General features: G+C 38.6%; 1 pseudogene; it reads right to left on the bottom strand.

Moving 5' to 3' along the window:
* Positions 1-40,945: 40,945 nt before the first annotated feature.
* On the bottom strand, positions 40,946-41,060 carry LOC126016814 (uncharacterized; annotated as a pseudogene).
* Positions 41,061-72,089: the final 31,029 nt, after the last annotated feature.

Raw genomic sequence — 72,089 nt, 5'->3', positions numbered from 1 at the left:
GGGCCAATGGCTACCAGAAGTAAAAAGGCTTAGGAGGGGCCCCAGTAGGAGTATTAGATAGGGGAGAATTCCATGCCATAAAGACCATAAGGGACCATTTAATAGCTTTGTATCTTGGCCAGCTACTCTTGATGGTGCTTGATTTTGTTTTACACATTTGAAATTAACTTTTGTGAGAGTTTGTTATTTCTGTTTAGCCCTGCTAGTTTTGCTTTTCCAGTTACCAATTTTCCTGCAACTTCTGAGCCCTACCAGTAGAGTGCTCAGACCTAGGAGTGCCTAAGAAATGTATGCTAGGCAGAGGGATGGGCTCTGTTCCTGGGATGATGTTAATGTTGGGGAGCACTAATGCTGGGATGCATAAGCCAAATTTTTACCACATATTTATATCCGTTTCGGAGGTAAATACCCTGGGCTAGAGGGATCAGGCAGGACTTTTGAGCACTGAGTACCTTCTACCTGACCCAGGTTTACAGATTTGGTGCTGTTATGAATAGCAAACAGAAGATTTAAAGCTAAACGGGATTACCTTTTGACATAAGTACAGGTAGAAGAAGCAAAGGTTAGATTACCTAGTGAGACAGGGACAGCCAGAGGCCAATTTCCCCCACCCCCAAGAGGGAGGCAAAGGCTGAGGTTTTGCTTTACACACCCATTCTGGCCCCCCAAACACACACATGGGAAGTAGAGGACCGGAGGTAAGCAGTTCGAGCCCTTCCTTAGCAAGTGCCAGGGAGAGCATTTTCAGAGTTAGTGAGTGCATTAGGGCTGAAGTGTGCCCGCCAGACCCGTATCTTGAGAGGATTCTCAGTGTGCTTCACTTTTCAGGTTTTGGATGGAAGGCGTGAACCCAGGAAGCATGCAGTTCACCTTGACAGCAGTTCTTTTCACATAGGCTGTGAATTCCACAACGAAAATAAGGAGGTTTCTGCTTTCTTTTCTTCATTTTTGCAACTTAAACAGCTGTTGGGGTAGAGAGCCCTAAACTCCAGTTGCCTTTCCTGCACTGGGTTAGACAGAGATGAAGAAATTTTATTTTTATTAATGACTGTTTTACTTTTTAACATTACCAAGAGAAGCATAATTTTTGCTACCTGCTTTAACCTCTGGGATAGATAGGCATAATGTTATTCTTAGTAGTTAACTTGGCTTATTAATTTCTGCGGCCTTTATTTTCCCCTTATAGTTTTTTTTTTTTTTTTGATGACCATTTTGCTTTAGAGATTTCATTACCCTAGAAGTTATTAGAGGGAACGTGGTCGAAGATCAATCTTCTGTAGCTACTTCAGGCTGACAGGGGACTGCAGTTTCAATCTCTAGATAGGGTGAAATCTCATATTTCCCTAAAGGAGCAGTTAACTGGTTTACTTTTACAGTTTTAACACCTGAAAAGGATTAGATTAATTATACAGGGGAATATTACTTAACCCACTCAGGCCTTGGAGCAGTAAATAGCACAACTTGAATGGCATAGCTGTTCTTATTGTCTGTAATGATAGCACAAATTAATTAACAGAAAACAAAGCATAATAGCATTATGAATAAACAGTTTTGAGTTACTTCAGTTAGACTAACATTTGCATTTGCAATTTATGATTTGGTTTAATACAACTAGTAAGAGCATTTTTACATGAGTTACTTTAAAGAAGTGGGTTTTAAGTTAGGCCCACTAGAATTTTAATTAGCTACCAAAAATGGTTTTTCTCTCCACCTTTACCTTGTACCTTACCCGGTATTTGAATAACTTGGCTTTTTTCTTTGCACATATACAGCACTGTTGGAGAAATCTCCATCTGGGGCACCCCCATTACTTACAGAGCTTTTTTGAGGATAGGTTGTGGACACTGCAGGTTTTTCACAGTCACTCAGGTTTGGCTGATGAGTTGGTCGGTTCAGCATGAGGTTCTTCTGGCTGGGCATCTCACCCTCTGCAGGAATTTTTAGAGGTGACTTGTCTGTTCCACTCCTCTCCAGGTTTGGAAGAGACTGACCTCGAATTCTCTTCTGAGCTTGAGGGAGAGAGCAGGGCCCACAGGCTGTGATAATTTTCTAGGAAAATCTTCAATTTCCTTACTCAGGCCATTTATTTCAGTTTCTCGCCGGTGCCTGCTTGTCACACCGCCTCAACTCCAATTATTCCTCTGAAAGAGGGCTTTGGGGTTCCCTTACTAATTTTTTTGATTTTCTGTTTGCATGAGGACTACTCCCCATGCAGAGAGAAAAGCCATTTGCTTGTATTCTGTGCAAAGCAACATGATGCCATGACATAAATGGTACTAAAAGGTTCTGGGAGAAGAGAAAAAGCAAATATTACTTAAATTACTTAGATAATTTTAGAATTTTTTTTTTTTTGCAACGAAACATTTTATACATTTTTAAATAAAACCATGACCAATTTTATAAAACCTCCTGTGATACAAATATTAATGTTCTTGGTAACATATAATGAAAAATTGCAAAATAATATTTTAATTATGCTTAATTCTAAATATAGAAATTCACTTAGTTTTCTAAACAGAAAACACCAGGAATTTACGTTACACAAATTAATGTTGAAAACCAGAAAGAATGAATACTTACTACTTTTGGTAGAACATGCTTAAAAACATTTACATTTTTTTTTAACCTAGAGACATATTAATAATTATTTAGATTGATTATACACATTTTTATTACACATTTTTAATTTTTTTTTACACCACTTTTTTTTCTGCATGCAAGGCAAACGCCCTACCATTCGGCTCCTTTCTTTTTTCTCCCCCTTTTTTTTTTTTTTTTTTTTAAGCTTCGCCACTCATTTTTTTGTAGTGGTTTCGCTGCTAAAAATTTTCATGTGCACCGAAAAACAAACAAAAATAACAACAGTAATTTGCAACATTTTCTTATTAATTTTTTTAAGAAACCTTTAAGTTAGAAATTTAAATGCTTAAAAAAAATTTTTTTTTTTGACTTCCAAACCATTTGCTAGATTTTTCTTTGATATGTAAATGACCTACATTCCTCAGCCAGGTGGAGCTGGGAGGACAATAGTTTGCCCTGGGGCGTGGTGAATTTCTTCACCACGTGGTGAGTTAAAAAGCATTTTTTTTTTCTTTTTCGGCTAGAAAAAAAACGGCCAGTTGCTCTTTTTGGCCTGAACGCATGGCAGGATAGTTGGGGAATTGCAAAGTTCAGAAATTCTCCAGGAAAATTTATTCCCGATGGCCATTTGAGAAATCTGGGATTTGCAATTTCCAACACCCCCCGCCAAGTCCCTAGTGTGGACCTTGCATGCGCCAGCTTCCTGGTTGGGTGGGGAGCGGGTTAGGCGGGTTTCGGGCGCCCTCTCGCCGCGCCGCGGGCAGCGGGGGTTGCGCGTTTCGCTGCTGGGACGACTGACGGGCGAGGGAGACGCGGGCTCACCGGCGGTCGGCCCCTTTCCCCAGGGGTCGGCCCTTGAGAGGGGGTCGGGCTTGCGTCCCGTGGTCAGACCAAAAAAAAAAAACATAGAACACACAGACAAGAAACAGACAGACAAACAGACAGCGTGGCGCCACAAATAACCAAGCAAAATGCGTTCAAGTAATCTCTGCATCCACAATAAATCCTAGACAGACAACTATGCCAATGACCAAGTTCTTGAGCTCCAAAAATCACAGACAGACAACCTCTTCAGCAGCTCGGAACGTCTTCCAGCTGCTCTTACTAAACCCCTGGGGTACCACCAGGGTCGTGACCTAAGCAGCCAAAGTTCGTCAACCTCTTGCCCATCTGGTATACGCATCAGACGGGGAACCACACACACCTGGAAACGCATCAGGTGGAAGATTCCTTAGTCACCCGGGGGGACTTTAACCCCCCTATGAAACAAAGTCTGCTTCTACTCGGTTTCCACATCGAGCAAAGAGCTCATAACATTTGCCAAACCACCACAAAGCTAGCTTCCCACTGGACACAGAATACAACATAATCTCAGACTAAGACAGACACGAAGCAAAGCGTGCTCACACACACACATACACACATCAGAACTCACCAGACACCTTTTCATAGCTTTGTGCCGGGCAGAATGAGTGAGGACTCCTGGTGGCTCGCCAAAATGAAAGGTCCGGAAGTCCTAATTTTAGCTGCCCGGCGCAAAGAAATGAAGAGGCTTATGAGTTCCAGCAGATGCTTTAAAAAGTGCTTTTAATACTGACCATTATGAATGGTCAGGGTCTATGAATTCCCACCAGAATCAAAGACCTCGTGGGTCCCTCGTTACCCCCTTATATAGGATGGGAAGTGGGAGGGGAAGAAGAGTCCTTGAGGGCTGGACTTCCGCTACGATAACACCAATGATTCGTGAGGTAGGGGTAGAGGTGGGGCCGAGGCAGTGACGACTTCCTTAAGGGGCAGGGCACCCACCAAGGTTGGTGGGGGGGGGGGCTGATTTCCCTTTTCACCCCAATAGTTGGTTGAGTTGACAGAGTTCAAAGAGGGGAATTGTTTGCTACCTTTTCTCCCTAATTTCAGGGATACGAAATTGTAGCTCCAGGTATTTGAGATTGCAGTTGTCTCTTACAAAACCATTGTTCTTACAATTTTATTCATATCACACCCATATCTCTATGGTCCCCAGATGGAAGATGTTGGGAAGTTCCAATGGAGAACATCATCTGGGGATTGTCAGGGAGCAGATGTTTCCAGAAGAAAGGAATGGGAGTATTTTAAGGAAGGCAAGAGCAAGTAGGAACTAGAAAATGATCATCAATGTCTTGTCATAGCCCCCAGGGCTATTGGGAGCTGACCCTGTCCACCTCTTCAACCTCATCTACCATTGTTCTCTCCAGGGTTTTGATTCTTTCTATTCCTGGATTCTTTCTTGCCTTAGGACTCAATACAAGTTATTCCTGGAATAGTTCTTCCCTAAAACCTTTTATTGGGGAGCTTGTTTACCTTGTCAGGACTGTCTCAATTCCAGGTTGATCATTTCTTGATCTCCCTTCACAACATCAAGTTGATGCTACAGTGATGGTGGTGGGGTGTTCCTGGTTGACTTACGTGAAGTGGGGTAGAGAGCTGCAGCCTAGAGATGAAATCTATTACTTTATTTCTATCCATATTTATCATTCAGCACCCAGGAAATGGCTGAGGAGATCTAAGTCTGTGGCCCTTGCTCGTTGCAGAAAAAGAAACTCAGTCCTAGACCTTACCCAGCCTTTTCAGGTCCATCACATTTCTCACAGAAAAGAATAGCAGGAGGAGACAAGCAGGAAAGTAAAATAGATTTTTATTCTGAAATTCTGAGACAATGGAGAGAGAAAATAAGAGAGTAACAGAGCCAAGTGAGAACTTCAGCTTCTGAAAAGATGGAGAGAGCCTGGAATAGCTTTTAGGACTATCTTTGATATGAATATTCTTCAGGTAGCCTTGCCCTGGAGTTCTCCACTAAGGTGAAAATTGATCAAGGCTTTGTCTTAGAGGAAGAGCCTTGAACTATTCTTTGATCCTCTTTTAAGTCCTTCACAATCTTTTGTCTCTGCTGAAGTTAATCTTTTGGGTAGGGAGTCTCTGTAGAGTTCTGTCTCTGTAGAGTTCTGCCTGCAGTGGTGCCTGGAAAATTTTTATCAGGTCTTAGAGAAAAGAGATAACTTCTTCAAATCCCTTCTCTTGATTTTATTATTTCCCAAGAATTCACTGCAATGGAGCCTAACTGCCGGCCTGCCTCAGTTTCAGTCCCACACCCTCAGAGTATCTGCTTCCCTTTACCATGGTCTCAGGGTTTTTGCTCTCAATCCTTTTATGTTCTTCCCATCCCCACCCTCCCCCACCCACTCCCCTGCCCCATAGCATGCTCAATTCTGTAGACCTTTTCTCTTATTCTCTTGAAGGGGTCAGAGATTTTATTCAACCTGCAAGCTAATAAATTAGCCAGCCACAATTTCATGTAAATCTGCAGATGTGAAACTCCTCCCCCTGACATAAAGGACACTTTATTTGGACAATAGCAGGATTTGGGAGTATCAAATTTACTGTAGCTTCAAAAACGTTGATTTTCAAAGGGGAATATCAGGAGAGCAAGGTTGCATGCAGTGAGGCAAATTCCAGAGCTCAGAGAACTCCCATATTTTAGAATAGGCAGTAAACCTGCCTGAACAGTGACTGGGGGAGGCATTAATGTTAATATACCGAAAAGAAACAAACCTGTCCTTTTCTCCAGAGAGATACCATCTCTCTGGTCAAGCCTATTTCTTCCAGGATGCTGGATTGTATGCAAACATCTTTGAATAAATAGCTCAAGAGCAAAGACAGTTTCTGAGTGGTTTCTGTCTTTCTACACTGAATAGGAATGTGAGAGACCCAAGAGAACTATCTCCTCACAAAGGTTATCTTCTAGTCTGTTTGTTAGTACCATTTGCTTTATCACATCTTTCCTTCCCATCCCAGGAAAAACTCAAGCCATATTAGTTTCATGAAGTACTTACCTCATCCTATTATACATACGTTGTCTCTTTAAATGTGGGAAATTGTCACCCCATTAAAAACCCCAAGTTCAGCACAGTCCCCTGCCTAAAACAAATCTAACTTTATTTAAACAATAAGAGCTAAAGCAGAGTGAGTAAGAAGAAAAAAGATTCTTTTACCTCAATGTTGTTCAGTAAAGGAACTTGCTGATTGCTTATCACCCTATGGGTATAGCTATGCAAATATGCCTAAAGAATTTGCTAACTGGGGTGCTGGAGAGATAGCATGGAAATAAGGTGTTTGCCTTGCATGCAGAAGGTCGGTGGTTCGAATCCTGGCATCCTATATGGTCCCCCGAGCCTGCCAGGAGCAATTTCTGAGCATAGAGCCAGAAGTAATCCCTGAGCACTGCTGGGTGTGATACCCCCCCCCCCCCAAAAAAATCTGCTAACTGGTTAAAGAATGGTTCTGGTAGGGACCAATGAGATGTTGATGCTAAAATAATAAATTAGTCAAAATTGGCCCTGCTAAGGTTGAGGCTAACTTGCTGGATGGACACTGTGTCCTCACTATCTCATTCTCAGGGACGTGCTGGACCAGAATTGAAAGAAACAACTTGACTAGCCTTTTGTGTTAGTTTGTTTTGCTTTGTTTTCTGGCCACACTTCTTGGCGATACTCAGGGGTTACTCCTTCCTGGCTTTGCACTCAGGATTTATTTCTGGTGGTCCCCATTACTGCTAATAGACCATATGGGATTCTGGGGATCAAAGTTAGATTAGCTACATGCACACTGTACTATCTCTAGAGGCCTGTGACTAGTATTTTGAAGGCGATTTTTTATAATTGGGGAAACAGTAAATGAGCCCATTCTCAATGTACTCAAAGAACAGGAAAAACTAGTATTATGAGATATATGCATGCTAATATTCACCGCAGAGCTATTTGCTGCAGACAAGAGTTGGAAATAGCACATCAATCAAAAATTGGGTAAATCAATCATATTTATACCCAGTAGAACACTATGCAGCTATGTAAAAGTGATGAAATTCTATCATTTGCAATAATGTGAATGGATCTAAAGTAAACAAAGTCAGATTGAGACAGACCAGCATCATATGATTTCTCTCATAGATAAAAGAAAAATTCAAACCAAATCAGCAAACTAAACAAGATAAGATAAAAACAATCTCTTAAACTTAAAGAAAAAAGTAATTATAAAAAGAGAAGAGAGAGGAAAGGGGTTAGATAAAATGGGAGCTAGGTATATGGTAATAAATGAAAACTAGACTTTGGTGAACTTATAGCACATACAGATGTAAAAATGTAATGTGTTACACCTAAATTCTATGTAATTTTATAAACCAATGTTGCTTCAATACAAAATTAAATAAATTAACCCATTTCTCCTGGGAAATGGTATGTGATTGGTCCTATTTCTAGAGAAGTGAAACCTTTCAAATGGAGGTAGCTATCTTTATTGGATCCCGGTGGTGCCATAGGACAAACAAAACCATAAGATAAAAAAGAAAAAAATTTCTAAGGGATAGATTTTATTTTTCACTAAAAAAAAATAAAAATGGTGCTTTAGGCTTTTATCATAACAAACATTAATGTATTAAGCATTCTCAAAGGTTTAAAAAAGGAAGCATTTCTTTGGACAGGGTCGTTTTTCCGTCATATCTCAGAGTATTGATGAGCTTTTCTCCTGCACTGTGGTGGAAGATTTCTAAAAATACTTTCAAAAAACAGCATTTTGCTGAGAGTCAAAATTTAGTAATGCAATGTGGATTCAGTCAGGCAGATTTTGTCCAACAATTAATAATAATGATAGAATAGATACAATCATAATCATAGAATACTATAAATATAAAATGTCTATACAATTTACATATTGTATTATTTGATAGTAGTAGAGGTCCTACCAACAGCAATCAAGCAAGATTAATCAAATTATTTTTATTATCTGCAGAGGATATGATAATATATAGAAGACAACTAATAGTCTTCTAGAAATAGTAAACCATTAAAAGGAAAATAATAGTGCACTCCTAATAGAGACCACTAAGAGACTCCCAGAAATAATAAACCAATACAGCAAAGTAGCCTATAACAAAGTTAGCACACGAAAATCAGCCTTATTCCCATATGCAAAAAATGAACTAGAATAGAAAGACATCAGAGTCTCAAACTATACTATGACAATACAGTGATCAAAACAATATGGTACTAGCATAAGGTAGACTTTCTGAACAATAAAAAATTATAAAAAATAACCAGAATTTTTCTGAGGGGCAAAGTTTGAGAATGCATTATGAAATCAGTTAGTTGGGTTTTCCCCAACTAATAATAATGTTATTATTAATAATAATAATAATAACTATAATTGAATGGACTCTATACCAGAACAACACAAATATAAACATTTTGATTATTTAAAACTCATAAATAGGGGCCGGCAAGGTGGCGCTAGAGGTAAGGTGTCTGCCTTGCAAGCGCTAGCCAAGGAAAAGACCACGGTTCAATCCCCCGGCGTCTCATATGGTCCCCCCAAGTCAGGGGCAATTTCTGAGCGCGTAGCCAGGAGTAACCCCTGAGCATCAAAAGGGTGTGGCCCGAAAAACCAAAAAAAAAAAACAAAAAACAAAAAACAAAAAAACAAAACTCATAAATAAAGTTAAATAAACTTTAAAGAACTTAAAATAAGTTGCATTAAATGTTTACATCGGGGATCTGTGTGTAAATAAACGAAGTTACATTGTTTAATCTGTTTCTTTTCTTTTTTTTTTTTTTTTTTTTGGTTTTTGGGCCACACCCATTTGACGCTCAGGGGTTACTCCTGGCTATGCGCTCAGAAATCGCCCCTGGCTTGGGGGGACCATATGGGACGCTGGGGGATCGAACGCGGTCTGTCCTACACTAGCGCTTGCAAGGTAGACACCTTACCTCTAGCGCCACCTTCCCGGCCCCTAATCTGTTTCTCTTATATGGCTTCTGTTCCAACTGTTTCAAAGCTATGGCATAGATTTCTTCACCAATATACATTTTAAAGTTCATTCAGAGATAAGGGTATATTAACAACATATTAGAGCCAAATGATACTGGAGAATTAGAAAGCAAGCAGAATAAATTTTAAATAATGTCCAAGGATTAAATTTAAGAGCTGTAAATGGAAATGTAAGTAACCAGGATACAATTCTGTTTTTTTTTTGTATTTGGAGAAAATGTCCTCAAATGAAAACTACTGTAGAAAGGTGAAGATAGATTATGCAACGTTCCTTGGTTATATCATTGTGTATAGAATTTAGTCTTTTCTGTGAGTTCTCTTTGGTTTTGTGGGGAGATCATTGTGCAGAGAAGCCTAGGCAGCACATCTGGAAGATGACTTGCAATGTGGGACTTTTACTTGGACAAGAGAACACGAGGGAATAAGCGCAATCATGTTTATTGATCAAGTATTCTATTTGAAGCAGCTTACATACTGTTGACTGTCTATATGTGGAAGGTATCAGCTGGGAAGTGAAGTTGTGGGCACTCAAAGCTTAAAAGGCTGTCATAGCGGATAAGAGCTGTCATTCATTGACATTTATTGCCTACAGAGTTCCAGCATCTGTAGTAGTGGCATCATAATAGTGGCACATTACTTTTAGCAGGGCAGTAGCCCCTATAATTTATCAAGCCCTGATTCTGCATCAGACATGGTATGCAAGTTCTTATTTGTTTCCATTGCAGATGAGAAAAGTGAGTCTCAGTAAGGTTGCCACTTGCCTGTTATCACATCATTATGATGCAATAGATTGCGGTACAGTATAAAGAGAAACTCTAACCATAACAGCTTAAAATGAGAATGAAATAATGAATATATGAAGCCATTGCCCTCGGAACTAATCAAAGAGGAAATGCTTCTCATGGGTCAGAGACTGGGAGACATTAGACATTTAGGTACAGTAAGTTAGCATTTGACAAATGTTACCAGGGAGGATGTTTCCAGAAGAGGTGGAATTCATCATGAGTCCTGAAGGACGACTTGGATGATCATGGGGAAGAATAGGAATGGACCTCTTCAGAAAGAGCAAGATCTGTGGTGTGCCTGAGGGAAAGTAAGGGGCTCTAGTTTGTTCCTTAACCAACACCTTTGAATGGTTTCATCTTCCTCTTGTATCATTGACACCCCTCATTCCCCAGTAAACCACCTGTGCCCTCATTTTCTAGCCAAGTACTAGGATGAGTTCTGAGTCTGCTTTGGTCTGTTCTGCAACTCATCTATTTTCCTTGGCCCCCATATAAATTCAATCCCAGAATTTTACAGGTAAAATTTAGTATCTACTAAAACTTTTCTGACCCTTCATCTCCTAGTTTTCAGTTTATCCCTCTACCTTCAATTGCTTAACACAACTTCAAGGAAAAATCTGTTAGTCTTTGGCACTGGAATTTCTGATTTTCCCAGGTTTCCCTTGGAAGATACTGTAAAGTAAGTCTTTCTGGACATCATTTCTATACTGAGTCTGGTTAAACTTTGAGAATTTTGTGATAATGACTAGACACATCTTAATTTTTTTGTTTTGTTTTGTTTTTTGGCCACACCCGGCAATGCTCAGGGGTTACTCCTGGCTGTCTGTTCAGAAATAGCTCCTGGCAGGCACCGGGGACCATATGAGACACCGGGATTCGAACCAACCACCTTTGGTCCTGGATCGGCTGCTTGCAAGGCAAGCGCTGCTGTGCTATCTCTCCGGGCCCGACACATCTTAATTTTTATCTATTACTGTCCTTCCTTTTCTGTTATTGTGATGACTGAGGGTCTCATGCACATGTGTTTTGATTACTGGGCATCCAAATCTTTAATTGTGTTGCTTCAGCCCATATTAGTTTCAGTGCTCATCAGGGATCCCTTGGGCCCTTGAATTCATCTTGGATCTGTTACTCAGTGTACTCATTTTTCATTGTTGTTGGGCTAATTATTTATAATTTTTATTGTGAGTATTACAGACTTGTAAGATCTGTTTATTAGTTCTCAGTTCTGTAGGGGAAATGTCTGAATGAGCTTAGCCAGGTTCTCTACTTAGGTCTCACAAGACCCAACCCAAGACATAGGCTGGGCTATTATTATCTAGGGCCTCAAGATTCAGTCCCACAAAACTCCAAGATGGAAGACTCCATCTGATTGTTTGTTGTTAACTGTGGATCCACCTGAGTTCTTTTTTTTTTTTTTTTTTTTTTTTTGGTTTTTGGGTCACACCCGGTGGTGCTCAGGGGTTACTCCTGGCTGTCTGCTCAGAAATAGCTCCTGGCAGGCACGGGGGACCATATGGGACACCGGGATTCGAACCAACCACCTTTGGTCCTGGATCGGCTGCTTGCAAGGCAAATGCCGCTGTGCTATCTCTCCGGGCCCTCCACCTGAGTTCTTAAGGACACACTTTTTCCTAGCCTTGTGACCCTTTCTATCATCCAAGGGACTTCCTGTTATGCTTGGACTCTTTCCCCTTCTCCCATCTGCCAATATCTTTAGAAAACTCTTCCTTTAAGGGTTCTGTCATAGAGCCTGGGAAGTAGCTCAGTAATAAAATCACTAACTCTGCTGGATGCCATATCTGGTGTATTCTACCATGTGTGTGATGATCAGGGGAAGGGGATGATGAGGGAAGTTGGGTAACCATTGGAAGGGGATAATAAGGAGAAAGGGAAAATGATAAATAATGTAAATAAAAAAATAAATTCTACTATGAATAGATTAGGTACACTCAAGTGGATTTTTTTTATTAGCTCAAAGCCAACTGAAAAGTTCCTTTCCATGGGCCTTTATCTTAATAATCACAGTGGAGTTTTTTTTATCCTATTACCAGTCCTACTACACTTAGAAGGGAAAGACATTTATAAGGGTACACATTATTTGTGGTCACTGTCAGAGTCTAGTCAGCAAATTTTTCTAATGCATCATTTCATACACTTGTCTGGATGAAACAGGCGTGGTTCCTTACCATTAAAAGTTTTTGTTCCCATTAATCTTATTTAATTTTCATGTTAGTGTTATTATACTACTTGGATTGTATAGTGACTGGGTTACCAAAAATATCTGATAGGGTTGCTCATATAGTACCCTGTATAATAGTTGTTGTATAATAGTTCATCTATATATCATCAACACTACCTATTAATAAAATAAGGTGAGTTTATTGTATTTTACCATAAGTACAAAGACAGTGGAGCCATGGTAATGACTACAAGAGGAGAAGGCAAGCTATACCAAATAGGAAATTGGATTACAGAAGGTCTTTCCTTATAGAAAGAAGTGGGATTGATTACAAAACATTAAAGATACAATAATATTAATTGCTGGAAGCAGTAAGATTTTGAGGCAAGAATTAAAATAAATATGAGCTATAGTAAAGGCTATTCTAAGGAAGAGTTAATGGATCTTTAGGGAAATTCCTGTAATGAACAATCAAGGCATTAGCCTGGGCAGGAATGTTCAAGAGAAACAATATCATGTTAATATACAGTAATTGTCTTTATGGGGATTAAAACTTCTATCTCCAAACTGTATGAGGACTTAAATGACTTTAGTTGTCTTCTGGAATTTTAAAGTTACATTATATTTTAAAATACATTTTTATGATTATAAGAGTATATTTCCAAGCATGAAACCTTTTGAGAAGTAAAAATAGAAAAGAAAAATAGAAGTCACCCAGAATGATCTATCACTTGAAGTGTATATTTTGGGTATCTTGGTCCATTTTGATGTTTGCCAACATGATGAGCATTTTCTAATGTCATTATATATGCCAGAAAAATTAAGCTTTAATAGGTGCATTATATTATATTTTATGAATATGTCAAGGTATTTTATACTATGCTGCATTATTGGACATTTAAGTAATTATTTTAAATTATGTTAAAAAGGACATCTCTGTACATTTTAATGATATATCCCTAGATGTATTTTTCACATAGGAAAACATTAAAAGACTTAAGGCAGTTTAGTACCAAATTACCTCTAGAACTGTTATACCAGTTTATATTACTTCCAAGACTGTCTGAGCAATCTCACCTCATTGCAGTCATTCCCACTACTGGCTGTTAAACATATTTTGGTCAATTTGATCGTAGACTGGATTATTTGAATTTGCCAGTATCTGTTTTTGACCCATCCACCAATGACAGGTTCACAGTTAGACCTAATATATTAACAAGAAAGATGGAGCAACCAGCCTTGGGAGTTGGGGGAGAGTGGAACATGGAAATGAACTATATGCTTTATAGATTAGTGGGAAGTGAGATTTTACTCTTCATTTTATGGATCTCTTTCAAGGAAGATGCCCTTGGAAGTACATTGTTATAGTTTATGCTTTTGACCACCCACAGAATGGGAGAAACTATTCACCCAATACCCATCAGATAATGGGCTAAATCGAAGATATACAAGTTACTGACAAAACTTAACAAGAAAAAAAATCTAACACCATCAAAAAATGGGGAGAAGATATGAACAGTTTCTAAAAGAAGAAATACAAATGGCCAAAAGACACTTGAAAAAATGCTCCCCATCACTAATCATCAGGGAGATGCAAATCAAAACAACAATGAGGTACCATCTCACATCACATAGACTGACACACATCACAAAGAACAAGAACAATCAGTGCTGGCAGGGTTGTGGAGATAAAGAAACTCTCATTCACTGCTGGTTAGAATGCTGTCTAGTCTAACCTTTCTGGTAAACAATATGGAGATTCTTCCAAAAACTGAAAATTGAGCTCTCATATGATCCAGCTATACCACTCCTAGGGATATACCCTAGGAACACAAAAATACGATACAAAAATCCTTCTTCACATCTATATTCATCACAGAACGATTTACAATAGCCAGACTCTGAAAACAACCTAGATGCCCTTCAACAGATGAATGGCTAAAGAAACTGTGGTACATATACACAATGGAATATTATGCAGCCATCAGGGGAGAGATGAAGTCATGAAATTTTCCTATCCATGGATGGCTATGGAAACTATTATGCTGAGTGAGATAAGTCAGAGGGAGAGAGATAGACACAGAATAGTCTCACTCATCTATGTTTTTTCTTTGGCTTTTTTTTATTTGTGTTTTGTTTTTTGGACCATACCTGATGACACTTAGAGGTTACTCCTGGCTCTGTACTCAGAAATTGCCCTGACTTGGGGGGCAATATGGGACACTGGCGGATCAAACCATGGTCCATCCTGGGCCAGCCATGTGCAAGGCAAATGCCCTACCATTGCTCTATCATTCCAGCCCCATCATCTATGGGTTTTAAGAAAAATAAAAGACATTACTTTTTAATAATACCCAGAGACAATAGAGATGAGGACCAGCTGGAAGGACCAGCTCACAATATGAAGCTCACCACAAAGAGTGGTGAGTGAAGCTAGAGAAATAACTACACTGACAACTATGGTGACAATGTTTTTTTGTTTTGTTTTGTTTTGGTTTGGTTTGGTTTTTTGGCCACAACATGTACACTCAGGGGTTACTCCTGGTTATGCACTCAGAAATCGCTCCTGGCTTGGGGGACCATATGGGACGCTGGAGGATAGAACCACAGTTCTTCCTAGGCTAAAGCTAGCAAGGCCGATCGATGCCTTACCGCTCCGTGCTACCGTTCCGGGCCCTGGTGACAATGTTAATAAGTGAGAGAAGTAGAATACCTGTTTCAAATATAGTCAGTAAGTGGGGGAGGAGAGAGATGGGAGGCATTGGTGGTGGGAAGGTTGCACTGGTGAAGAGGGATGTTCTTTCATGATTGAAACCCAACTACAAACATGTTTGTAATCATGGTGCTTAAATAAAGATATTATTATAGTTTATGCTTTTGCAAATTGAACCAACATTTAGAATTCATATGTTTAAATGAACATCTTTCAAAAACTGAAGAAAGCAGTTCACTTTAGGATTCTATCCAGGTAAAAGAACCCCCTACATTTCCTGTATTTTATTGTGGAAGTTATCAGTATTTGGAGTAATTCTGGGATTTTCCATGATCAAAATAGAGAGAAGGAAATCAGTTACAAACTGTACTTTGAAAATTTCTATATCATTTCTAAATCCACTCAGACTTGGTTATTGGCTAATAGTCAAGAGTCAGGCAATGTTTCCTCCCTTGAGGATGCTAAGAGTCAGCTGGTGTCCAGGAATGAGTTTGGAACATGTTGAAGAAGGGAGCGGTCCATGTTTCTGCCAGTTGGATTTTGTTTCTCTTTGAGATGAATTTTTCTTGCTGCAAAGTTCTCTTCCAGCTCTCATCATTTATCAGTGCCCTTGAGTACTCTTGGCTCCTTACCAGGCTTATACTTTAAACACAAAGCACAATTCTGCAATTTCATAATCATCTTTTGAAACCGCAGTAGATCTTAGTAATGGCTTCTACCTTCATATGTTTGAGCTTCTATAATAAAAGAGCATAGACCAAGTGGTTTCTATGCAGTGGAAATTTCTCACTCTAGTTCTAGAGTCTGAAAGACCAAGATCAGGGAGCCTGGTCAAGAAATGGATCTTTTGGAAAGAAATATCTAGAGAGCTTCATGGGGCCTCTTTGGTAAGAACACTTAATCCCCATAATTAATGTTAAGTAAAGCATCATGATTTACAAAGTTATTCAAGTTGAGCTTTATGCATACAGTGTTCCAGCATCAGTCCCACTACTAGTCTCAATTTCCCTTCACCAATGTTCCCAGCTTCCCCTCACAGCCTACCATCATAACCGGCACCTTTTTAATTTTGGTTATTCAAGTTTAGTTCTCATAATTTCATGTCATTGAGTTCATGCTTTGGATATTTAGTTTTGTCCTTCCTTAACACTACCAATGTACCCAAGTCTCCTTGACCCTGTCCCCCATTATTTTACACCTGTCTTTCTCCCCTCCACTCTATTTTTTCCTTTCTCCTCACTATATTCTGAGTGATATAGGGTATTTTCCTTTAAACCATTACATTCTTTCATACAGCTATTCAAATAATTCATATAAGTGATATCATCCTGTATGTATTCTCCTTCTTCTGGCTTACTCCATTTAACATGACACATTCTAGTTTCTTTTACAATTCAAAAAAATTTTATGATAGCATCATTCTTTTGTATATGCTATGCAGTATTCCACTGTATATGTGTGTTTGGGTGTGTATATAGTATCTATATCACATATTCATGTTTTCATAATCTACTCATCTGTTGTTAGACAACTAAGTTAATTTCAACTTTTAGTTATTGTACTGAGTGCTACAATGAATATTGGTATGCATATGACCTTTTGAATGAATGTTTTTCTGTCCTAGGGATATATATCTCAAAGTGAAGTTGCTGACCATATGGCAGATTGATTCTTAGTTTACTGAGAACCCTTCATACTGTTCTCCTTTGAAGTTAATCCAGACAATTCCCACTAGCAGTGGATGAGAGTTCCTTTTTCACCATTTCCACCAACAAATGTTGTTCCCAGTATTTTTGATATGTGCCATTTTTACAGGTATAAAATGATATTTCATTGTCATCTTGATTTGGATTTCCCTAATGATAAGTGATGATGAGTATTTTCTCATGTGTCAGTTGGCTATCTGTTGGTCTTCTTCGAAGAAGTTTTTTCATTTCTTCTCCCTATTTTGTTTTTTTAAAAACATCTTGTTGGGGTGCTTTTGTATCTATTCAAACAGTTTATTTATTTATTTATTTATTTATTTATTTATTTATTTATTTATTGGTTTTTGAGCCACACCTGGCAATGCTCAGGGGTTACTCCTGGCTCTGTGCTCAGAAATCAGGTGACTGTATGGGATACCAGGAATTGAATTGGATTTGTTCCAGGTCAGCCACATGCAAGGCAAATGCCCTACCACTGTGATATTTCTCTAGCCCCAATTGGTGGGGTGTTGTTAATATTTGTGAGTACTTTGTATATCCTAGATATCAATCTGATGTGTTAAGTGCAAATATTTTTTCTATTCAATTAGACTTCTTTTAGTTTTATTCCATGTTTCTTTTGCCATATAGAATTTTTTTTGTTTGATATAGTCCCATTTGTCTGATCTTGATTGTGCAGCCTTTGCTATTGCCATCATATTATTGAAAACTCCTTTGAAGCATCAGATATGGTTACAGCTTTGATTTCTTACATATGGTTATCTAATTGTTCCAGTATTATTTGTTAAAGAGACTTTCTTATTCCATTTCATGTTTTTAGCCCCTTTGTCAAAAGATTAGTCAATTGTATTCTTGGATTTGTCATTAGATACTCTATTCTGACCTGTTGGTCATAAAATCAGTTTTTTATTTAATACCATTCTGTTTTGATCATTATGGCTCTGTAGTGCAGCTTCAAGTTTGATGATACAATAACTACTAGTTTTTTATTTTTCAGGCTGTTTCTGGCAAGTTGGGTCTTTTCATGATTCCACATAAACTTTATAATTTACTAATCTAAGTCCTTGAGGAATGCATAGACTGAATTTGTATAGGGATTACATTAAATCTAAAAAGTAGTTTATGAAGGATGTTCATGTTGATAATATTGAGTCTTCAAATCCACAAACATGGAATGTTTTTCCATTTACTCAGCTCTTCCTCAATTTATTAAGTTTCTTTCAAATTTCCATTTCCCCCCCAAAACTTCTTGTTTTGAAGTCACTTTGGAACAAGTCTTCCACCTCTTTTGTTAAATTGATAGCAAGGTACTTGATACTGTTGAACAGTATTTTTAAATGGGATGTACTCTTTGATCTCTTGCTTCTCTGATTCATCTAAAAATGCAACCAGCTAATTCCATTTCTGATGGTCATTTATGACATCCAAATGCCTATCCTACTCACCACTAATGCTATAACCCTTAGGAGTTAGGTTTCAACAAATGGATTTGGGGGCTACAGAGACTCAGACGAAAGCAGCTCCCAACAGCTAAAGATTTGTTTCTACATCAACCTTGCTGTCTTGACTTTATGCTGTTGCCAACTTCTGTCTGGTTTTGAACTTGCACTTTAAACTTGAGTCCAACTGGGGCTTGCAGCTGAAATCACTGCAGGTGAAAATGGCAGTAGATAATGCCAGATGGAGATGGAGGAGCAAAATCTGTGCCCTTGATGGGTAGTGCTGACCCAGGAGAGCCTCTGGGCACTGACTCACCATCCTCTGAGTCTGAGTGGCTGTGTCAGGGACATGTGCAAATGTGCTAAGTTGTGGTCACTTTCTAGTCTCTAAACACTTCTGCTGACCCCATCTGCCTCAGACTATTTTGGGACTTAGTCCTTCTGTCAGGAATCTCTTCTACTTAATCACTTTTTACCCCAGTTTGCTCTCTTCAAGTTCATTTGGCATCAGGAAATCCCTAACATGGCAGATTTCAGTTGTTTCTGTTACATGATTCATTGATCACTTTTATTTCTAGAGTTTAGTGCTTTTCCCCCACCCTTTCAGGTAAAAATGGGCCTGGAATTGGCCAGGGAGGAGAGTGTCGACATTAGTATAGTGTGTACTGGTGCCTCTCAAATGTTGATGCTTACAAGTGACCTGAGGATTTTTTGTTTTTGTTTTTGTTTTTTTGGGTCACACCCAGCAGCGCTCAGGGGCTACTCCTGGCTCTATGCTCCGAAATCACTCCTGACAGGCTCGGGGGACCTGAGAATTTTTAAGGGCAAATTCTGAGCTTCTCTTGTTCTGAAAAACAAAACAAAACAAAAAAACAACTTCTGGGAAAATTCAGTATTTTGTGGTCAAGACTCATACTCCTGAACATGTAAATTATCTATACTTCCATCCCAGATCAGGTAACTCCCATTACTGCTTGATGGGAGCAGGACTGAGACATGGTTGGGTTCATTTATTTATTTTGCTTGCTTGTTCATTATTTGCTGTTTAAACAATATAGTTTAGGCGGACCTTTTGATATTCTTATTACATCTCCATGAAATAGAGTTAAAAAGTTGTTGATTGTTGGGGCTGGAGAGACAGCACAGACGGTCTCAGGGGTTACTCCTAGCTCTGCACTCAGAAATTGCTCCTGGCAGGGTTGGGGACCATATGTAATGCAAGGGATAGAATCCATGCCGTCCCTGGTCAGTAGCATGTAAGGCAAACTCAAGTTTATATTTTAAACTCTAGATACATTTTTGGGGGCCGGAGCAGTGGTGCAAGTGGTAGGGTGTTTGCTTGCATGTGCTAACCTAGAACAGATTGTGGTTCAATCCCATGACGTTCCATATGGTCCCCCAAGCCATGAATGATTTCTGAGTGCATAGCCAAGAGTAACCCCTGAGCATCACCAGATGTGGTCCCAAAAATAAAAAAAAAATAAATAAAATAAATAAATATTTTAACTGATCACATTTTAACTGTGTATCTACACAGTTATGAAGTTGTTCATGATTGAGTTTCAGTCATACACAAGCTAATGTTTTGTCCCAGTTTCACTACTCCCTTAGCATGTCGTTGCTCAGAGAGATGTTATTTCACATCAAACGTGTAATAATCATTCTATTTGTCCCATGCTATCAAAAAGAACTAAAGGACTCTTTTAACTTGAACTCAACTAGGGCTTGCAGCTTAAATCACTGCAATTGAAAATGACAGTATATAATGCCAGATGGAGATAGAGGAAAAAAGTCAGTGTCCTTGTTGGGTAGTACTTGGCCAGGAGCAGCCCCAGGGCACTGTGTTGCCATCCAGGCAGGCATAATCTTTCAAAGGCTAATAGAAAGCCTACATATTTGGACTGTCTATGGCCACTTCCTATGACTCATTACTTTTTATTTTTAAGTAAAACAAATAGTATTTATTTAAATAAATTAACTCAGAGAAGTGTGAAAGGACAAAAAGAAATAAGGGTTCAAGAGACAACACAAGCTTTTCTCCAATGTGTGTGTGTGTGTGTTTGTGTGTGTGTTTGTGTGTGTGTGTGTGTGTTAGGGGAGCTACAACCCTTTGAATTTGACCTTCTTTTGTCCTTTGACATACTGAGGGATTGCGAACTTATTTGCTTTTCTTCAACTAGTCTCTTTTTTGGGGGGGAGGGGGAGCCACACCCGGCAGTGCTCAGGGGTTACTCCTGGCTGTCTGCTCAGAAATAACTCCTGGCAGGCACTGGGGACCATATGGGACACCGGGATTCAAACCAACCACCTTTGGTCCTGGATCGGCTGCTTGCAAGGCAGACGCCACTGTGCTATCTCTCCGGGTCCTCAGCTAGTCTCTCTATTAAGAGATTCTCTTTCTTCTTGCCTCCCTTCTGTTAGACTCCCTACGTTATTTGGGAGTAACCCAAGCCATAATTCCAGATTTTATTTCTTGGAAGCATGCCCCCTTCTGGCATCAGTATAAATCCACACATATCACTCTCAATTGTGTAGTTTATCAGTTTCTTTGTGTCAGTTATTTTTAATCTTTATCACTTCCTCTTCCAGATTGTGAGATATTAGATGGCATGAACTATGTCTTATTTATCTCTCCTGGCATGAGACATAGTGTATTTTGCTTAGGAGAACCATCACACTCACTGAGGTTGGAAAAGTGGCTTTGAGGGATATTAGTGGAGCAGAATATGCCGAAGGTAGATTATGGCCCAAACTTTGGGCCTGAGGTCTTAAAACAAGCAGACATGACTGTGATGTGGAATAACTCTGCTATGCTATCTCTCTAGCCCCTAGATAGAGTATTCTTGATGGCATGTTCATTTCATTGAGTCTTTGTAATATCCCTCCATTCTCTTCTAGCACATAGAGTCTAATTTGATAGATCTGGTGTGAATCTTAGGGCCTTTCTGTAGTATGTAAGTTTTTTTTTTAAACTTTCAGTATTGTATCCTTGATGTGTTGTTTTTTTTTTCTGAGCACAGTGTGTCTTGTTTTATCACTTGAGTTTGTTTCAAAAGGATCTTGGGGGGGCCTCTTGGATATGAATATCTGTATTCCTTAACACTAGCAAATTATTTTTTTAATTTTGTGTATTTATTTAAACACCATGATCACAAACATGACTGTAGTTGGGTTTTAGTCACAAAAAGAACACCCCCTTCACCAGTGCAACATCCCTACCACCAATGCACCCCATATCCCTGCACCCACAACCCTTGCCTGTATTCAAGACAGGCATTCTTACTTCTCTCACTCATTAACATTATCATGGTTCTTGTTAGTGTTCTAACTGCACTCACCCCTCCTTGAGATGAGTTTCATATTGTGAGCCGGTCCTTCTGGCCCTCATCTCTGGGCATTATTACAATAATGTATTTTATTTTTTCTTAAAGCCCATATATGAGTGACACTATTCTGTGTGTGTCTCTCTCTCCCTCTGACTTATTTCACTCAGCATAATAGTGACATGTCCATCCATGTATTGAAAAATTTCATGACTTCATCTCTCCTGACTGCTGCATAACATTTCATTGTGTTTATATACCACAGTTTCTTTAGCCATTTATCTGTTAAAGGACATCTTGGTTGTTTCTATTGTAAATAACACTATCAAATTCTTACCTATGATTTCTTCTTCAACTAATTATTTCTTCAACTAATTAATTCTTCATTGAATATGCTTTTTTGTTCTTCTGAGACTCCAGTAATACTTATATTGTCTCTTTTGAACTCACTGCATAGTTCTCTGTTCAGACCAAACCTTTCCACTTAGTCTTATGACTTTTAACTCTCAGCCTATAGATATATTTTATACATTATACATGCTTCTTTCTGGGAGCAAGTACAAGGTCAAAGTACTAACTCCTTATACCTTTGGATCTTCCCATCTCTTAGGTAGGTGTTGCTGCATTTCTAGGTTCTGGATCACAACTAGATATTTTTTATCTAGAACTTACCAATATTCTCTCCAATATTGCTGACTGATTCATTCGCTCAACACAGATATGCTGGTGTATGTTTTACCATCTGCCTCTCTTTTATCTCCCACAAGTCAAGAAAATATTTCTAGTTCTGGAAAGAAGAAAATGTCCTCTGTTACCCCTCTGGGAAGCACTTTATCTAAACCATATTTTATTTCTCTAAAGGCACCTACCCTTGGAACATAAAAGAGAAAGGTGATTTTTTTTTTGTTATGTTCTCATTTTCACAGTCACACCTTCCTTCCTCTGGGATAATGAACAAAAAATAATTTAATTGGGTTGTATGTGGGAGGAGTGGAAGAAGCCACCAGGAATTAGAAGTGGAAGGAGAGACCTGGAATAATATTTGACAGGGATTATCCTTTTACACACTTCCTAGCTTTGTTGACCCAAGTAACTAGAATAAGTCTGTGGCTTTGTCCATCTGCATCCTTGTGCTCTTAATCTTTGTTCTTTTAAAATTTAATTCTCACATTATTAATGTCTCAAATGCAATGGTTCCTGTTCATTTTATTTCATTTTTTGGTTAGATATATAACTTATGAGTAATTTCCTTTAAAGCCTATCTATGTTCTCAGACAATGAAGAACATAAAAAATGTTTGATTGCCTCAGTCACAGCAAATTCATGAAAACACTTCATATAAATGTTTTTAGTATCACATGAAGTTCTTGTTATCACATGAACCTATTTCTACATACATAATTGTCTTAAATATTTAATATTTAAACGGTCTTTGACATAATCCACATCAGAAGTGTGGGCCTATTAAAATGTGAACACGTATAACTAGTATGATAGAAAGTTCTGAAAAATAACAACTACAAAGATACTTTTACCTGAATTGTGTAGAGTTCAGTCTCCATGTGAAGCTCTTGTGATCTGCACTTGAATTGTTGTAGAGCTTCTGAAAAGATGAGACAAGGAAAGTGAGATCAGGTTTATTGGAATGTAATGTCCTATGTTAGATAGAGTGTGATTAAAGTTAGATTTCAAATCTAGGATCTTGAGCCACATGAATAAAGCTGAACTTATAAATCAATAACTCTTTTTATATCTTTATAAAAAAAAAGGGTGGATAAAGAGTAAAACCATTACCTTTAGAATTGAAGAGACAAAGGGAAGATCAAGAGAATTTCAATCTACTAAAAGTCCACAGAAAATAATTGTATGAACCAGTTTTAAGAGAAGAAAAACATAAACTCTGACACATTTCTGAAGCAAGTCTAAGGATTCCAAGAAATTCAGTTTAAAGGACATCTGAAATGTTTCATGCATTTTATTTATCTCTATGAATCATGCAGCATTATCATCAAGATCGGAGGGAAAAGCAAGAGGTGTTCATCTGGCAAAGGGAAGGAAATAATAACAAAAATACAGTTTCTAACTGTCTAACAGTGGTTAGACTTACAATTTGTCAACACTATGGTAATATAAAATTGATGCATAATATGGAAGGTAATATTTTGAATTTAGATATTTTTCTAACCTAATGATATGTGGTACTTTACTTTCTTGTGATTTTCTTTACTTACTTTATTATTATAAAACAGGTTTATTTATTTACTTTGTTATAAAATAGATTTCTTTCTTTACTTTATTATAAAATAGGTTTGTATTAGATCATTTTGTCTGACTGCAGACTACTGAGTGTTCTGTGATGTGTAAGTTTGGTTAGACTAAGCCATGATGATTAACAGTTCAGGTGATTAAGTGAACTTTTGTCTTAAAATATGTTGTATTAAATGTCTATAATCCCATTGTAAATTGAGGTAGATCTGTATTCATAGATGGTTCTATTCATATTAACAAGACATGCTCTCAAATGAAACTGCTTCACTAACTCATAACCAATTGGAATTTTACAAAAGAGTAACTGACCATGGGAAGGGAAAACCCAACTTCAATCTCCCTAACATTCTATTCTCACACAAGGAAGGTGGAACATAAAGTGAAATACAACTGAGAAGACTTTGTGAAGATCACAGTCCAGGGACACAGGCTCATTAAGAAGATTGAACCTGGAAACTAAGACTATCACCTGGGTGTAAATACTTCTCTCTTCCACATGTCACCACTTCAAGAAGAATCCTGTACAATAGCAACTTCAGTAGAAAGAACTGTGTGTTGGTTATTATTTAACAATAGTTTGGGTAAAATGGAGGCTAGCAGCAAAAAGGATAGCCAAGTGGTTGATATAGAAGATGAGGTAAAGGAGAAAGTTGAGTCCAGTGTGAGCCTCACAATAATGTACTGAGCAGAGCAAAAACTTCAGAAGCTCTGTGATTAGGCAAAGAGCTATCAAAAGTCATATAGGTTCACGCAAAATTGACATTATTTAGAATAGATAAAATAAAATGGTAAATATGACAAGGAATAGTTACTTTGTGTTATGAGCAACTTTTATTAGGGAACTAGTTCCAACAGTGAAGGACACAGGATCCTTTTCTCAGGAGGAGATGCTGGAACATGATTGAAGGGTGAATCTCTGTGAAATGAGAATGCCTTTTAGGCAAAAGAAACAGTACGAACAAAGGTTCTTGGGTGTGAATGAAGTAGAGAATATGACTGATTTCACAAAGCAGAAGTTCAGCAATATTGGGTTTATGGGAGAGAATGTCAAGAGTTAATAGGGAGTTCATTGGAAAGAACTCCATGAAAATACTAGCAAACTAGGTACCGTATATTACTTACATTTTCCTTTTTTTTTTTTTTTTTTAACTTTATTTACTTATCGATTAGTTGGTTTTTGGGCCACACCCGACAGTGCTCAGGGGCCACTGCTGGTTCTACACTCAGAAATCGCGCCTGGAAGGCTGGGGCCCATATGGAATGCTGGGAATCAAACCGGGTCCCTCCTGGGTTGGCTGCCTGCAAAGCAAATGCCCTATCACTGTGCTATCTCTCCAGACCCATATTTTTGTAAATATTTTTTGGGGGCCACACACGATGTCACTCAGTGGTTACTCCTAGTTATGTGCTCAGGAATCACTCCTGGCTTGGAAGACCATATATCCGCCGTCCATCCTACTGCTGGCAAGGCAGATGCCTTACTGCTCCAGCCCCTATTTTCTTTATACTTTATGCAGCTTTTAATAAGAGTCGACAGCACATTGCACACTGTCAAGTGTAAAGTAGTATAAGACAGTGGAAGAAAACTATGTGTTCACAGCTAATGTCATTGCAAGAGCCAATAAACCTTACCTCGCAGAAAGCAGAATCTGAAACTGGTTCACAGGTTTTAAAAAGATAAGGCAAAGGGGGGTATTCTGTTTATGACTGAAACCCAACTATGAATATGCTTGTAATCATGGTGCTTAAATAAAGATTTAAAAAAATAAAAATAAAATAAATAAAAAGAGAAGGCAGGAAGTTGGCTTCAAAGGGTAAGAAGCATCTCAAAAGTTGTAGAACTTAATTGGAATCCACTCTCTTCTTGTGGATTCTTCTTGTCCATTGGTTTCATTATTGGTGGGGTTCCTTAAATTCCTAACAGGAAGAATCTTCCCTAATCTTGTCCATGCTGGATTTTTTAAAAATACCAAATCAGCATGTAAATATCAGGTCTATGGGAAGAAGGGTTGATAAAGGCTGTCATTTGTTCATTTATGGGGTGCATTTTATTGGATAAATGCCTGTTAAATATGATTTCGTTTGGGTACCATAAGCCCAGTGGGTAGCATGGCATGCACTGTTCTTACATACAAAGTACTTACCTATCTTATCTGTCCATTTCTATGAATGTGGCATCAATTTCTCTGTATAATTAACTGTGGAGATTAACACATTAAAACCTATTTATTTTTTAATAGGTCTCAGAATCAGTAAGTAAGAAATTTAATAAACTATGAAGGGTTCCATGAAATTAGAGTGGAGAGAGGTTGGTTAGCATTTAGACCAGTGGGAGATAGGAACAATGGTGAAATCTTTTCAGCAGTGCTGCATTTTGAAAGGCACATGAGGAGAATGGTGTATTAATTATTTTTATTTGTATAAACATAACAAGGGGGACACATTTATCTCCTGTAAAATTGTGAATTAGAATATATTGAGAAAATAGGATTGGGCATAGTTCCCAAAATCAAAATTTTGTAATCAGAGGCAGTTAAATAGGATAATAAAAGAAATAAGATTACATATTTATTTATAGTTAATCTATGACAAGTAATCTAAACTACACATGAAGAAGGAGAACATATTCACTAAATGATTTGGGAAAATTGAATAGCCACATGTGGAAGAAAACAATCAGCAAACCTTTAACCCCACATACAAAAAGAAATTCAAAATATATTAAGAACTCTGATGAAAAATCAGAATCTATAAAGCACATGCAAGGAAGATAACACAAGTGAAGACTTCTGTAACATCAGCATTAGGGATGTTTAGAGTTATTTGACCCCAACAGCAAGGAAAATGAATGAAAAGATAAACAATTGGAAGTACATTAAATTGAAAGTTTTTTGTACAACAAAAATATGTAGACAGAAAGAAAAAACAACTTAAGAAGGAAGAAGGGAAAAGCATTGTGTCCGATATGGAGTTAATACTAAGAACTTCCACACATTAGCAACCACAAAAACAAAAACAACTTAGTCAAAATGTACAGAATATCTGAATAAACACTTCTCTAAACAGTACCTATGGTTTATCAATAGACATATAAAGATGTGTATCACTACTGTTCATTTGGGAAAATTAAAATTAAAACCTCAGTGGGCTAGAACCTCACACTTGTGGGGTTGTGAGACGTCAATAGCAACAGTCAACAATGACTGGAGTGTGTGTGAAGGAAAAGAAATCCTTTTCCAATTTTAGTGGGAATGTAAATTGGTCCAGTCATTTTGAAATACGATGGTGTTTACTCAAGAAGGTAAAGCTAGATCTACTGTACGAACAAGCAATTACAATTTGGATGATGAATATATATCTGATGAATATAAAAACATTAACCAAAAAAAAGTTATAGCCACTCGATGGCAATGGTTAAAACATGGAGGCAGCCAAAGTGCAGTGAATCAATCCCTGAATAAAGAAGACATGTTACATTTAGAGGGACTTGAGAGATAGAGTTTGTCTTGAATGTGGCCAACCCCATTCCGATCATGTATCACATGGTCCCCTAAGCATTGCCAAGAAGCCCTGGAGGACCCTGAGCAGGGGTGACTCTGTCTTGGGTAATTTCTGGCAGAGCAGGACTCAAGTAGCACCCACACCCTAAAGCAGGGGTCCTCAAACTTATTAAAGAAGGGGTCAGTTCACTGTCCCTCAGACTACTAGAGGGCTAGACTATAGTTTGAAAAAGAAAAACAAAAGCAACTATGAACAATAGTGTAGTTTGAGGACCTCTGCCCGAGTCTGAGAGGAGGAGTCCAAAGACAAAGAGGAATTCAACACATATGCACTGCAGGCCAGGATGAGTTGAATCTGTTGCTTAAACAGGACAGGCAGTGGAGGTAAAAAACAAAAACAAAAATAAATACCTGGCAGGCCAGATAAATGTCATCAGCAGGCTAGATACGGTCCTTGGGCCGTAGTTTGAGGACTTCTGCAAGCAATAGATTACATTGAGCCTGAAGAATCCCAAGGAGGGATCTTGGATCTCCTGAGCACTGTTTGGTAATTTATCCCCCACTCATATCTACAAAGAAAGACAAGGCACATTTACACAATGAAATTAAATTCAACTGTAAAATAGAAAATTTACCACTGGCAGTCAAATAGGAGGAACTGGAGGGAATTAGGCAAAATCAGTAATAAGAAAGGTAAGTGTTGGGTGGTTTCATTTGTGTCTGCAATATAAACCGTTGACTGGCTGAACAAATGATCTGAGATAAGAGGATAAAACAGTGGAAGTTAATACTAGAACTACAGTTATTTTAGGAGAAGTAGGGCAAAGAATAATTGTGGGTATGAGTGTAAAACAATTAGGCATCTAAAGAAGTTAAGTTAAAATAAATCTCTGGGCTCCGATAAATTATATCTTTTTATTGTTGTTGTTTTTGTTTTGGGGTTCCTCCTGGCTCTGCCCTCAGAAATCTCTCCTGGCATGCTCGGGGGATCATAAGGGATGCCAGGGATTGAATCCATGTTGGCTGTGTGCAAGACAAATGCTCTATGCACTGTGTTTTCACTCTGGTCCCAGATAAATTGTTTCTTAAATCATAAAGAAGACCTGTTGATAGCCTTTGTTAAAATTAATAAATGAAATAAATTTTAAAAATGCCAATCCAATCTTGGATTGATTCTAGAGCACATAGGATATGTGCCTTGCACATAACTGACCCCCAGCATCCTATATAGACTTCCAAGCCGTCCAGAAATAATTTCTGAGTACAGAGTGTGGAGTAACTCTTGAGCATCATAAAGTGTGGTCTAAAATCAAACAAAAATAAAAATAACAAAAAAGATAATCTAATACAACATTGTCCTGATGAAGCCTGTAGATTGGGCTGCAGCATCAAGATTGGTCCGTGGGTGATCTAAAATTCTAGAATTCAAGAACAGCCTATTTTTAACAGTGTTTAGTCACCAACATTACAATATTTAATCCACTGTAATGTTTTTTTATTATAGTTTTCCTTAATAATGGAAAATGTCTTTGTAGCCTATTCATCTGTAATCATAGTGCCCCTAAATAGACTTAAAATAAATGTTATGATTTATGAAGTCTTTTAGCCAGATATTGATTGCACTAGAGTCACTTTAATTAGATAGGAAGCTTTGTCTTAAGATCTTCATATAATTTTAAGGAGTTTTCCTTAATGCTGAAAAAGGATTGTGCTTGATTATGTGTGTGTGGGGGGGGAAGTACTCTGCAAAATGTTAGAAGAAGCCTACTCTGGATTATATAAATAATCTTTTATTTCTCCATCAAATGTGAGTTAATTTACATTGAAAAATGTAGGCGTCCTCACTGAACAGATTGTAAATCATTTTTATTAAAAAAAAGACATTGGAAACTTGTTCATCCAAGAAAATGGTGATGATTTCATAGTAGAAAACCAGGCAGATAATATATATGCTTTAGAGCAATTGGCACAAAAGCCCTTAACAGGTGCTTTAACTCAAAAGTGCTTTAAGAGATGGTAGCTTTTAAAGATGATGGACGAATTTTGTTCTCTACAAAATTTGAATGTTGAAGCCCTAGTCCTTAGTATCACTGTATTTGAATATAGAATCTTTTATATTTATTTTTAAAAAGTTTTTGTTTTTGTCTTTTGGCTACAGCTGGAGCTACCCATGTCTGGGAACCTCCAGTTAAATATTAAACAAGGGCTTCCTACATGCAAAGCAAGCATACAGTTCAGTAAGCCTACATATATACAAACGCATACATACACATACAATTCATCTAACCCTAATTAGAGCCTTTATTTGATAATGAAGGTCAAGTGGGGACATAACTGTGGGATGGAACTCAGATCTAATGGGATCAGTGCAAATACAAGAGACCAGAGAGACTCTATTTGCAAAAGCGATGAGAGAAGGCTATCTATAAGCCAGGAAGAGTCTCACCAGAAACAGGTTATTCTGCAACCTGATCTTGGGTTTCTAAATGATAAAATAATAAGTATCTATGGTTAATACATAAATAAGAATTAAATATAAACATAAATAATTTTATATGTTTTTAAGCCATCATTTCTTTGATGATTTGTTGTGGAATCTTATTAACACAGAACAATGAATTGTGTCTTTCGAATACTGGGGCCGTGGAGGGAGATGGGGCATTGGTGATGGGAATGTTGCACTGGTGAGGAGGGTATTCTTTTTATGACTGAAACCCAACTACAATTTGCAATCACGGTGTTTAAATAAAGATATTATTTAAAAAAATATCCAGAAGATATGAAATCTTTGTTTTAAGAAGGCATATTTAACTGACTTTTAGCTCCAGTCAACTGTTGTTTGAAGTAAAATATTCAGAATTTACGTGGATTTGTAAAAAGAATAAGGACCAATTCTAATATGATAATATAAATATAGCTATGCTATAACAATATTGATTATTGGTGGCCATAGAATGGATTTGGGGGATAGGAAAGTGATTGCCAAAGTAAAGAAAGCCTCATTTTGACAACTGAGCTGACTTGCAGAGAATTACTTGGAAGGACAACAGTCATCCATAAAATCATTTTTCCTTAATTACAAAAGAACAGACATTAGTATAAAAATTCCAAGATTTTGAAAAGAGCACAATGAAAAAAAAGGCATTTATTAATTATCTGTAGAGATTTTTCACTGTGAAACATTTTTTTTTATTTTGACCAAAGTGGATTACATCTTTCACAGTAATTTTCTAGGTACATAGTGACATTGAAGCAGGGGCACTTCCACCACTAATGTTGTCCTCCCTCCACCCCTGTTCCCAGCATGCATCCCACATTTCCCCCATCCTAAAACTTTTGGCTCGCAAATGTTTAAGCATGTACATATACAAGATACTATGACTCAGATAATAAGTATGGTGTGTATATATAATGTCTTATTTCCATTTGATGTTAGGTTATAAGCATTTTACCAGTAATTCAATACATTTGAACTCATGGTTAAAAGGTTTACATAATATTCTATTGTCTGAATATCCAGGTGATTTTTACAAATGCCATGGATCAAACCCAGGATGTCACACATGAAAGGCATGTGCTCTACCTTTCATCCTTTCAGCTACACATAATTGATCTTGATTCAATATTATTGTTGCAGCTGGGGTGGGTACGTGTCCAGTGGTTCTCAGGGGCTACTCCTGGCTCTCTGTTCAGGGTCACTCCCAGTAATTATTGAGAGATCAAGTAGTACTGGGGATTAAATTTGGGCCTCATTCAGGCAAAGTCTGTGCTTGACCTTTTGAGTCATATCTCTCTCTCTCTCTATCTCTCTCTCTCTTTCTCTCCCTACCTCCCTCATTTCAGCTATAGAAAACTATGTGCCCTAATTTTTTCACTGAGCAAACTTTTTTCTTTAAATAAAACTACAGTAAGGGCTGAGTCAAGAGTACTAAAGTAATCACCAGATAAACCATATTTTAGGTATAATTACATCATCACAGTGGGCCCTTAATCCAATAATTGTCTCAAGTATTTTCAGTGTACCATAAATTTAATCAGAGTGGCCTAATGCCTCAGATTAATGTTTCCAACTTTTTGTAGTAAACTGGTTAATGTAAAATCCATAGCTCTATAAAACCTAATTATGAAATTTTCCCATGCTTAATCAGTTCATCATAAGGTGCTCTAATATCCACGTTTCAGCCAAAGAAAGATAAATGGTCCTCACTCTAGAATTTTCTAACACAGCTGAACCTTAACAATTATTAAGAGAATCACCATAGAATGTAAGCCCAATTTACACATATCTTTAGTCATCCGAAAGAAAATAAACTAAACCAATCAGAAGACCATTGATATAAAATGCAAGTCTATAAGGATAAAATTCTTCACAAAAGTCTTTTGATGTTGTATTTTTGCATCATGTACAACTCTATCCTTTGGCAAATGTAGAAATAAAAAATAACAGAAAAATTGAGAAGGTGTTTTCAGAGCTCAGTTCTACTCTAAACTTGGTTGATATTATGGCTATGAGGACCCAAAGTCTGGGAACTGCAGAATCTGGTTGGCCTTGGAGGATAGAGCTATTCCCAGCAGTGGACAGCTATGTCTGGTGGTCTTGACAATTTAGCAGATATTCCATCTAAGATGGAAGGTTACAACGGGGTCCACACATCCTTTCCCCTATATCTCCTATTACTAATTTCTGAGAAGCAGGTCCAATGTGTACTTATTGCTTAGGGGTCACTTATGGTGGTGCCAAGGGACCACATGCAATGGTGGGGATTGAACTTGGATCAGCCACATGCAAGTTAAGCATCTTAACTCTTGTACTGTCTCTTTGATCTCTTTGGCTCATGATGTTTTATACATATGGTTTTTATATTATTTATAACTTTTATGTAATTATAGATGTATAACATTTATAATATTTACATATATTTATATATAAAAATTTTCTTGACAGTGTATGAAATCTTTACTCATATGCCTAATTAGGAATCTAGATGTAGATGAAACTGAGGATGTTGAGTCCTGAATGAGATCACAATGAGGCCCGGAAAGTACAGCTTAGTGTGGGGCAGGACAGCAGAGGACAAGCATATTCAGATTCAAACCATTCAAGAACAACTTCAGAGATATTACTTGGTTTATTTTAGGCAAGAGTGAGATATTTATAATGTGCTTCAATAAATCAGGTTAGGGGGAAGTAGAAAATGAGCTCTGTGTGTTTTTAGGGGGTTGGGAAAAAGCAAGATGTGTGCTCTATGTGTTTAGCTACATCTCCCCTTTTTACTTACAAAAGCAGCTTTACTACTGAGGCTACCTGGAGGCTGTTTTATTCCTCTGTTGGCCTGGAAAGTGGTTTTTACACTAAAATCATGTCCACGAAGTATGATTTCATTGTGCCTCTGTCTTTAGTAAAAAGTGACTGTTATTTTGCATAAGTGTAGTAAGAACTGGGATAGTAACTTTTTTTAAAAAGAACTTTTTTTATTAAGACCATGTGAATCCCCCACCACCACAACAACAAAAAACAAAAAGAAAAAAAAAGACCATGTGAATTACAATGGTCTTCATAGTTGTATTTCAGGCATATAGTGACAAGGAATTAGGGCCATTCCCACCACCAATGTTGACTTCCTCCACCAGAGTTCCCAGCATGCATCCCATACCTTCACCCTTAGCTCCCTGGTCTACCAGTGTAACAGGTCCATTTTGTATTTATATTGTTGATTCTATTGTCATTGATTTTGGTTTAGGTATCTAGTTCTGACCTTTTTTCCCCAACCCAATGCATCTGAGACCACTTGGCCTTTGAGGCCCATCCACTGTTTTTTTCTTCCCTCAATGTGTAGAAAGACATAAAAATATGAGATAAAACAAAATGATTCATGTCCCAAAGATCTATGAAAAGAGGTGGGAGCCCCTAGCTAGAAGATATAAATAAAAAATTGGGGGGGGGTTTGGGTCACACCTGGCAGTGCTCAGGGGTTACTTCTGGCTCCATTCTGAGAAATCACTCCTGGTAGGCTTGGGGGACCATATGGGATGCTGGGATTTGAACCAATGACCTTCTGCATGCAAGACAAACATCTTACCACCATGCTATCTCTCCGGCCCCATAAATAAAATTTTTGTTTTTTGGGGTCACACCCGGCAATGCTCAAGGGTTACTCCTGGCTCTATGCTCAGAAATCACTCGGGGGACCATATGGGATGCGGGATTCAAACCACCAACCTTCTGCACCTTCTGCATGCAAGACAAACACATTACCTCCATGCTATCTCTCCGGCCCCATAAATAAAAATTTTAATAAAAGGGGACGGTGTGGCAGGTTTTACCTTTTGCATAGGCACAGTAAAAGTTGGGGAAATTAGAAAGTAAATGCCCTTGACCTAAAAACTAGGGTCTCTACTTATGAAACATAAGTAAGACTGACTACAGGCTCCAGGCATACTGAGTTGCCCAATCCCAAAGTCTTTCTTCATAGACCCATGAAAAGTTCTACTCAGTCACGATTGTTGCAGTCAGGCTTCTGTAATTAAAGATCTTGAGTTTTGCACAGATCCTATGTCAAAGCCAGGGTGTCACAGAGCATCTTCTGATTTCATCTCACAATTAGGTGGCTAGGCAGGGAGTCTGCCCTAGGAGCAAGTTGTTGCTGTTTTTCTCATTGTCAGGGTGTCAATAAAACTACCCTGGATCAAGCTGGTGCTAGGGTGGCATTAGAGCCTTACCTCCTCCCCACCCCGGGGGGGGGGGGTTTGATTCCTGGTGCTGATGCAGAAAACCATGCTGGTTCCAAGGATAGGATCTAATGTTCAGGGTTGGATGGTTAATGTCCAACCACTTAAGTCCTAAATCAAATCCTATGATAAATGTTCAGGGTGAAAGGTATCCCTGCACTATTGGGATAGTAACTTTTAACCTAGATTTAGATTAAAGCGAGGTCACAGACTATAGAACAGTCTTTTAGTTTACCTAGCCCCAAAGGATTCCTTTTTTAGGTCTTGGGGGTTAGAGGCTCCCTTTCCCCCATTTTCTTCTAGTTAGTGCTGTCACTTTAAAACATATTCCTTATAACCAACATATTTGAGCCCTTTGGTTCACCCATGTCCCATATTATAGCTGGGGGGGGCATTCCAAAGCCCTGTCCCAGTGACTATCTCAGTGGGACCCATATTTTGAGGTGGTAGGACATAAGGCCAATCTCAGAGAAACTAAAGCTTAAATCAAGCCAATGTGAAAAATGTTCAGGGTTCTGTAAGACCTACCTGAAACATTTGAATTTTGGAGTTCCTAGGTTTAATAGACAGGAACCTCTTTACCATCTTTCAGTAACATATTCCATTTTATTGGATCTATGCACACAAGTATTTGACAAAAAGTAGTGACTATGTAAAAGATTTTGAGAAAGGGAGGACAATGTTGGTGGAGGGAGTGCCCCGATTCAATGTCAATATGTACCTAAAATATTACTGTGAAAGATTTGTAATCCACTTTAGTAAAAATAAAAATTATTATTTAAAAAATAATTTGAACAAAAATGAAAACAAAAAAAGGTGTTGAGAAAATCTACCTCTCCATAGATACAATTTACCTGTTTGCAATGGGCCATAGAACAAAGACCCATGGGTGGGGGAACTTGGATTGTGAATTGGTGAAGACAGGGTGCTATATAAAAAAATGATGTGGAAGAGAATGGAGTAGGTCTGTGGGGATATAGCATTGGAAAACCAGGGGAATATGGTCTGGTTGTTGTATCTATTCTTCAGTTGAGACTATTCTCCAGTATTTCTGATCTATTGACATAGTAACAACATTGTCCCTCAAGAAATGCACACATCTACCTTTGTGTTCTGTGACCAAGTCCAAGGTACAACGGTTCTGGAATACTACTTTATTCTCTGGAGAGTAACCAGGAAGCAATGGAGGTGCCAATGATCTCCTACAGCTGTTGGGCAGAATTAAAGGCCGAGATCAGTCCTTGTGCCAGTGTCCCACTTGAAAAGCCCATCTATGTGGCAGTTCTCTTATTCTGGTGGTGTGAAGGTGAAAGGATACCAAACAAAAGAGACCAAGGAGGGGCCTGGGGCAGGGTCAATACTCTAGGACACAATGGCTGTTAAGCTATAAAGACAGTATAGTGTGTGGTTGTTCTGTAAAATTAACAAGGGCAGCAGCAAACAATGGCTAAGATAGGGGAGCACAGAGAAAACAATCTTGGGTTTCTGGGATATTGGCAGCAGCCAAGAAAGGAAGGGTAGAGGGATGGAAAAAAACCTTGCCTAAGTAAAATAGACAGACATATGAACTGTCTACAAATGTAAAGGTGGCCATTACACACAAACACACAGTTGATCAATTAATTTGCTCTAGCTGTTATTTTGATTCATCTAGGGTAGCAGGGATGAAACTGATGCGGTGCTGAGAAAGAAAAGGACAGTTCTCAGGGCAAAATTAGCCTTGTTGGCTGATTGGAACTTTGTCCCATGTTTCCCAAGCACACACTGGACTCTGATCTCAGCCTACCTTATCTTTGAAATGTGGTCTAGTATGTCAATCTAAGACAGTGAGATATTAGCATTAGATGTTTTCTTGCTCTGAAGGAGGTAATTAGATAGAGAGAGGCTGCCCTAGTGGCCTATGCCAAAGGGATAGTAAGGAAACATTTTACGAATTTTTAGCTTATTGAAACCATTGTAATAGTAAGAAAACTTTAATCAGTTACTGTAATTTCTAAATTAGAAATAACTGCCAATGAGGGTAGGTTTAGCTGTAATGACACCATACATTAATTTGCTACATTCACCATTCTCAAACTACTCAGATTTTTTTATATCCCTGTATTCTTTACAAATTACAAAAAATACAAAACTGAAATTTCAAAGATTATAGAAAAAAATTTTTAAATCTAAAAAATATTTTATAAGCTCCTTTAACTCACCCATTTGTTTTTTGTTTGTTTTTGGTTTTGAAGCCAACTCAGTAGTGCTCAGGGGTTACTCCTGGCTCTGTACTCAGAAAGCACTCCTGGCAGACTTGGGGGATCATATGGGTTGCTGGAGATCAAACATAGGTCAGTCCCAGGTCGTCTGCATGCAAGGCAAATGCCCTACCGCTGTGCTATCACTCTGGCCCATAACTCACTCAATTTTTATAATTCAAGGGCCATTGACTTTGAAGACCAGGAACTAGAAAATAAAACACGATTGCCTTACTTTATCTCCAGTTTCTATGTTTTTTTTCCTTCCCAGAACTATTTTAATATTCTCATAATTAAATTCCTGGCTCTCATTTTGATCATAGCTATTAGATCTTTGATATTTAAAAATTTTTTTTCTTTTGGGCCATACCCAGTGGTGCTCAGGGCTTATTCCTGGTTCTGCCCTAAGGAATCACTCCTAGCGGTGTTTGAGGGACCATATTGGGTGTTGATAATTGAACTTGGGCTGGCCACTTGCAAGGAAAGAACCCTACATGCTGTGCTATCTCTACCCAGCCCCATTGTTTAGATCTTGGTAGCTTCTAAGATTAAAATACAATTTCATAAATCCTTATGGTCCTTAATGTTTACAATCTCTTTTCTGGCCCTAATGTCTCCCAAACGTTGTGTTCCAACAGTAGGAAAATAATGGGAGCTATTTGAATGCATCTTGTTCCAGGTTTCACAAGAATGATTTTAGATAAATGCCTTAGCTTCTCTGGACTTATTTTTTTGAGGATTAAGTAAAATAATATCCAGAAAAATTATATCCTGGCATTTTGAACACAAGGCTCAACAAACAACATTGTTATTTTCTCTTTCTGGACTCTTCAATAATCCTCTTTGATCTGCCTCATTCCTGTTAATATGTAGGGCAAGTGTCACTTCCTCTGTTCATTGTTTTCTTGTTCTGTTAAGTAGAGATCATGCCTTCTGCCTTCTCCTCTTGTACTTAGTACCCACAATTTATGTCATCAATTATACCTCTTAGTTTCTTACTGATTTTGCTTCTGTCATGGAGCTCTTCACACCTTGAAGACTAGGACCACATATTAAGGATATAGTCCCTCATCTAGCACAAACGTTGGCATAGTAGACTCTGAGTTGACTGTTATTGACAGGAAAAGGATGATGAAGATTAGGGTTTTCATTGTTGCTCAACTCCTTTCCACAGGTGTGCATGTGTCTGTGGAGGTGAGGGTGGGAGGAAGAAGTGCTGGTGTCAGCTGGATTTCAGGCACAGTTGAGGTGGTCTCTGAGTATCTGGACACAAAAACCACAGAAAGAGATTGCAAATTCCTGCAGATGACTTCCCCATCCTCAAAAAGTGCCTTTCAGCATATTTCTATATGCTGGATTCAGCAGAAGAGGCCATTGCAGAGTGCCAGAGAAAGCAGATTCAGGGCTCATACCTTTCACCTGACAGATGCCTGATTTACTGTCTTGAGCACATTCAATTGCATCCTGCACCATATGAATTTTTGCATAGTGCTTTGAGTGAAGCTATAAGACAGAGCTAGAAGTTGAAGTGGCAAGGAACATTGACTTCATTTTCAAATGCTGCAATGTCTTCTTATTAGCAAACAAAGTTGGCCATGCAGCAGTACTAGCCTTTCATAAATCTCCTAAATAGATCTTGTTTATAATCTGATATAATTCCAGAATGTCCATAAAGATGATTAGAATATAGCACTTGGATACCTTGACACTAAGAAACCTATTTAAAATCGGCTCAAAACTGATTTTGAAAAATTGCAAGAAGGGAAATATGGAAAGTAGGAAAAATGTGCTACAAGGGAAAAAATGTGTGAGAGACTATCACTCTGTGAGAAAACTGTAATCAAATTCCTCAGTATCTCTAAAAAAATGATACTGGCACTTCAAAGTTTCTTAAATTGCTATTGAATCATGAGCCTGAAGAACAGTGTGCCAGTAGATAATAGCTATTACTTGGGAATAAAAAGTTGGAAATATCCAAGAGTAAGAATATTAAAGAATATTCAATTTCCTTCACAGTACAGTAATTTTATTTCATTAAAACAATTCTAATAAAAATTTTTTAATAACCTGGGAAATATGAAAGAAAAAGCATTCACTAAAACAGAAGGGAATTGAAATGAGTCCACAGGAGAAGCTCAAGTACAGAGAAGACCAACTACCAACACAATGTCACATTGTTATGACCAATGCCTCTTTGCTTAACATTTAGGACTAAAAGTTGCCTAGTAATTTATTAGCTATTTTGAACAATTCTTTGAGGGGAAGCAGGAGCCTTGGGAGAACAGATTCTCAGAAAAATAAGTTGCCAGGTCATCTGTTCCTGTTGGAGGATGTCTTCCAGATAAATGGTGGGACCTTGGAACCAATATGAAAGACTTTAGTTTCCTATTTTAGATGGGCGTTTATTTTAACTCCATCCTAACTTTTCTCCCTTCCTTTGAAACATTTAAGGTTTGGGTCAGGTATTGACAACATATAGGAGGAGCATGGCATGTTATTACTGAAGAGGAGGGAGTTCAAGGAGGGGACATAAGGAGATCCATCTTGAAATAAGGTTCCAACTAAGAAACCAATGGATTTAAGAACTGAGGAAATGAAACAATGGCTCCATTTGGCTCAGACTGAGGGATGAATTGAGGACAGTGTGCTTTAAAAATGATCCTGGGGTTTCTGCCTTAGAAGTATATTGCATTTGTTCTGTTTTTAAGAAAATGAGATGAAAGTTCCTGCAATTATGAGTTGGAAGAGATATCTATATTTGAAAAGATTAGTGCTGATTTTGAGTTTTTGGAAGCTATACTGGAAGGGAAAGTTTAGAGATATTTGTGAGCTATTTATGTCAATCTCACCTGGATTCCAAAATCCCAAACCAGGGTCTGTATATTTCTAGAGAGGGATATTAAAAGGAAAATAATTTCACTGCACCTGTGAGAATCCTTGCTATATTTCAATCAGACCTTTGTTTCTGAATTAAGACTTTATAACATAACAAACAAACAGAAGCAACTACTAATCTTACAAAATTTTATGAGTAGTGAACATGGAATAAAGAAATCTGTACTGGCAGATTAATTAGACAGAAGTTTGTAAATACCTCTGATCCTTAAAAATTGTAGGAGATTGTGGGCAACTGACTCAAAAGAAGTTTTTTGAAATGCTGTAATGTTTCAGGTCCTGTTCTAGACAATAAGAATAAAATAGCCAATAGAAACTATATAATAGTACATTTTGACATGCAGTAACCTCAAGGACTTTGTCTGATGAGAAATTCACTTTCTAAAAGATAAAGAGGGAAAAGAGCATGATGTTCTCAAATTGATTGTTTTCAATCGAAATAAATGATCATTTTTTTCAAGGAGTCTGGAGATGAGAAGAAACCCTGGAAAAACAAGGCACAAAATGGAACATATCTAGGGTGGACCCAGCTAATCTCTACTTAGAATATCTGTGCTTCATATATTCAAATAATTAAAAATTAAAAATTGATGAAGAGAACTTAGAATTATTTTTAAACTATCAAGTGGAAATTGCTCAATTGAGAAATCCAGAACCAAGAAGAGCAAAGAATTACAGAGTTAAAAGACTTGTAATGGTCAAAATTACCGTAAAATACCATTGCCAAAGAAGACATTTAAATAGAAATGTGAAAATATGTTTTATTGAACATCTAAAGTACCTTATGTATATTGCACATAGACATTTATTTATGAGTAAAAATTACTAGAGATAAATAATAACCCAAGAAAAATTTGTTAAAAATTTTTGGGGAGGGCCATAGTCAGTGATGCATGGGTTTTATTCCTGACTCTGTGCTCTGGAATCACCCCTGGAGGAACTTAGGGAACCATATAAGGTGTTAAAGATCAAACCTGGTTTGACTGTATAAAAGGCCTTACCCACTGGACTTATCTCTTTGGACCCTCGAGGAAAATTTTAAAACCTGAAATGCGTATCTTAGAAAAGAAGACTTAAAAAAATTATGTAAGCAACTGCATTAGTAAGTTAGAAAATCCTAAAGAATTAGAAAAGGAAATAACCACAAGACATCTAAGATATAAAAAAAAGTTTACTAGAGAATATAAATATATTGAATTGTTGGGTTTGGGCTAGATTAATAAAGTTGATAAATCTCTGGCTAATGTAGAAAGATAAAAAGTTGTAATTTACCAATATCTTAAGTTGGATCTATTACCAGAACTCCTATAGGTGCTCAGCATTAGGTAAGATTATAAAAAATTTTTATGCTAATTTATCTTAGAAATTAGATCAAACAAGTATATTCCTAGAATTAGAAACTTTTCGAATTGATACAGAAAATAGAACATATGGACAATAGTTTCAATGTTGACTCAGTAAATTTTGATCAGTGAAAATTCTCATTCATATAATGTCTCTGGAAAAATTATCTTCAAATTTAAGTAAAATCAGGATTAACTCAACTCTTTCATAAAAAGAAATTATTTCCAAGCCACTTTATGTTGGATTACTGGTCCCAGCTTAATCAATATTCCTATTCCACTTTGCAGGTGTGATCTGGTGATGAGATTATTGGATTAGTCCCTACTTGGTAGTCCTCTTCCACCCAGGGTGGGGCCTGTTTTCTTTTTTCTTTTTTTTTTTTTTCTTTAAGCCTACAGCACCCGGTATTCCCAGGCAGTCTTCCAGCCAAGTACTAACCAGGCCCGACCCTGCTTAGCTTCCGATATCAGATGAGATTGGGCGCGTTCAGGGTGGTATGGAGGCCTGGTTTTTGTCAATAAAAGCAGAGGTCTGAGGAAGGCAGATTGCTCATTCTTCAGACTTCTTCCACTAAACTGCCTTCCTTCTTAGGAGTAGAAGGCTTGTGTGGTGAGATTTCTTGCATGAGTGCTGGATTTCCTAACTCATTTTGGTACCTTTGTACTTTGTGTATTATATCCTGCATCAACATTTGCTTCCAGATTCACATTTTACCAGATCCTTGTTTTAGAGCCTGAAGCTCCTATTATAACTTTATGAGGTATCATAACCATTCTCCAAAGACTTGACAAGAACTTTATAATAAAGGAAATTAAAAACCAAAATGCTTTATGAAAATAAAAATACAAATGTAAACCAAACTGAACAGTCAATAATATCCCATGGACAAATTGACTGTATTTAGGAATAAAAAGTTGACTCAATATTCCAATTTAATAAATGTACGTATTTGAGAATAGAAGAGGAGAATACCCCAAAGCATTCTCTCAAGAGATGCAGAAATAAATTAACAAAGTATACCACTTTCAAAACATTTTATTTTCATTTGAGTAAAACACAAATACCATAAAACTTACTAATACTGTTTTTTAGTACATTAATTACTTTAATCCTCACAAGACCCTAAGAGGTAGGTAGTCTTATTTCTACAATTACATAGATATAGAAAGTAAGTCATAAAATGATTAAGAAATTTGCTTAAATTCACACAGCTGGCAAAGTGGCAGAACCATTATTTATATCCAGGAAATCTCTTGTAGAGTCTGTCCTTTAGCCATTAAGCTCTGTTTACTGCAATCAATTCAAGCAACCTTCCCAGATGGGAACATAGGGATGTGGGCAGGGAGAAGAAAGAGACCCTCCTCTGGAGGGTCCACATACTAAGGCATAAGCTTGCATTGGATGTGGAGGTTGGAGAAAAGCAAAGAGGAAGAAATAATAGCTCTTCCAACCAGCAATTCATATGCTGCTGGGAAATGTGCCCGTGTGCTCAGGAAAGGAGATGAATTTAGGTACCAATTAGGGTTCCCTCCAAGCTTTCTAAAAACCAGCAAGTGTTGGGGCAGCATGACCAGAGGCACTAACCTTAATTTTCAAGGGCATCTGATCAGAGGAGATGCAATGAATGGCTCCCAATGGATTCTCAGGACGGAAGCTCTTTCTGCACCTCTGAGCACCACCCCCATCCATCCACCCAACACTCTTGTGGCTGAGTAAAAAAAAAGTTGGAGGTTTTCCCAATAAATTAAGAAACCAAAAGAGTAGTTGCACACAAATTCCTTCCAATGCATAGAAGCCAAGGAAAGGAATGGAGCTTGGGACAGCTTTGGGAGCCAAACTTCACTGGAGATTTGCTCCCACAAGGATTGACTGGCACAGCCCTAGAAGTCAGCACTTGATTTATTGCCTCATGCAGGGCATTTCGTCCTCAAACTCCCCTTGAAATCACTTCTCTCACTATCACGTCACACCAACTAAAGAATATGACCAGAGAGAAATGTTGGATGGGTCTTTGGTGGTGTAAGAAAAGTTGACTTGCTTTCTTTCCTCCACTTGTAGGAAGAAGCTTTCCTGTATGGGTACTTCTCCCTCCTTTCAGATCACAGAAGAGGCTGTTCTTTACAGAGCAGCAGATAGGCACCTCAAGTAGGGCTCAGGGTCTGTTTGTTGGGGAGCTATGGTCAATGCCATTTCTTTGAAACATCGTTGGATTGGGTGATAGATTGCAGGGCTCAAATAAAGGAGGTAAGACATGATTCTGATGTGAACTCAATATAGTTGGGACATACACATCAGGGATATAGAAACAACAGTTGATAACTGGTTGGGACAGAAATCAATTAGGATGGTGGCAGTTAGTATGACTAAGGTTGTGAATTTATTAGTTACAGTTAAAAGGCCATACTGTGTTCACCCCAGGTTGTTCTGCCAGGCATCTCAGGGCATCAAAAATAAGTCATGTCCCCTATTGATCAAAGGAGACAATACTGGTTTTGTTTATCTTCAACTCAACTTCAATTCTTATTGGAGTTACCTCCAGTACCTCTGAAATATTCACCTCCACCAGGAGCAAAAAGGGGCCAGTAAGTATGTTTATCCCACCAGCTCCTTTATGTTTCTATTCCCATACCTGTAGATTTCCTAATAGCTTTGCCCCTTACAGACATTTAATTCCTTTTTATTTTTCACTTGGGCTCAGCCATTGGTCTCTTGGGTGCCTCACTTCAGCCCCTCACACTCGCCACTTCATCTCTCTTGGGGTAACCATTGTGTGCACAACTACACTCAGTCCCCAAATTGTGCCATTCAAGGCATGCATTTTCACAGCACATATGTGAGAGGCATGCCTGGAATGCCATCACATAGAATTCCAGGTAAAGTGAGCGACTCTGCTCTGTTATAGCCATGGTACATGCATGTGAGCCTGGAGTGCTAGTAGTTGAGAATTGTTTTCCTTTAATATTTTTATACACAACTATTATTTTGGTGAGGCCACCATCTTTTTTATCATCTCTTGAAATGACTCTTTCTCATCTTTCTGGAAGTATTAATTATAATTTCCAGACCTGTGACAAGAGTGGAAGACACTTTACTTACTCATGATTCCCAGAGGGAGGAGCATGAGACCCAGGACCTGCCAATCAGAATTCTTCCCTGGGATTTTCTATGCACACATCTGAAGAAAGAAGCTCTATTTTTACTATGGTGTTGCTAATCTAGACCAAGGAGAGGGGTGAGGGAGGGAGAAAGGGAGAGGGGTGAGAGAGAGAGAGAGAGAGAGAGAGAGAGAGAGAGAGAGAGAGAGAGAGAGAGAGAAAAGGAGAGGGGTGAGAGAGAGAGAGAGAGTATAATCATAGTATTTGAATCCTGAAAATATCTGTGGACTATCCAATCATGAAATCATTTATCTCTAGTTTTGCTCAAGGTTATTTTAGTTGACTTTCTGTCTCTTGCAGAAGACCCTGGAGAATAAAAAAAAATATTGACATACATGGGATCTGCAACAGGAACCATGAAAGCACATTATTTTATAAGTCATAACATGTGGGGCTGCTGCAAAACTCAGGGGAGGAGGAGGTCCCTGGTCAGGATTTTAAATGGTTACACCAACTTATTTGAAACAGCAGCCTCCCACCTCTGCCCAGAAAATTGGCAGCAAACAGCCTTTGCAGATGGAGTGAAAGTATTCAAGCCATCTGGGGTTATAACCCCATCCTGGATTCTGGGGGTTTAAAGACTAGCATCCTTGCTACTCTGGAGTCTGACTAACATTTTTTTTAAACCCAAGTAAAAACTCTGTGTATGTCTGTGTGGAGAGAAAGAGGAGGGAAAGAGGACAAAGCAGGACAAACCATCTCTGCTTTTTTTTTTTTCTTTTTTTTCAGTGAGCTAAAAGAAATGGAGAAGAGCACACTGCTGAGGGCACCGGGACTGACGCACCGGTTGCCATGGTTCCCCAGGCACACGCTGCCTTGCTGAGATCTCTGCACCTGTACCTGCAAATATCACTGGCAGGAAGCGTATTTCCGTGAGGAAAGGTAGTTAGTCACGGATTAAGAGCACAGAAGCGCATTCTGCTGACCCAGTGCCATGCGTCTCCCTAGGTCTAAGAGGAACACTTTGCTTCTGTGCTGGGGTAGAGTTCAAGGTCATTCAAGAGCATCCCCCCCCCCCAAAAAAAAAAAAGCAGGGCCATCAGGTCCCTGCAGGAGGACAGGGAGGGTGGAGATGATCTCGCCCTTCAGAAGCAGAAGGCAGACAGCAGCGGCTGAAGAAATAGCTTGCAGGAAGAGTGAATCATAAAGAATACTGCCGGACTGCATTGGCAAGCCACTTGTGGGGGAGGAAAGTGACTTGCAGATATTTCAGTGTGTGTGTGTGTGTGTGTGTGTGTGTGTGTGTGTGTGTGCTTGGTAATAGGAAATGCCAGGATGCTGGAGGTAGCAATCAGACAGTGCCCCAAGGGGGTGTCTCCCTTGCCAGCACCTATATGGTTGTTCAGGTCTAAGTTCTGACTTTTTCTTGACGCTTTTTCCCTCCCTCACTCTTGCATTTGACTCTAAGGACTTCTCCTTGGAAATTAAGTGGCCTCTTAGACTTGCCTTTCAATGGGAGAGGCTATGGTTCTACAGGAGAGACAATGACTCTATGGCTTGACCAAGGCTCTATGGGAGAATCAATGGGTCTATGGCTTGACCAGCTCAGTGGCTCCCTTTTGTCTTCAGAACTGTCACCCAGGTTCTCCATGGACTTCCTGCTTTCTTTCCACTTTCTTCTCAGTCTCCACTACATCACATACTGAGTTTCAGTTAGATGCAGCCAGGCTATTCCTTCTATATTTGTTTTTGCTTTTCCAAGCATATCATTTATTTAATTTTATGTGGAATGTTTCTTTGTTACTTTATCGAGGTTATGCTGGTTTCTGAGACTAGAAATGCTTATTCATTTATGGGTATGGTGCTACCATGCTATGTTCACACCAGACCCAGTATTCCTCTACCTACCACTGTCCCTTGGACACCCTTGACCACTTCAGTTCACTCTCCACTTCTTTGTTGTTGTTTTTTTTTGTTCTCTTGTCAGATTGTTTTCATTTAATACTTATTTTTCTTCTCTATATCCCACATGAGTGATGTCATCTTTAATTGTCTTTTTACATCTGACTAATTTTGCTTGGCCTAACTTTATCCCTTCCCATCCATGTTTTCAGAAAATGCAAAATGTCATCTTTTCCTATAGTACAGGAGTAGTATTTCATTGAGTATGTGCATGGAAATATGTATACATGAATACATACTTGTGTTTATAAATATATATACTATAAAATATGTATAACTAAGTAACTAAGTGAATATATGTATGTGCTTTGTGTATGTATGCATGCACTTTGTATGTATATGTATATGTATGTAATTTGTCCATTAACCTGTCATTGGTTATTTGTACTGTTCACATATTGGTTATTTTAAGTAATTCTACAAGACCATAGAGGTGAATATATAATTTTGAATGAGTGTTTTTATACTCTTTGGATAGGTTCCAAGGAATAGAATTGCTGAATCATAAACTAGATCTGTTTTTAAAAAATCTTCAATTTACATGGAGACTGACATAGAGTAGATAGACTTTTTTGGGGGGGAGTCACATCTGGCAGCTCCTGGCTCTATGCTCAGAAATCACTCCTGGCAGGCTCAGGGGACCATATGGAATGCCGGAATTCAAACCACTGACCTTCTGCATGAAAGGCAAACGCCTTACCTCCATGCTATCTCTCCGGTCCCAATAGACTTTTAATATTTTGAAATCTCTTCACACAATTTTTTATAGAAATGGAACCAATGTACTTTTCTACCAGCAGTGAGTGAGGATGTCTTTTTCTCAATTGCTTCAGTAGCACTGGTTGTTTCTGGCCTTTTTATATATAAGCCATTCTTAGAGGTGTGATGTGGTAATTCAATGTTTTGATCTGCATTTCCCTGATAATCAATTATGTTGAACATTTTTATCATGTGCCTGTTGGCCATCTGTATGTCTTCTTAGTGAAGTGTCTCTTCAGCTGTTCTCCCTATTCTTGATGGTATTTCTTGTTTTCTTGTTGGGTTTTGTGATCTTCCTATATTGTTAACAGCTGGACTCCTCCAAGGCACAAATCTTTGGAAATTTGCTCATGGTTACTCTCACTTTTTCCTTAGCAGACATATTTTGTGAACATCTTGAGGGAAAGACAGGACCTATTCATCTTTGTAGCGTGCTTACATTTTAAGCTGCTTCTTTATATTGGGTGCTCCATTAATTAGTATTTTTGATAAGTGAGTGAATAAGTGATAATGGATGAATGCATATTTGGGGATAAATTTTTATGGGATAATTTAAGAAATAAGGCATAGTCATAACTTTCATAAACCTAAAATGATCACATGTCAAATATTTTAATTAATTAATTAGTGAGGAAACTAGTAAGATGTGACAACCAGTTCCAATTAGGAGAATTATACATATATAGACAAAAAAAAGATAGCTCAAAGTGAAGTTACAGTAGATCTAAAATAGGCTTAGGAGGGGGAATGGAAAACCAGATGTCCATTGCCTTTTCAATGGAAAACAAAATTCATGTGCAAGGCAAACACTCTACCCACTATACTGTCTCTTTGGCCAATAAATGTAATCTGAGCTCATAGTGTCCTGGAACCACAGCCTATTAGACTATTTCTTAAATAATTCCAGAACAATTCTCCAATTCTAATGTACAAATACCAGGCACAGAACTTTGGTCTGATGTCTCCTCTAGAGGAAGGCTTTTCCCAATCAAAATGTATTTGACGTAAAACCCAGAAATTGCAGGTTCACCACACACTGCCTAGTGGTTTCCCCACCCTGCCAGACAGATTTACAGAGCTTCTACAAAGTGAGGGTGCAACAGACTTATTCCTATAAAGTAAAATGTGCACATTTGTTACTTTAGTCATCCATCAAACACATTTGGAACATTTAATATGTGACCCTCTTTTAGTAGGGATGGGAGATCTTTATTTATTTGGCACTAAGACAGTAAATGGGAACAAATTGTAATCTCAGTAAATATTTCAAGCAGTATGCATAGAACTTGTCATGGGCCCTTTGGCAGTAATTCAGACATCTGTGATTCAACCCGAGTGAGAAGGGAAAAGGAGCATTAAAGGAAATTGGAGGGACAGATCTGGGGGAGATGAAGGAATAGCTTCATCTGCACATCCTCTTTCTGCATGGGGTGCTTCATCTGCACACCCTTTTTCTGCATGGCAAGAATAAACTATGTGAGCTTCCCTTCAAACTGGTATTCTGAAGGACAGATACTTAGACCACTGCTGCCTGGCTAGATTGCAACTGGGACCACTCAAAGGGCCACTTGTATATCTCAGGGCACAGCCAGCAGAAGGACGCCCCCTACAGGGAAGACAAGATATCAGGCACTGAAGCAAGATTAGCAAGCAAGAAGATATATGCATTTCAACTTCCAGCTAAAGAACCATTTCCTGTTAGAGGGGCACTTCCGGCCAAAGAATCACTGCCCTTTCTCCCCATCTTCTGGCATGGATCAACACCATGTCCATGCACCACTGGCTTTTTTCCTCTACTCCTGTTTTGCCGTCAACCTAAAGAGAAAAGCAAGTTGTGTGGACTAGAGTCATGTAGTCCTGCCTCCTTCCAGCTGTTTTCCAGCTGAGTTTTCCCAACCTGAGATGCACATTAGAAATCCCCGTGGGGCTGGCTAAAAGCACTACCCAGAGTGGCACAGGGTGGGAAAGAGTCAAAGCTCCCAGCTACAGCCAGGGCTGTGAGCTGGCTCTCTTTCTTGTTAGTGCCACACACAGATTACCCCCACTAAGATGAAAAGAGAAAGACAGCTTTAATACTGGAGGCTCTCAAGTGAATAGGACAGTGTTTGTAAATCCCAGACTCGAACAATACAACACAACCCCAATGGGAAGAGAGTTATGAAGAAATTGGACAACAGCATTATCACAGAACTCAAGATCAGGTGCAATTATTGGTTTAAAAAAAAAAGAGGTGTCTTGTATGCACCCAATCAACTGAGATCTCTGGGTAGAGATTCCAAATCAAAAATCAACATAGGTCTCCTGCAATGCTAGTCATTCTACAAATATGCACACTCCCCCCCAAAAAATCAAGTAACCTGATGATTTTGTTCCAGCTAGGGAACCAATGTTACATGAGTGTTACTCTAGCCGGAAATGGATTCTTTGTCCAAAGACATTGCTTCCAGCTGTTCCTGCCCTTCTCTGGAATTCAACAACTGGTGGCCCAAGAAGCAAAGCAAAATTCTGGCTCCTGCCTCCTGTCTTCCCTGCCTGTTTCTCCCTGCCAAGACCCTCTTTATCCCAATATGCTGCCAAAAAGAGAGTGTTGACCATATACCCATATTCATTTTGTTTTCTTTTCCACTACTCCTTAGCAATGGGAAGATTGGATGTGGGTGGAGATTCTTTTCATTAAACTAGTTTGTTTTTTTCTTGTTAACTGTTTACTGTACCTTTAGTCAAAGAGATCAAGAAGAGGAGATGAAGAAGAGGAAATGAGACTTATGATTGTATCCTTGTCATTTCTAATTTCACCTTCTCTTTTCACTAACTTTCTAAACATTTTCCTCTTTGTCAGTTTCTTCATGGTTTTTTCTGACCTTACCTTATTGAAGTGACAAGAACTGTGATGAGTGTCGAAAAAAAAAAAGTAAGTTTACTTTCTACTACCAAAATTAATTAGTAAGATTAGTTTTCTAATTTTTTTTTAGCGAGAGGTTTTTTGCATAAATTTTATAAAAATTTGTCATGTGCAAGTGTGTGTCCCTTTTGTATGTTTGGTTTTTGGTTTATGTTTTGTTTGTTTGTTTGTTTGTTTTGGGGCCACACCAGGCAGTGCTAGGGGTTATCCTGGCTCTGTTCTCAGAAGTTGCTTCTAGCTCAGGGGATCATATGGGATGCCAGGGATCGAACCAGGTCCATCCTGGGTCAGCTGCATGTAAGGCAAATGTCCTACCTCTGTGCTACCACTCAGGCCCCTGAACATTTGATTTTGATGTACTTTAGGGAAAACAAGAGTCCTTCAGTGCAGAAGGCATGCATATGAGTTTATGTTTGAAATGGGAAACTAATAATTCATAAATTATAATTTATAATAGAATAACATTATATCACTTTATTAATAATATTAATCTTAGTGAGGGAAAGTTGGGCCACACTCCATGATACTCTGGGTATCAAACCCAGGATAGTTTGCAAAGTAAGCACCTTTACCATTTAAAATGACACTTTCCTTTTTCCTTTGGTTTTGAAAGGCCACAAGCAGCAATGCTCAGGGCTTACCCTAGTTCTGAGCTCAGGGACTACTCCTGGAAGAGCTCAGAGGCTCATACGGGGTGCCAGGGATTAAATTTGAGTTGGCTGGATGCAAAGAAAGCACTTTAACCACTGTACTCTTTTGCTGGCCCTGAAATGACATTTTTCAATTATTATTAATCAAAGAAAGTAGTAAATTTGGCAACCTGTTATGACTTATTTCCTGTAATATGCTGGGAGCTGGGAGTACTTCTCACACATAGCATCCAGTTTCTTTATTTTTTTTTTACAAAATTTAAATAATTCCCTTGAGATAATCTTTCCATTTTACAGAGAAAGAAGCAGAGACCCAGAAAAAGTGAGTAGGGGCTGGAGTATGTAAGTGCCTTGCATGTGGCCAACACAAGTTCAATTATCAGCATCCCATATGGTTCCATAGACACAGCCATGAGTAATTCCTGAGTGCAGAACCAGGAATAAGGCCTGCACATCACTGGGTGTGGTTCAAACCCCTTACCCCATCCCCATTTCCCTAAAAGAAAACATGAGTAGCTTATTTAAATAAAAGACCCAGTAGCAAAAAGACAATACAAATAGAAACCAGTCTGACTGTATAAAGCAGAACTTTAACCTTGCCTTCTACAGAATAAATACTAAGCAAATCTAGAATTATATCATCTGACCATTTTGGATAAGAAAGAATCTGTAGGACTCTTTTTTCTTATCAAAGATAAGAAAATAATAAAAAAATATAATAAAATTATAAAAGATAAGTTTAACCAGTGACTACAAGCAGTCTTGTTATCTGCAAGGAGCAAATTCCAATCTCAATGAAATATTTCAGGTAGTGTGTATCAATCTTACTCCTAATCTTAAGCAGAACTACAGAGATGTCTGCAGATATGCACTCAAAGCTGTGATTTGACTCTCCCTAAATTCTGAGCTTCTGAGTTTGTTCAGATATGACGCAGCATATTATGTTACAATGGTATTTAATATAGCATTTATATGTAATTACATATGGTATGTGTTAGTTTGTATCATGCATTCATTCTTATTGCATAATATAAACACATGCATTCAGATATCTTGTATATAATGTTATGTTACACAGTACATGTGATTATGGTTCTATTAAAGAATATGATTTTTAAGGAATAGACTTACAAAATCATATGAACTTGTAAGTCTAAAATCTGTAAGGCAGGCTAGAAAGTGAGAGGGCCAGGATGACCCTGCCATCTTGAATCTGAAGGCATTTGGAGATCCATTTCCTTCTTAAATCCAGTCTTTTAACTTTAGGTCCCCAATTGATTGAATGAGATCCACTCAGATTATATAGCCTACAATCTGCTTTCCCCAAATTCTACTGATTTAAGTCAACCACATCTAAAGATCACTTTACAGAGACATCTAGATAGATTTGCTGGACCATACAAGTGAGGACAGGTGAGCCATGATGACACATTAAATTGACCATCACAAAATCTAACAGGGAAACAAAATCTGCATTCCATTGTTACCTAAAGAAGAAATCCAGCTATTTTTTTCCCAAATTTTTGTTTAAAGAAACATGACTTTCAAAGTTATTGATAATTGAGTTTTAGGCATATAATTTTTTCAACCCAATTCTACCACTGATGTCAAATCCCATCACCAGTGATTCCATATTCCATCATTCCCAACCCCCCACCCTCATTCTGTCACCTTGACAAGCACATTACAAATTTCGGTGCTTGCATTTTAGATCTCATGTTTTTAGTGTTGTTGAGTCTGTGCTTTGGAGGTAGAGCTGGACCACTCTCCCAACTCCCCAATATAACCAACATCCTGGTCTCTGTTTTCTCATTGCTTCTTTTTTTCATCGTTTTTCTTCCTGCCTTGAATTCTTTCCTTCTCTGTCCTTCTCCTCCCTAAACTCTGCCTCCACCCTCATTTATTCTTGAGGGAGGAAATCACATAGAGGGGAACCACTCTAGTCTAGCTGCTAGAGGAGGAGATGATGCTGGGAGAGAAGGGGCTGGGTTAGACCGGTGCTTCACCTCCAACTGAGAGCTACTTCCTATTGAGGGCAGTTACTGCCTCCTCACTCAGCAAGAGGGGCACTTAGTTTATTTTGTTCACAGCTTGGGCCCTTAATACCAACTTTCGAATCACAGGAAAGGCCCTGATCTGTATTTTGTTATGAAGTGAGCATTGTAGATAATAATAAAGCCCTCATGCAGTCTTTATTTATTTCTCATATACATATGGAACTCTCTGACATGCTGTGTGACCTGAAGTAAACATGAAGGCCTCACAGGCCAAACTCACAAAACTACAAACACAAATATAGGGCAGGCTTCAAAGAGAAGCACGTAAGAAAGAACTCAGGGACTGAGCATCACTATTACTATGGACTAAACTGTATTACTGAAAAAATTTACAAGTCTCTGGACTTCAATGGGACTGGATTTGAAAATGGTGCCCTTAGGAGGTAATGAAGACTGACTGAGATCAAGAGAAGTTATCCTCATCTGAGAAAATTTCCTTCTGGAGCAGCACGTGGTCTTTACTGTGTTATTCTCTCTCTCTCTCTCTCTCTCTCTCTCTCTCTCTCTCTCTCTCTCTCTCTCATTCCTCATAATTTTTAGATAAAACTGTTTGACTTCACTATTCATCACATACTAAAATTTATTTTTAATGTGAGGCAAAGCAATAGACCTGGAAAGCCTGGGTTATAATTTAGGACTGGCTTTCCTCTCCTGAAAAGAGAAATTTCTTGCTCCAGCCTGGATTTCACATCTTTCAGAGAAATTAGGTGGCAGGATCATTACCCTCACAAATGCAACTCAAGAATGATTTGACAACCACCTCAAGGGGCTGGTGAAACTTCAAGTCTGCAATAGTGCAGGTGCTCATAGAAGACTTTTATCAGTCTTATATGGTATTTTTTTAAATATATTAATTGATAGTCTGTGATTTCCAATACTATTAATGCACTTTCAATACATCTGCATGCACATAATTTCAACACTATACCAATCATCTTGTACCCAACTCTCACCCCTAAGAAACCCAACACCCTTCCCTTTCAACTTCCTTCCACCACCAATTTAATTGTGTGGTTTGGAAATGGAAAGACATTCTTTGTTCATGAATGGGAATAATCCACATTGTTGAAATGACCATCCTACTCAAGTACTTACAGATTTCAATGCAATCCCCGTGGAAATTCCAATGAGGTTTGTCAAAGCCATGAAATGAACTATATTAAATTTGTACAGAACCATAGAACTCCCTGAATAGCCAAAGCAATCCTAACAGGAGAAAGATGGGAGACCTTGCATTTCCCTTCTTTGAACTGGACTACAAAGTTATAATTACCGGTCCTAGACTTCCCCAGGCACTTTCCTCCATGACTTCCTGTGTAGAAAGGGGAGCAGAAGAGTTCTTTGTTGAGGCTGCCGTCCCTCTTTTCCCCACTTCCCATAAGTCACCTGCAACACTAGGCAACCTTTCTTTGCACATAATTTGCGTATAGATAGATAGATAGGTAGGTAGGTAGGTAGATAGGTAGATAGATAGATAGATAGATAGATAGATAGGTAGATAGATAGATTGATTGATAGGTAGATAGATACACAACCTTACAGTATATTCATAATTTTTTCCTTTCCAGGATATATGATGCTTCTTAGACTTTTTCTTTTCTTTTTCTGTCTTACTGGAAAACCACTTTTTTTATTACTTCTTAATCCCTTCATGGCCATCTCACTTAACTCCTGAACTCCAATTAGCAGATGTTAATACCTCCTTATTAAAGACAAGTGTTTGGGAACAATTCATACATCCTTCCATATGGTAATGGAAAGTTTTAATTGCCTGGAGTGAACTATTTGATCAGTCTGTTTGCCCATTTTCTTTCAGAGGATAAAAGAATATTTGTGAGCCTCTGAATGCAAGGGAAAATGCAAAGCCCACAGTTAATATCCGTTGGGTACAATTTATATCTTCAAATGCCGTAATTGTAGCCTTTCCAAATCATTATTTTTTAATGTAGTTAAATATAATTCATTAGCATGGTACTGAAAATAGCAATGACATTTGCATCACTGTAGTTGCAATATCATCAGCAGGGTGGGAATACACAGAGATGTATGTGGCTGGGTTCAGGAGGAACATGGGACAGTCATGTGTTATACTTTGTGCAGGGTGGAGAGCTGTTTGTTTTCTGCTGGTGGATAAGGGTAGTCTCCACATGAATTGGGACTCATGCGGTGTGGGTCCCTAAGTGATTTGTCTGATATGGGAAGGAGAGAGGTGATAGCTAGAGAAGGGAATCTGCCACTTTTTCTCTCTGCATTTCTGTCACCCTGGGAAGACCTAGGGGGAAATATTGGACTAAAAATATCTACTGTGAGTCTACTCTTGGCAGAAAGGGAAGGTCAGTCTTAGACCTTACCTGGGCTTTCTGAGTTCAGATAAGAATTTCAGACAAGATGAGCAGTTAAGTCAAACAGGTTTTGTTTAGGTAGAATCATCAGCTTCTCCAGAGTGGAGAGAGAGCCCCAGTAACACATCCCAGCATGAAAGTATGAAAGTAGGGAGATCAAAAATTACACAGTTCAAGAGGGGAGATGAGGATGTTGTGCACATTCAGGAATAAATGTGCATGGCTTGAAACAGATGTGCAATTTCCTCTTCTGTTCTCCCAACCTGCCTCATTCATGGCTTTCTCTCTAGGTAAGCAGTCCTGTTGCTAAGGTGGTTGACTGGGAAAAGTTGGGAACAGTTGATAAGCTCTGATATTCCTTAACTGTCCTTGGTTTCTGCTGGAGCAGCTGTCTCTCCCAGTGGGGGTGTCGATCCTTCTCTGGGTCTCTTCTGCAGCCTGTTAAAGGGCTTAACAGGACCTAGTTCCTGTGTCCACAAGATGGATTCCTGGCTGCCTGAGGGCTATTGGTTTAATTACTCCCAAGAATTCATTGCCATGGGAGATAGAGTAGGGGTGTCCATTTCCCTGCCTGCTTCAGAACTAACTAGCTCTATCTACAGACACTTTGACCTATGGGTCTCAGTCACTTCTTTCTAGGATAAATCTCTGAGAACGTTAGAGGGTTGGGATTCATGGCATTCTCTCTGCTTAATTTACTGTTGTCTATGGGATTCTGATTGCCTACATAGAGAAATGTAGTGTCTTTTTTTTTTGTTTTTTGGGGTTTTTTTTGTTTTGGTTTTTGGGCCACACCCGGTGATGCTCAGGGATTACTGCTGGCTATGCGCTCAGAAGTTGCTCCTGGCTTGGGGGACCATATGGTCCGTCCAAGGCTAGGGCAGGCAAGGCAGGAACCTTACTAGCACCACCGCCCAGCCCCAAATGTAGTGTCTTTTAAAATTATTATTGTTTAGTCATACCCAACAATGCTTAGGATTTGCTCAGGGCTCTCTGCTCAGGGCTTCTCTTGGTGGGCTGGAAAGGAAGATGGGGAATGAAAAGGATTACACCCATGTCAGTCATGAGCAAGAGAAAGAAGGACCTTTCTGTTTGTATTTACTATTTTTCGAATCCCTGGAATAAGATTTTGGAAAGAGCAAAGACAGAGATATCCCTAAATCTCTAGCATACCTTCCCATCTCCCCACACTTCAAATTTAATTTCTTTCTTCCCTGTCTATGTTGTTACCTGTAGGTGTAGCTACCTGAGACCCACCCATTTCTGGGAGGGGTCTTGGGAACCGGATATTAGGAGTGACCTTACCTGCAAGACCCGGCCCATTCCTGGGAGGGGTCTTGGAATGGGTAGATAAACCCTTCAGCCAGGGGATTAGGGTCTTTGCCCTGCTGAGCACTCTGGCTTCTGGGTTTCTGCCTCTTTTGGTCTTTGACCAGGATGGAGGCCAAAGGGAGATGGCTGAAAGGAGTTTAGATGCAGGGTAGCCTAGAATGGCTGAATGCTTAATTGGTTATGATATGCGCCACACATGTGGTGAATAGGGATGAATAAAGCTGATGCTGCCTGATGCCTGACTATGAGTGAGTTCTATACCCGTCGCTTTCCTGGACCCCAGGCCCGCCGGTTGATGGGGGTTGCGGAGCCACATGGCCTGGGATGGCAGAGAAAAATCCATCCATCCTTCACCATCCATCGCCATCCAGACCCATCCTTAATTATTTGATACTACAGTTACCCTCTCTCCATGCTTCTTATTCCTTTCTTACATTAATTTTCTTATCCTACCATTTTTCTCTTTAACCTTTTCGTTCATTTCTTCCTTTGTTCACCCACATATACTTTCTCTGCCACACATCAAAACTTTGATGATCTTCTCAGTGAAACCACTTACCCAATCAGGAGTAAGAGTCACTTGGTTGGGGAATGTCTTTTTTCTTGAGGAAATGGGGTTCACATCAAACTCCTTGATGTTGGGGTGATGATATATTAAAAGTAGTCACTTGGTTAGGTGGATGTCTTTTTTTTTTCCTGAGGAGCTGAGCTCCATATCAAACTCCTTGATGTTGGAGTGATGATATAGTAAGATGGATTACTAATGACTACAACTTCTGGGACCGAGAGTTCAATGCTCCCCCAGCAAGTCCTGAGCAGGACTTTCCCTTCATCCTGTGGTTGTTTCTGCAATTTTCACTTCCCTGGGGTACTTGCAATTTCACATCTTCCTGTAGGAGTGGGTGAACATAGGCTCCATTCATCAACCCCATTTTTCCCAGCCCACCTTTCTTTAGTGTTCTCTGGGAACACTTCTTTGGGGAGCAAGAGTAGAGACACTTATCTTACTGAGTGAGTTCTTCACCCCACTGCTCTGGGCTTATTTACATTTTTTTTTACCTCCAAATGAAAATGAGAATTCTTTTGTGTTCTGGATTTGAATATTTTTGGTCTCTGCTGTTTGCAAAATGTCTAAGTGTATGAGTGTGGGGGTGGTAGGGGGTAGGGGAGGACACTCTTGGAGTTCCTCCCTTGGAGCTCCACCCTTGGAGCTTCTTGTGGGATTAATTTTCTTAATTGCCAAGACATGGATGTTTCTTAACTTTTTTTTTTAGCTTTATTAAAACATTTTGTATTAAATCACCATGATTTACAAAGCTGAATTTCAAGCTTACAAGGACTCAACTACTAATTTCACTACCAGTGTCCAATTTCCTCTCCCTTTCTCCCCATTTCCCCTACCAATCCTCTTAAGTACCCCTCTCTGTTTCCTCATCAGGCACAGTTTTAAGTTTAATGGCTGTAGTTGGGATCTCAGGCTTTCAGCTTTGTTGGTTCTGAGTTTCAGATATAAAGCTAGACCGGACCTTTACTCATAGATTACTTTAAAGGACATGCCTGGGGCATTAGAACACAGGCTGATGACACATATCCTATCTGCATGTTTCATACCCTCTAGGCTCATTCCTAAAGTATTTTCTATCTACTTTGCAGTTATCATCATCATTTTCAACTAGGGCTAGGGCAAGGTAAACGAAAATCTAATTTTTTCATCTCTTTCTGGCCCTTTATTTTTATTTATTTATTTATTTATTTTTTGCCTTAACATTTGTTATAATTGTTGGTTACTGCACGGAGTCATCTACTGACATTTTATATCAGCCAATCAAAACATATAAAATAAAATCAGTATCAGATACAATTAAAATTTTGTTCTGAAGGCACCGTGATTTACAAAGCCATTTATAGCTGACTTTAAGGCATACAATGTTCCAACAACCACTCTCACTGCCAATGTCAACTTTCCTCCACCTGTTCCCCGAGTTCCCCTCCCACCCCTAACTCCCAGTCTGCCTCCTTAACAGGCACATTTTAAAGTGTGAAATTGTGTTAGTTTGGAGCTCAAGCTTCCAGTGTTGTTGGCTCTGGGGTAAAGCATCTATTTGTGATATTGTGTATTTTACACTGTGTTAGAGTCTAGGACCATATCAAATAAATTTAAATTTGTTAAGCTTTACATTTACTGTTTTTTAAAAAAAACAACTACTACTTTGATTAACTTTTCTTCCATACCAGGAACTTATTTGACCCCCTATTCCTTCCCCTCTATTAACCTACACACACACACACACACACACACACACACACACACACACACAAATGGAATAAAAAAAGAGAAAGCAAGAGGCGAGGAACTGGAAGATGACAGAGGTGTCTGGGACACTTGCTTTGTGTACACAGGACCTAGGTTGATCCCCAGCACCACATAGATCTCTAGTCACCACTAGATATGGTGCTGGAGGCCCCTGGGCCTCACCTGAACCTTTCACCCCACTGCATTCAGGTTCACTTATTTTTTTTATCTCCAAAGAAATCTTAGAACATTGGGTGGTCCTTTAGTTTCCTGGCACTGAGGAATATAGTAAATGCAGAAACTTTGCTTTGAACTGGTTGGCTTGACTGGTTGAAGAAATGCCAGGACCGGCCGTGAGCCCTCTGGGCATTGCTTGGGTGGTCTGTACTCTACTCCTACCCCCTCCCCAAATGGAATTATGTTCCCACCCCTGGAAAGAGAATAACCATTTTCAACTCTTCTCTCTTCTTCTCTGAGCAGTTACTCTCAAACTATTCAGAATTAAAATGAGAATAACAATAAGTAATAAGACTAACAATAAATAATGCATGTTCTTTCTTTACCTTGATGTCTTTTCTTCTAGGCTCAGATTTTAAAATAATTTTATTTGAAATGTCAACACTATTGTAAGCTCATAACCTAGATTATAATAATATTTAAAAATAAACCCAAAGAATTCACCATTGAAAAGCAAAATAAAGAAATAGTGCCATTTGAACCTAGGTTTTAAAAATGTAATTCTATGGAAATTAAGGAACATAATGTTTTTGAATATTTTAATAATATAGGAATTTAAAGGAAATGCTTTAGGCTGTACCCAGTAGTACTTGGGCTTACTCCTGGCTCTGTGCTGAGGGATAAATCTTAGGAGTTGTGGGACCATATCAGGTGCCAGGGATCAAATCTGGATCAGCTGTGTGCAAGGTAAACACCTTTCCCTCTGAATTATTATTTTGGCCTAACAGTATGGTGATTTTGATTTGAACTAGAATTTAAGCAAGATCCAGAAGCTACCCTTATTATTTGATTCAATGAATGGACACAATATCCTAATTACTAGAAATCAAAATGGAGCCTTGTAAGTAGTCAAACATTTTGTCTTCTAAAAAATTTTTTGTATATAATTACTTGTAAATGAACTAACACAGGAAAATGGTAGATTGAGGTGGATATCCAGCATACCACGCAAAGAAGTGAATCTCTGTGAATTACCAAATCCTTCTTAAAAGCTGTATACTCATGCATTACATGTTCCATATGTGCTCAATAGTCAACAATATTCAACAAAACAACCAAAGTTTATGTACCAGGTAGTATGCCAGATGTTTTATTTTTTCTATCTATCATTGAGCTCCAGGGCCATATGGACAAAAACCATTGAAAAACTTTCCATCAATAACATTCCTAGATTTTCAATTCAGCCTGTCCAAGACTAAATATTCCTTTGCCAGTTAAATTGAACCATTCACGGGCATTGCCTGGCTGTTGCTTCTTGCCTGATCATTTCTCCTCCATGCAATTACCTGTCCGCTTGGCTGATTCTTTCTCCCAAATAATGGTGGAAAATCCCCTTTGTTTTTGCTGCAATATGCATCCATGTTATTACAGTGGCTTCAAATCTGTGTCTCTTTCAAACTCTTATTGTCTATGTGGTCTCTGCCTAGGTCCAAGTTTTCCTGAAACTGAGAGGTATCCTGGGAAGTGGAACTTAGAATTTTAAAATAGGACAATCCTACGCAAACTGAGACAATGATCACTCTTTCTGTCACTGTCTTTTAAGTCAAAGTCAAAAGTCGGTGGATTGATTGACCTGACATATATCACACACTTGCATTTGTTATCCGGGAATCAAAGAAGGTTTCTGTTACTTTCCAGCTTTTCTAGAATACGTTGTGTTTAAATGCAGTAAGGTTTCATTTTGAAAATGATAAGTTAAGATAGGAAGAGGGGAAAAACAGAATGGGTGGGGCCGGAGCGATGGTGCAGTGGTAGGGTGTTTGCCTTGCACGCTGCTGACCCAAGATGAACCTCAGTTCAATCCCCTGGCATCCCATATGGTCCCTCAAGCCAGGGAAACCCCTGAGTGTCACCAGGTGTGGCCCAAAAACCAAAAGCTAAAAAAAACATCCAGAATGGGTAGGAATAGGACCCTAAAATCTGGAAAGCTAATGTTCCCATATGCAGGTTTTTGGCTATGTAAAATAATTTTAGATCAGTCATATTAGCAGTTGACTAAAAATTGTGGAGAAAGGGAGAAAGAGTGAGTGAAAGAGAGAGAAAGTGAGAGAGAAGTAAATGTCTAACCCAGAGGTAGGCAGGGAGGAGGGTGGAGGAAAAATGGGACATTGGGATATTGGTGGCAGGAAATGTACATTGGTGAAGTCATACATTGTATGACTGAAATTAAATTATGAGCAACTTTTTAACCATGATGTTTAAATAAAATAATTAATAATTAAAAAGAGTGGTCTCAAAAAAATAGTGGTCTCTTCCTTTTTCTTGTAATGATTCCTGAAAACCTGGCTCTTAATTCACAAAGTGATTAGTCCCCTGAACCCACACTTTTGTCTCATTTCTGACTTTTTCTCTTTTGGGGAGGGTATTTGTTGTGGTTTTAAACCACTTCTGACAATTCATAGGGCTTACTCCTGGCTCTGCACTCAAGAATCACTCCTGGCGGTGCTCAGGGAACCATATGAACTGTCAGGTATCAATTGAACTGCAGTCTGCCAAGTGCAAGGCACACACCCTGTGCACTGAACTATCTCTCTGGCCCCTTCTGTTTTTTTGTGTTTTTTTTTTTTTCTTAATTCTCTGCAGTCTTTCCATAGTCCCTCTGTTTGAAATCTGTTTACCAAGGACTGAACTCTGGCCTTTTAAGTACTCTCCAATCCTAAAAAAATTGGCTCAACAATGAACCATGACTTCATGAATATTTGAAAAAAAGTGAACGTCAGATATCTTAATATACTGCACCTCTGTATTCAGGCTCCCCAGCTGTACTAGCAAGTGCATTTGACTTCAAAGGAAAGTTCAATTCTACCAAGTCTTTCTCCACATTGACAATCTACTTACTTTTGCTTCCTGAAAAGACAGAGCCCACATTTAGCCACTTTTTCCATCTATCTCTCCTAAATTTTCCTTTTCTATTCTTTCCTCCAGCTTTCAATTTCACAACTCCCACCCCTTCCAATCTCACAAGTGAAACCAAGTGTTGGCTTTCCTTCATGGATTTAAAATAACCAGTTTCTTCTTCTGCTCCAGTGCAGATGTTGCTGCTGTTCTGATCACCCCATTTGCCTTTACTAGGCTGTTTTTTTTTTTTTTGCTTCATTGTCTGTTGGTTAGCAGCATTAGCTATGTTGTAGTGCCAGTGTTTCTCTAACATGTTGAGTGTTTCAAATATTGGACAAAACCCACAAAAAACCTACAACAAATGTTTCTATGAGATGCAGAAAGAAAGCAAGACCACATACATACTTGAAAAAATTATAATCACCTAATTTATAAAAAAATATTAATACTATGGTGAAATATTAGCTGCTCTCTGATATTAATTTCACTACTCTGACTGTCCTAATAGACCCTCAAAAATGTAATGAGCACCTGGGTGCATACTATTTGCCTATTGACCCTGCACTTATGCTGATTGGACTGTGAATACAATGACAGAACTTGGAGCAGCTGTCTTTGAGCTCTAGGTAGAAACTGAAGTTAAGGAGGGCTTATTAATATATAAATTCATGTAAGCATGGGTCCTGAATATACATAGCTAATAAGTAATCTGGGCCATTAATGTTGGCCTGTTATGTGACAAAGGAATAACTTCAATTTGTTTAAATCACTATTAACTTGACTTGTATTGTCATAGCCAAACTTGTAATTTAATTGGAAATAGGAGAACAATAAAGTTATTTTAGATCCTGATTCCAATGTGGTGGTAAGGAGGCCAAGAACAGGAAAAAGAAATAAATTGAGAATAAAGACTAGAAGTCCTTCCTATGCCTACTTCTTATATCTGGATTTGGAAGGATCAAGATAATTACTGGTTTTGATTTTAAGGAGATCAAAAGACAGAAATAAATCAACAAAAGACAACAGTAGATGGATAGACATATAGGTAGATGGAATATTTCTTATTTGACTCATCTTAAAATAAATCAAACTGAAACAGTATTTAGAAATAGGAGAGACAGCATAGTACAAATACAGATACAAAATTAAAGATCATTGGGATGACATTTGTAAATTGTAACCTGGTCACATTGCTTGTCTAAGTATGAATACAATTTGAAGTTATATGACCTTACTCTTTACACTGCCTATGATAGTCATAAGAATTAGACAAGAACATGTGAATTCTTTTTTATATAAAATCTCTATTTAACCACCATGATTAGAAACATGATTGTAGTTGGGTTTCAGTCACAAACAAAAAATCCCCCCCTTCACCAGTGCAACATTCCCACTACCAATGCCCCCCTCCCTCTTTCCCAATCCCTGCCTGTATTCAAGAGACAGGCATTTTACTTCTCTCACTCATTAAGATAGTCATGGTAATTGTTCGTGTAGTTATTTTCCTAACTGTACTCATTACTCTTTGTGGTGAGCTTCATATTGTTAGCTGGTCCTTCTGGCTCTCGTTTCTCTTGTCTCTGGGCATTATTACAATAATGTTTTTAATTTTTCTTCAGACCCATAGATGAGTGAGACTATTGTGTGTCTTTCTCTCTACCTCTGACTTATTTTACTAAACACAATAGATTCCATATACATCCATGGATAGGAAAATTTCATGACTTCATCTCTCCTGACGGCTGCAGAATATTCCATTGTGTATATGTACCACAGTTTCTTTTAGCCATTCATCTGTTGAAGGGCATCTTGGTTGTTTTCAGAGTCTGGCTATTGTAGATAGTGCTGCAATGAATAATGGTGTGAGGAAGGGATATTTGAATTGTAGTTTTGTGAATCTAGGGATATCCCTAGGAGTGGTATAGCTGGATCATATGGGAGCTCAATGTCCAGTTCTTTTTGTTTTTTGGTTTTTGGTTTTTGGATCACAACTGGCAGTGCTCAGGGGTAACTGTTGACTCTGCATTCAGAAGTCATTCCTGGCAGGCTCAGGGGACCATATGGGATGCCAGGATTTGAACCACCATCCTTCTGCATGCAAGGCAAATGCCCTACCTCCATGCTATCTCTCTGGCCCCGATGTCCAGATTTTTGAGGAATCTCCATATTGTTTTTCATGAAGGCTGGACTAGACGGTATTCCCACCAGCTGTGAATGAGAGTTCCTTTCTCTCTACATCCCTGGCAGCACTGATTGTTCTTGTTCTTTGTGATGTGTGCCAGTCTCTGTGGTGTGAAATGGTACCTTGTTTGTTGTTTTGATGATTAGTGATGTGGATCAAACACTCCTAAAATACATTTGGAACAATAAGCACCCATGAATAGCTAAAGCAATCTTTGGGAAAAGGAATATGGGAGGCATTACTTTCCTCAATTTAAATTGTATTATAAAGCAGGAGTTATTAAAACAGCATGATATTGGAATAAAGATAGATCCTCAGATCAGTGGAATAGACTTGAATATTCAGAGAATGTTCCCCAAACATACACAATCAACTGAGACTCCCATCTAACACCATGCACAAAGGTCAAATACAAAGATTAAAGACCTTGATATCAGGCCTGAAACCATAAGGTATATAGAACAACACGTAGGTAAAACACTCCATGACAATGAGACTAGAGGTATCTTCAAGGAGAAAACAGAGTCAGAGGAAGTTTGGCCAAGTGTTAACAAGGAACTGAAGTGTAAAAATGTTGCTCACAATAAAAACTCTTTGAAAATATTACTTACCTTAGTGTATACTAAACCCACCTATAAATAGTAACTCTGGGAACACAAGTTAAAAATATACATTCTGAGACGGTATTTCTCCATCTGTGATGGTTTTCCTTCAATATTATTAACTTGACCAAAAACATGTTCAGACAGGGCACTCATTAACTTGCAAACATGAAACCTGTTCACCCTGCCTGAACCTACCGGGGTATACCAGTTGACTACATTACATTTTCAGTTTATCACTGTGATTGCCAGAGACAGAAACCTACACAGTTCAACTGTTATTTAGAACCCAGGCTGTTTGTGCCCTCCGTAAAAATGTTAAAGGCCAAGTTGCTATTAGAGTGTATATACGTGTGTTTGCAGAATCATTGCATTCAGGAGCTAGATTGACTTTTAGGGTCCATGAATACCCAACCCAGCACTCTCATATGGTAGATAAGAAGCAGACCAAGAGAGTTCTTCTGACAGTCTCTCAGTGGAACAGGGCATTTGGAGGAATGGAGAAATAAAATAAACCTCCTGCCTTTTGGTTCACTACCCCATCCATGATATTAACCTTCTCTTTAATACACAAAACACATTGACTTTACACTGGAGCTGGTCAAAGACATTTTGGCAATTGCCTTCAATTGATGTTGCTTCTGTTAGGTATACAGCTGAGAATATTTACTGATGATTTGGTTTCTCAATGCTGGCCACTGTCCCCATTCCCCTACCAACACTAGTATCCCAATATGAGCTTTTAAGTAGGATTAGAGGAAAACCAGAGAGATACCAATCATGCTATACACAGAATTAAACTTTTTATTAACACTAGATTTTTTGCACCAGCCTGAAGTTATGCTATAACTTTTTTGAGGCTGATACTTGAGACTTCCTACAAGTAGAATCCTGATAGACCCATCCAAATAACTTTCACAAAATGCAGAATCTAAGGTAGACACAGGTGAGACTCAAGACTCAAGACACAGGCTACATTTAAATCTAAAGAGAGCTTGTAAATAACAAAATTTGGTTGAAGATAGTCTAACAATAGTAGAGAAGTTAAAATCACAAGTTCTGGCATCAGAATATCTGTATTTCGATTATGCCTTTCCTATTATAGCTACATGACCTTTGATAATCTATTCAACTTTTGGGGAACCTCATTGTATTTGCTGAGTGCAGTTATGATTATAAGATGATGTAATTCATACAAGGCACATAACTACTAGAGTTTTTGTTATAGTTCAGTGATTATTGAATGAAAAAGGCAGCTATCTGGGATGAGATACACTGAAAGGACAGTTTTATGGATAAATACAATCTCTAGAACCCAGGAATGTGGTTCAATAGCTTGCCCATGTGAAGCTATGAATTATATCCTCAACACAGCCATTCAATTCCCAGTGTTACCTTTGTGATCTCTTGTCTACCTGTGTTTTTTTTTTCTCCAGCACATTGTACCCAGTTACTTAGAAATGACTTCCACTCATGTTTTGATATATGTATCCCTGCAGTTTTTGTTCTGTATACCTTTTTCCATTTCCAGAGAGAAAGTCTAATAAGTTTTGTTCACCCATCTTAAGTGGAAGTAGAAGTCCATCAATTTTAACATGTACGTGTGATTTCTATGGCAGTGTGGGACCTTAACTTTTTTAATTGATTCATATATTGCATATCTTTATATATTAAATTCATCTTGTCTTGTTTTGATTTCCTAGTTTAGTTTAAAAGAGGGACAATTGTACAGTGAAGAATAGAAATGAACTTTTAGGGGAGTCTAGCAGGAGGAGGTTTGGCAGGCCCCCGACATGCCGGAGGCCTGCTTGGCCAGGCCTAGGGGGGGTGCGGGACTTGGGTAACCCCAGCACCCCTCTGCCGCCTTGCTCCAGATCTCCAGGGCTTCCCCGGGCCACACCCCTGGGCAAGCCGGTGAGTTGGGTCCCTTGGTGGAGCTTGAAGGTACCCTAGGCCTTCCCCCACTATCCATGCGGCTCCTTAGGGAGGGTCTGGGTGGGGCTCTGAACTTCTGGTCTCCCAGCTTCTTGAAGGATCTCTCCTTCCTGGGAGCCGGGAGTCTAGCAGGAGGAGGTTTGGCAGGCCCCCGACATGCCGGAGGCCTGCTTGGCCAGGCCTAGGGGGGGTGCGGGACTTGGGTAACCCCAGCACCCCTCTGCCGCCTTGCTCCAAATCTCCAGGGCTTCCCCGGGCCACACCCCTGGGCAAGCCGGTGAGTTGGGTCCCTTGGTGGAGCTTGAAGGTACCCTAGGCCTTCCCCCACTATCCATGCGGCTCCTTAGGGAGGGTCTGGGTGGGGCTCTGAACTTCTGGTCTCCCAGCTTCTTGAAGCATCTCTCCTTCCTGGGAGCTGGGAGTCTAGCAGGAGGAGGTTTGGCCGGCACTGATAATCTTTGTCCAGTCTACATTTTCAAAATCGCGCGGGGGCGATAGCCCCCGCGCGCACAAGTAACATTAGTGGTACTCTCACAAAAAACATTAATCGTACTCTCACAAGAAACATTAATAGTACTCTCACAAGAAACATTAATAGTACTCTCACAAGAAACATTAATCGTACTCTCACAAGAAACATTAATAGTACTCTCACAAGAAACATTAATAGTACTCTCACAAGAAACATTAATCGTACTCTCACAAGAAACATTAATAGTACTCACTATCATTGAATTATGTTTTTATGTATGCAGAATGTCCATTTTGTACTCTGCCCTTTTGCATACCCCTTCATAAGTTCATATTTCTCTTTAACTTCTTTAACTCCTATCATCATTACTTACCCTTTCTAACTTAAGTACTGTTGAGTCCTAAGTCACAGACCAAAGTGGTGCCCTAGAGTTAACACCCACCCAACTATTTTAAAAGGCATAAAAAGGACACATATCTTTTCAACATTTTATGGGTGTTTTCTTTGATGGCTATAACTTTTGCTAAATACTTTCTTATACAGTGATGATCCCCCCCCCCCATGTTTTTTATCTTCCCTTTGTGAACTGCTCAATATGGAATTTGGTGTGAAAGAATCCCTCAGTTTAATACTTATGTTTGAACCAAGTCATGGGTTGGAAATGTTCTTATGCCCCCATATATCTGATAGCACCACGTGGCTTTATATTTTGTTTGCGTAGGCACATTAACATGGGAAAATACTATACATACCAATAAGTTCTTATCTAATAGAAATGAGAACACACAAATCTTGTAGTGCAATGAGACCTTACACCCTGAACATTGACATAAAGACCTGGCACAGGCCTCAGAAAAATGGGCATTCTCCATTTACCCCTTGATCTACAGAAGACATTTACAAAACATCCAACGTTGTATATAACATCACCCGGAGGCATTCCTGTACCAGGGACGACCCTACAGCTGCTCTGACATCGATCTACTCAAAAGAGACACCCCTTAACACTGAGAAGACAACAAGAACAATGACCTGCTTACTGGACAGGGCTTGCTGTATTGCCCCTTTATGGTGAGGTTTGTCTATAACATCACCTGGAAGCAATCCTCTACCACGGAAGACCCTACCACTGCTCAGACATCGTCCTGCTCAAAAGAGACTTCCCTTAACACTGAGAAGACTTTACAACAACAACCTGCTTACAGGACAGGGCTTCCTGCATTGCCCTTTTATGGTGAGGTAAAACGAGAAGGCACTCCACATCATGACTTCAATGTAGGACATGCAGATTCCAGAATCTTTAATACAGAAACATGAGACCAACAACAGAGACTGTGTGATAAGTGTGTTGGCGCTACGGATAATGTCTTGGAGCGAACGATAACTTTCCTGAGGCCTAGAGCTGGTCTTATGCCAGGAAACTTCAGGGGTAGATCTCTTTGTATTTAGGCCAAGGTTATTCCTTTCCATGCCTCTCATATTTTGGTGGGCCTATGCAAACAACAATTGCCACTCTAACACCATTTTTACTGTGCTCCTTTGACTCTAATCCTTAAAACGCACCCACTTAAAATTTGAGGTTAAGTTAAGCTAATATGCATGTACATTGAAATGTAAAAAATACTATGCCTCTAACGTTTAAGGAGTTACGTAAGTTTGATGGCTTTAGATTGCCTTGTGTGCTGTTAAGAAATATTATAATGTGCTACAATCTGGGGACTTGAGGGACAAAGTAATTGCACATGGATTCTGTTTTATTTATCTTAGCTTTCTTTGGTGAAAGTTCAAAGTTAAGATATCAGCAAGGGGACTTCTTCTGATAATTATGTTATGGGTGATTGTCCTTCCACTGTAACTTTACCTTATCCTCTTTCTTTGCATCTTTTGTTCTCATAATTCAAAATAAAAAATTATATAAAAAAATGAACTTTTAGTGTAGATGTAACACATGTGGACTTTAACAGTGTATATCTGAAGCCTTAATGCTGTGTTATAGTGCCAGAGTTCTTTTAATACAAAAATTTAAAAGGACAAATAGAAATAACAGGCAAAAACATTCCTAAAAATAAATATAATATATTAATTTTAAAAAATAAAAGATTGTTCTTAGTCCATCCTTTTTGTTTCTCCCACAATAAGTTTAATGGCAATTTTCATTATATTTGTTCTCTTAATTTTATATTTTTATTAAAACCTGATAACTTACAAAGTTATTCATAGTTGAGTTTTTGGTGTACTCTGTTCCAGCACCATTAACACCAATAGTGTCAACATTCTTCTAACCATGTCCCCTGATTTCTTCCTAAGTACCCTTCAACACACACCGAGCCTTGAAGAGGTAACTTTTGGAAGCAAAATAGGACGGAAATCCTCACTACCCTCCATCCACACAAGGGAAAACACTTAAACTGACTTTTTATTGATCAAAAAACATGAAATCACTCTCTAATAGCAAGTTTCAAAACTCATGCTTTTTTTTATAGTATACAATTTAGAATTCATAATTTCCTTTTAATAGCATTTCTATACATAATTTATTAATGTTTGTAATATTTCATGACATGATATAATTATAAATATAAATAATATCATTAACCAAAAGGCTTGAATGTTTACAAATAAATCTTGACAAACATAATTAATCGGTGAGAAAACAGACTTTCATACTGGAGAGGGCCATCGACTAAAACACATTTTAGGTCTCTTGGTGTTGGTTCCCAGGGTGCTTAACTCAGAGAGTTAAACTTAGAAAGGGGTGGTTAGTCTTGCCAGTTGGTTAAGTGAAGATCATTATGAGAATGAATTGAGTTAATGAGTTCAAGCAATAAAGGAGCATCTCTAGTGACCTTAGTCTTCTATCTTGAGGATTTTAGATAGATAAGCAAGATGAGTGAATATCTGGTATCTTCCTGAGACCAAGAGGATTTCTTTCTACTGAATGAAAATAATTTTTATAAAATGTGTATACATAATAGCAATTGTTCCTTTGATATGGATCGCTTTGATTCCAAATTTAATGTCCACCTTTTCCTTTTCTGAGTTATAAGTAGTTTGATGATCTTTAGTTGTTCTCTGAGGGATCTTAAGCCCATGCTTTTTCTATTTACTTACACCTGTATGTGAGCCAGCAATTTAAAATAAGGTTTAAATCACAGAGAATGACACTTTCCACTATGTCAAAGTCTAAATTGTACTTATAAGATCATGAGGAGGCACAGCCTGCCCGAGTTAACCCAGTATTAAGGAAACCTTGATTCTAGCTTTAGTTTAGATCAGGAACGTGAACAGTGAATGAAAGCCTGAGTGATTAGATCTGGTCCTTGTCTGTATTAGTATACCTCATTTATCGTTAATTGTCTATAATCCTGGTAAGTGTTTCTTAGCATTTAGAATTTACTGGTATATTTGGTTAAATTATGAACTTGTTCTTCTTACAATTTCCTTTTTTCCATTTGACTTTCCATTTAAAAGCATTAGACACACTTCATTTTCCTTGCCTCTAGTAGAAAATATGGCCCTTTGTGTCCTTAAAAAACTAGAATTTTTTTATAGGGTGTTCAAGGAAAAGACTTATTTTCTTAAAGCTAAAAGAAAATGCTTGGATTTATCCATGCTTCACTGCCAAGTACATCACTGTCTCCTTTTATCACCTATGAGATTCACAGGCCATGCACCACTCACTTCTATTTAACTTTATTTGTTTCCAAAATCTGTAACATGAGATCAGAGCAATAGTAGAGTGGATAATGTATTTGTCTTTTACTTCGATAACCTAAATTCCTGGCCTAAATCCTATATGGTTCCCTGAGCCAGCCATAGAGTAATACCTGAGCACAAAGCCAGGAGCATGGCTACATGTGTCCCCCCCCCCCAAAAAAAAAAAAACCCAAAACCTGAGACATGGAATTGGTTTCAGAGCATTTTAGGGCAGTAAGACTTTAGCAACCTGGCCTAATGAGCAGGGTCTTAGCTGAGATTCAGATCACAATGTGGAATAAAAGTAGAGAAACATCCCAGGGATGTCTGTGGGAGTAGACATCAAAGGGTAAATAAAACAAGATGATATTAAAGTTGGACACCAGTGTATGATTTTTCTAGACACTCTTCATGTCCCCTCAATCCTATTTTGCTGCTAGTAGGAGAGAGTACCATAATGCTTAACATTCATCCATTTAGTGGACAATGGAGTCATCTGTACTTTGATGTAAAGACTACAAAGAAACAGATTCATCTTTGAGTTCAAGGGCTCAGAGCCACAGCTAGCAACTGTTTCTCCTCTATTTCCAACTAGTTAAGCCTCACTGGCATTCTGGCCTCAGTCACATGAGTTGTAGCCCATGTGCTATGTAATCACTTATGTGATGAGAGTATGGAATAAAGAACATGTGATATGAACTCATCAAGAAGGGCAAAAGGAATTCCTCAGGAAGGGATGGCTGAGCTCATTTAGTAAGAAGACAAACTTATGAGACAAAGTGGTTGGAAGGTAGGTTAAGAGTACTCCCACAGACAGGGGTGATGAGAAGTGTGCACTGGTGAGTGGCTAGGTGTTGAAACACTGTATGACTGAAACTCAACCATCAACAACTTTATAACTGTATCTCATGGTGATTCAATTTTAATAAAGTAGGAGAAATAGAGTAATCCTACAAGATTTGGCATGACAAAAATCCAGTATTGTGAGAAAGTCAGGAGGAACTGGAGAGATAGTCAGTGGGTAGGGTGCTTGTCTTTCATTTGGCCAAACCAGGCTCCATCCCTGGCATTATATATGGCCACTGAGTCCTGAAAGGAATAATTCCTGCATGCAAAGTCAGGAGTAACTGCTGAGTGTTGATAGATGTGGTCCAAAATAAATAAATAAATAAAAATACCTCCCCCAAACAAACTACAAATCAAAACTGAGAGAAAGGTTGTGTTTTTGGGTTCCAGAGAAGGAGAGTTCACATGGGGATATGAAGGCAGCATTTCTGTTGTTCCTGTTGTTGTTGTTGTTGTTGTTGTTAGCTTCAGAAAAACACTATCACTTCTATCCTGTTCTGCTGCTCAGACCAAGTTACAAGGCCATACTGAATTCAAATATCCAGATATAAGACTTCAATGCTTAAAAAAATCACAGAACCTTGGATATGTGAAGAACAGAGACTCTCTAGAGGTGACTGTAGGCAGGTTGGAGGCACTGAAACAGAGGCCTTAAAATGGACAAGTTATGATGTTTATTTTCATTCTGTAAGCATGAGAATTCATTGCAAGGTTTTTCAGATGGGTTGCAAAGATTATTCTAGCTTTGAAGGAATAAGGAAGAGGAGGAGCAAACATGGAGAAGTGGTTAGGAAGTCATTGTAAAAATCAGGGGAGAGGTGACAGTGATAAGCTTGAAGGTGATACCAATTTATGTGATAGTGGGCCATCTTGCTAGATGAGTTTTAGAGAATTGGGCAATTCAAAAAAATAGAACACAAAATTATTATATTTTGCCTCTTTTGGGGAGTGATACATTCTCCCTTTATTTTATGGCACATTCTACCCTGAGATCACTCACATCCTAACTTTGGGTGTATAATCTTCTCTTTACTTTTCCGAAGTCCACCCTGGGTTGTTTATGCACATGCATTTTCTTTACTTTTGTTTGTCTTCTCTTCTAAGAAATCTGACATTATTCTTAGAAATATTATTCTCCCTCAATAACATTGTTTTACTTCAAAAAGCAAGTAGATGTCTGGAATTATCATTATCACAGCAGATAGGGTGTTTCTCTTGCACACAGCTTGCCCAGGTTCAATCCCCCAGCACCCCATATGGTTCCCCAAGTCTGCTAGGAGAAAGTCTTAAGTGCGGAAACAGGAGTACACTGGCTGTGGCCCCAAACAAACAA

Source organism: Suncus etruscus, chromosome 8, assembly GCF_024139225.1.
Source record: "Suncus etruscus isolate mSunEtr1 chromosome 8, mSunEtr1.pri.cur, whole genome shotgun sequence".
NCBI classification, from domain to species: domain Eukaryota; kingdom Metazoa; phylum Chordata; class Mammalia; order Eulipotyphla; family Soricidae; genus Suncus; species Suncus etruscus.
The sequence above is the reverse complement of the archived record's forward strand: the minus strand, read 5'-3'. Positions and strand labels throughout refer to the sequence as shown.